Raw genomic sequence first — 71,285 nt, forward strand, 5'->3', positions numbered from 1 at the left:
CCATATCTTTGGGATTATTTATGCTTATAGTGGGTAGTTATCAATTTTTCTCATTAGAAAATGGAGTAGTTTTATAAATAAATATTCCAAAACATTTATGTATCGTTTCCTTTTGGGCCGGACATGACAAAACTAGAAGTCCAAATAGCACTCTTTCAATCTCTCTTGGTCAAGGTCATGTTCAACTATAAACTGCAGATTCATTATTCTATTTTTGCATATTCATCATGAGATTCTATCCTATAACATGTGCCTTTCTTTTTCAATAACGATTTCATGACTCATGCATTGATTTTAACAGAATTTGCTACTTAATTCATTTATCTACAAACTAATAATGTTTATAATCTTATTTCTTAATAATAATAATAATAAGCCAAGATTATAATTATGTTAATGATCAAAAAACCTACTATAAATACAGCTTCCATGTTCACTTCTATTATAGCCAATTAATTACAAAAGACTCATAAAAACTCTGAGATTTCTGATTTTGTTTTTCAAGAACATGGCGATGATTCCAAGTGGCTTTTTTGGTGAAATCAGCTTCAGTGCAAACGATATTTCATCAAGCAATTTCAGAAATCAGTTTAACACTACTGATCCTTTCTCTTTCACAGTTTGTGATCCAACTTTTACATGATATTATAGTTTAATATTGTCTTTTTAACCATTTCATGCAAATTTATAAGATGTTTATATTATCACCCACTATATATAGCTTTGATGATTTCTTGATATATATACTTATATATGCTAATTCTTGATTTGTTTCCTTTAATTAGTACTATTTGAAGCTGTTCATGCATGTTAATCTTTTACTAGGGTTTTGATTTCTTGATACATACCTATGCTTAGGCGTGAGCAATTGGTATAGTTCGGTTCGGTTTGATAGTAAAAATGTTGAAACTGATCGTTTTTCGAAAAGAACACAAAGCAACCTGATTTAAGGTGATCATAAAGTTTGGGTTGGTTTCAGTTTTATCGATACAAGAATAATTGCTCTTTTTAATATTGTAAAGGTAAAAATAAAAAAATAAATTTAAAGAAAATTTATAATTTATAATCCCAACCGACCATTTTTAGTTCGGTCTGATTTTTCAGTCGGTTCTGTTTGGTGCACAGCCTTTTACCTATGATATTATTATTGATTGCTTTTCTATTATTTCTTTTGACCATTTGATGCAAATGTGTAAATTCGAAATAATAGCATCAATTAGGGTTTTAATTTTCTTTGTTGTTTTCAGATGTACTGGCAAGAAACAGTCTTTGTGATAACTGCAAACGTCCAAGGGTTCAGGTCTGAAGATGTGAAGGTGGAGATCAATGGCAGAAATTTGGTGCTGAAATTAGGTGGATCCGATCAAAACTGTGGCTGCATCAAAAGCTGCAAATTGCCAAACAATGTGAATATGAGAATGACCACTACTTCAATCAACAATGGAGTTCTCCTTGTCAAGGTTCCGACATTAATGCAACATGAAGAACCAAAGAAACAGATCAATAATCCTCCAGTTGTTGTTTCTCAGGTCTACCGCCGCCGTCGCCGGAGTTTCTTCTGTTAGGAGGCTATTTGCTTTGATGATCAAAGTGATTTTACCTATATATAGCTATTTAGGGTTTGTGCTTCTTAATTGTTATGATACTTAATTTTATGGTTTGTGCTACTTAATTTCCGTTAAATATCTTATTAATTATATGATTATGACAATATTATATACTACTTAGAACCAGAAATTGGAGGAGGACTATTTAGGGTTATGATATGTAAAGATGTTGATGAAATGATTTATGAAGCTAGTTTATATATGAAGCTTCACTGGTAAATTTCTAAAATTTTGTATGCATTGCTTATCGTAGCTAAAAACTTTTAATGAAAAAATAGACAAAATATTTTTATTATTGTACTTTTTAGTACAATTTTTTTATTATTGTAGTTTTTAATAGTTTAAAATAATTATTTTTTTGGTAGTTAATATGTTCAATAAGGACAATAGCTGCTTTCATTACTTTCAGCAACAAAACATTTTATAGAAAGTATTAATAGTGGTGAGTATCAAGAAGGAGATCAAAAGGAAACTCAAATTTTTGGTGTATATTTTTAACAATGACACAAATAAATTGGCTTAATATGTTATTTAATCTCTAAAATTTACCACAATAGTTGATATCAGGGTAACGTCAAAACTAAATATACTTATTTATAGGAGATAAATATATCAAATTTAAATAGAAACTCTTACATGATATTAAATAATATGTCGTATTTATATATAATCTTAATTTCCATCAATAGTTAACATTTTTTTTATTATCTGTCTAAAAATCATAAATAGTTATATAAAATTTAAATATTAATAACACAATAAAAATTAAATAAAAATTGTGCAACGCATTGGTGAATGCTAGTATATTTAAGGCTAAATCTATCATCGGGTCCTTGCACTTTGAAGTTTCTGCACATAAAGTCTCTGCACTAAAATATCTCATCATTAAATCCTTCCACTTTCATTTTATTTTTAAAGTAAATCCTTATGTTACATGCGCCGTTAATCAGTGGCGGATCCAAAGATTCAGTATGGTGGGGTCCATTTATATACTTAAAATTTAATCAAAATTATAATTTTTTAAAGTATATTGTACTAAAAGATTATTAATTTTTGTAATTATTATCAATAAAAAATATTTTTATTTTTAAATTAGTAAATAATTAAATTGTTATTCGCATATTAAATACATCATTTAAATGTATATTATTAAATACTATTCAATGATTGATCACTTACTTTATTTTATAAATTTATATTTATAAGTTTTCTTACAAGTCGGATACTAAAAAAATTAACAATTTACTAGATTTAACTATAGATTATTCTTATTGTTTTTTATAATATCTCAACGTGATTCATAAAAAAATATACATAAATTAAATATAAGTTATTAAATAAAATTTCAATAGATATTTGAATAAAATCAAATTTAAATTTTGAGTGTACATTTATGGTTTTTATATATAAGAAATATATGTATTTTAATGAATTTTATTTTTATTATTTAATGTTTTGATTTTCAATCAGTAATTTTTATTTTTATTTTCAATTTAAATTTTATATTCTTAGTTTAGGAATTTGATAATTACATTAGGGCAACTTTAAACTTTTAAAAGAGTTAAAGTTTTTCGAAAATAGTAAAAAACAAAATAAATTTATTTAACGAACAAAAAGGTTGGATGATAAATTATATTATTTTGTGGGTTAAATCACATAAAGTTCCATAAGACTTTACATAAGCATTTTTTATTAGAAGTTTATGGGTCTATTAGAGAACTTTGGTAAATATAACACACATATACATACGTGGTAAAATTTTAGTAATGCACCCTTGATAGTGTGCATCCGCCACTGCCGTTAATGAGGGTAGAATTCATTTTTGTAGTTTGATATACACAAATAAAGTCTTTATACTTTTAATTTTAGGTGCCTGTATTTGTAATTTATACAAACAATATCCATGCACTTTAATATTATAGAAATGAAGTCTATATAATTGTTTTTTAAAAAAAATAGAAACCTGAATTTATTTTATAATATATATATTTAAAAAGTATGTAATTTGTTTAATCAATAATAGAAGATATTCATGCATTTTAATTAATTTTTTTATAATATTTAAATTCATTTATAATTTTTAATTTAATGAAAAAAATTATATTAAGTTTTTTATTTATAGCTAAATAATAATTATTTAAACATTTTAAAAAAATTATATTAATGATAGCTTTATCAAAATAAAATATGATTTAACTATTATAGTATATATCGTAAATGGGGTCCTTAATCGAGACATATTCAAAATTAATTTTTTAAAAAATAAAGTCGACATAAAAGAAATTAATAAGAAATTAAAAATCTATTCCGACTTTTACCTTATATGTCTCCTCTAAAAATAAAAGTAGCCAGCTTGGACTTGTGAGCTAACACAAGTAAGTTTAAATTTGACATATATTAGGATCGACGTCCGTTAATATCTCTAAGTGTGATGTTATATTATTTTAAAAAAAAAAATAAAGAATCATCAGTAATATCTAATTTAACGAAAATATATTAAAATTAATCTTTCAAAAACAAATATATTAAAATTAATTTTATGTAATAACCTAAATTTTTGAGGTATTACGTGTAGTGCCACGAGGCATAATCGTAAAGATTAAGAACGAGAAAATCAGATTAGGATTGGATAATAAGGACTTAGACCGAAGAGGGTCTATTGGAATTATCGTAGGATAATAATTTAAATGGAAAATTATTATGCGATAAATTGGATTTAATCGGGACAAAAAGGGAATAAGATAAAATAAGTTGGAAAGCCATAGTTAATAATATTCACGTCAAGGTCCGTGAAATATTATTAATAAATGATCGTCAAGTTTCGTAAGTGTACGGAATCGTTTTAGAAGAAAGTTTGACGATTAGTTAAGAATAAGGGTTAAAGTGCAAATTAGCCACTTTAAGGACTAAAGTGGACTTTTAACCACAAACTTCCGGAGGAAGTTGTGTTTTACTCTATTTTCTCAAGATAAGAAAATAATATCGATAAAGTTGTTATTCATAGTTATTAAAATGAAAATTTGACGAAAAAGTGAGAAAAAGTGCAAGTTAGCTCAAAATGGAAATTTGAGCGTTTTTGGCTAAAATTGCCAAAATAAATTATTGGAGGGTGATATTATAAGATATGACACTAATATTATTTATTTGGAAAATAAATAATACGGAACTCATCGAGAATCGAATGATTAAAGGATTAGTGGACTAAATCGGACGAAAGAAAAGTTAGAAAGTGAAGGTTAAGGAAGTGGCAACTTCAAGGGCTTAAGTGGACTCTTAACCCACTTATTATCATCATTTATGAATGAATAAGTGGACTACTATTTACCGCCCCAAATAACCACCCACCGCCCAACTTTTGACCAAACTACCCCTAACCTATTTTCAGTTTTTTTTTTTTAATTCAATTCTCTCAAATCAATTAAAAACCCAACGAATATTCAAGCGGATTTATAATAAAAATGTTAAAATCGACTAAAAATAAATCTAACAATTAATCGGTTTTAAATTTGTTCATTTAAAAATTTTTAATTTTTTTTTTAAAATTGTTTAATGGACAATCGCCCTAAGATGGCGATGGTCCAATGGACCATCGTCCAGCTTTGGCGATGGTCCAATGGATCATCGCCAAAGCTGGACGATGGTCCAATGGACCATCGCCATCTCCTGGCGATGGTCCATTGGACCATCGCCAACGCTGGACGATGGTCCAACGGATCATCGTCCAGCTTTGGCGATGGTCCAATGGACCATCGCCAGGAGATGGCGATGGTCCATTGGACCATCGTCCAGCTTTGGCGATTATCCATTGGACCATCGCCAAAGCTGGACGATGGTCCATTGGACCATCGCCATCTCCCGTCGATGGCCCATTAAAAAATTTTAAAAAAAAAATTAAAAATTTTTAAATGAAAAAATTTAAAACCGATTAATTGTTAGATTTATTTTTAGTCGATTTTAACATTTTTATTATAAATTCGTTCGGATATTCGTTGGGTTTTTAATTGATTTGAGAGAATTGAATTTTTTTTTAAAAAAATGAAAATGATTTAGGGGTAGTTTGGTCAAAAGTTGGGCGGTGGGTGGTTATTTGGGGCGGCGAATAGTACTACCCATGAATAATCATTCATTCAAAAGAGTATTTTCAGCAAAGAAGAGAAGAATCACGAAACTCTTCTCCATTTTTCACTCAAATCTTACAAATATCATAACTTCTTCGTTTCTCAACGAAATTTAGCGATTCTTGCGGCCACGGAACGAGGAAACGATTATCTACAGATCTATGGCTTCAATATGAGGTGAGAAAATCAAAATATGGTTGAGGTTTAAGCTGTGAATTTCGGGATTTTTAGGTTTAAAGATGGTAATGGTTAATTGTTGATTGTAGTGAGTTTATAAGCTTGAATTGGATGCAAAATGATGATGGAGCTAAGGTTTTCAAGGTAAGATCATCAATTACTAACTTCTATGGTTTAAATTGATGATTTGATGATTATAAATTCTAGGGTTCTTGAGCTTTATTTGAGAATTTTGAATGATTGATGTTCATAGGCGTTCCTAAGATTGATTTGGAAGGTATTGATGATGATTACTCATGATTGGAGCTTCGGCATGTGACATCTTCAAGGTAAGGATAAATTCTGAGTTTGATGAATATAGGTTGATTAAATTAGATGAGTTCAATGGCATGTGTTTTGGTTTTGGTGTAGAAGTCATGGTGTTTTATTGTTGATGATTGTAGTTGATGAGTATGTGTTGTGTTGATTGAAAATTGGACTAGGAAATGGATTAAGGGCCTCGGCCAAGGACTGAGTTCATGCTAGGTAGATAATAGGAGATTCAATTGATGATTGTGAGCTTCAAAAGGAGTTGTTTGAGCTGAATCATAATGAATTTGAGTGATTGAACATCATTTGGTAATTTGCAGAAAACTATTCTGTAGAACAGTCATGTTACGAGGGCCATATCTGGGGTTGTATAACTCCAAATCAGGTTCTGTTTGATTGTACAGAAACTTGAATGTGTCCTCTACAAATGTCTAGCTTTGAGTTTTTCCTGATTCTGCCTCTAAAATGGTCATATGAGGCAGAACATTTCGTTGCGCAGAGCAGTTCTGCAGTTTTAGGACAACACTATGTAATAACTTAGGAGCTAGATTCCGACATCTTTGGGTTCTAGCTTTTGTCCGAGACCAAAATGAATATTGTAGGCGACATTCCAAGCTATAGGAATGTCAATTTTGTTTAGAGGTCGGACCATTTTAAGTATACTTTTCAAGTAGCCAAAGTTGGTGAGAAATCCAACTTTATAGTTAAAATAGTTATAGCTTGAATATTGTTGATTCATGCCATTATCATAATTATGTAGACCCGACGAGGCGACTATCGACGAGGCTCGGAGTTTATGGATCGAGATTAACGTTTTACTGGATTAGAGTAAATGGATAGCAAGTGGTGAGTACACTTTAAATTACTCGCTAATATTCGTAAAGCTACGTATTTTAATACGAAAGCTATATGGATATTTTTATGTTTAAATGTATGTTCTTAAAATGCATATATATGTATGTTTTGAAAATGATGTTTTATCGTATTGTGCTATTTTGATAATAATACAAGTAAATGAAAAGAGTATATATATTTAAACACCGGGGATGGGTAAAGTAATAAAATGTGAATTGAACCAAATATAAATAAGAAAAGTACAGTACATTCCTATATGTACTAATAAATCGAATATCGAATAATATACAAGTATCAGATCAAATATGAATAAGGAAATATAGTACATTTCGATATGTACTATCAAACATAATAAATACCCATACGTGCGTGTGTTATAGATGTATGCTTGTAGATTGTAATGTGCATGCCATGGTCCATAAAGGATCAATACAACAGAACGAAAAATACAAAAACGTAAAATGAGAATTGTACTATGGTGCACAAAATAATAAGAACTGAGATACAAGGTTGAACTCGGTAGAATTATCCCGGGACCTGTATCTCATCCATTCTCGATGATAATCCTCGGAACTCATACGAAATAAAAAGTAAGTGTGATACATCGAGAATCAATACAAAACAAGATCGAGACACAATGTGAACAATTACTCCTATTAAATGTCAATAGGAATCATATGAATCGACGGTTAAGTTCAAAAGACCTGCAGGGTGCAGAGTCCGAATGCAGACACGAAGGTAACTCGGTTGAACTATCTCGGGACCCGTGTCTAAGGAGTAACTCGGTTGAATTATCTCGGGACTCCTATCGATCGTTTGGGATTGAGAAATGGTACAAGTAACTCGGTTGAATTATCTCGGGACTGTACCATATGGTTATGGGTAACTCGGTTGAACTATCTCGGGACCCAACCATAAGGATCAAGTCACAAGAGACTTGCCAATGATTTAGTTCGACTTAGAATCATGATGATATAAACTAAGATTTAAGATTCGGTCGAAAACTAATGAAACAAAACGAGAGAAGAAAAATATCAAAACCATAATAAGAAATCGAAGATGTCAAATACGTATAAACTATAAGTTTATGAAATAAACAAAAAGATATGAAGGAAAGTAAAGAGGGTATGCAATATGATTTTAAAAGAGTGTTTTCTATATATAAAATGGGTTTTCAACGGTTTTAACCCTTTATGTGATATTGCGTGTAATTTGGTGAACTCACTCAGTTTTATACTGACCCCGTTGCTCCTCCCATTTTTCAGGGATAGCATGATATTATTTGGAAAGTCAAGCTTCCGAAGTTTTAATTCTCGGAAGTCATTTGCACAAGAAGTGAAAGAAGGTTTTCATTCTAGCAGTCCGCAGTAGTCTAGATGTTTTTGTCTAGGTATTTGTATTGCGCATTTTAACTCTGATGCTTTTGTAAAATGGGGTCACATGTATTTTGATATATGAAACATGATTTGGTTTGTGAAAAATTTACACAGGATTTTAGGCTTGCTACGGGTTTCGGAGCTACCACTCCCATTCCCTAGCGCCGGTCGCGACTCATAAATTTGGGTCGTGACATTTTATTTTTCTGAATTGATTTTTACTTAAAAAAAATAATTCACTTTTATTTTTAACATAATGAAAAAAAAACTAAATCAATTATACTTTTTTTATTTAAAATTAAATAATAATAATATAAATATTTAGTAAGAACAAATTTAAATTAGTTTTTTTTCATCAGTTTGGTAATTTAATAAAATAGATTAAAATCCATACCCATTAAAAATATAAGTTTTAATATTGTATACTCTATTTTAGTTTGATTAAACTAACAATTAATACATATTTATACGTAATTTTTATATTTAAAAGTACACCTAAAATTAAAAAAATTGAAAGTGCAAGGACTTAAATTAAAAAAATTAAAAGTGCAGGGATCTGAGATTGGGGTAATACTTGTAGGAAATAAAGAGAGTTTAATGGCGTTAACACTCACCTTAACTGAGGAACATCGGGGTGATGGAAGTGAAAGTGCAGAGATTTTATGATGGGGTATTTTAGTTTAAGGAATTTATGTGTAAAAACCTTAAATGCAGGGATCCGAAAATGGGTTAAGCTTATATTTAATATAAAAGTAAAAAAAATTAAAAAAATTATTTACTATTATTATTAATTAAAAATTTCTTACATTTTATGTCCAACAAGATTTCCCAAAAATATTGATATCAAAATTTAAAATAGTTTTTTGATAAACACTTATTTTTTTTGATAATTGGGGAAAGGGAGTACTTATAGAAAAGATTGAATCCACGACTTTGATAATTTATTGTCCAACATTTAAACTATTTGAGTTACAGTTTGTTGGTATAAATACGTTAAAATTTATTATTTGTTCTTAAGGAGTTTTTTCTACCATAATATCAATCACTCATGAAACTGCAAAGGATGGCAAAATTTATATGAGATTAGTTAATTTTTTTGACGAATATGAGATTAGTTAATCAATTTTCAGGAATCATAAACTTTCTTCATATTATATCTTCTAGAGGATCGGCATTTATTAGCAATAAGTTACATATTTTTATGAATATATTTAACCTTCGCGCGACAAGTAAGAAAATGACATATCTAGAAAAAACAAATAGAGTAATAGACTAAGCAAGTCCATGCATGATTACATGATTATCACTAATTTAAAAAGAACAAAGGATCAATTCACCCCCTCAACTTGGCACGAAATATCAAATGAGTCAATCTCGTCGCTTTTGGTACAAACAGACCCAAAACTTGCATTTTCGTATCAAATAAACCCGCAACTTGCATTTTCGTATCAAAAAGACCCCTCTGACACAAAAAAGAGAGTGAGAATGAATAATTAAATTTTTTAACTTAATTAATCCTAATTTAATACTAATTAAACACAATTAACACCCTATTTACACTAATTAAGTCTAATTAAAATTAATTAAATCTAACCTAACCCATTGAAAACCACCGCCACATCAACCGCCGCCGCCGGACTGAATTACACCCACCATTTCCGTTCATCCCTTTTTGGGATGAACAATCCTTCATTGTTCATCCCTAAAAGGGATGAACAGCAGGGTTGTTCATCCCTTTTAGAGATGAACAATCTGCTGTTCATCCCTAATAGGGATGAACAATCTGCTGTTCATCCCTAAAAGGGATGAACAGCCCGTTCATCCTTTTTAGGGATGAACAGCAGCTTTTGCTGTTCATCCCTAAAAGGGATGAACGAAATTCATCCTTTTTAGGGATAAACAGCAACGTTTTCTGTTCATCCCTAATAGGAATAAACGGTAGTGGAGGAAAACATGGGTGGGAGCGGAGGTGTACGGTGGTGGAAGTGGAGGCGGGCGGAGGAAGAACTGTGCCGGAGAAAGAAGAAGAATGAGGCAAGAAGAAGAGGAGGGAAGGAAAAAGGGAAAAAAAGGTCCCTATGTTTTTATTAAAAAAATAAATAGTTATTAAATTTTAAAATTATAAAGATATAATTGAAAATAAAAATTATCAAAAATTGATTTAAGAGATAAATAAAATATTGAGGGGTTTTTTTAAATTTTTTCCATTTTTTTAGAGAAAGTGTAGCTCACTTGCTTGAGTGAGAGTGGGCGAGGGGCTTTTTGATACGAAAACGCAAGTTTTGGGTTTGTTTGTACCAAAAGCGGCGAAAATGACTCATTTGATATTTCGTGCCAAGTTGAGGGGGTGAATTGATCCTTTGTTCAATTTAAAAAGGAGGTAGTTACTTCCAATCCTCTTACGTGTATTACACTAGTTAAATCCTGATATTTAAAAATTATATTAATATACCTTCCAGTTTTATAATATTACATTGAAAATATTTTTCTGTTTTATTTCTCATTAGTCAATTGTTAGTTAAAAAATAATAATATACTGTAATAATAATAAATTAATGCATAAGAAAAATAATTTACTATATGCTACTTGAAGTTTGATATATTATATTAATTGGTCTTTTTATTTTATAATAATACACACTTTACTACCATATATATTTTTAACCTGTTTGATTCTTCAAATTTCATAAGACACAAAACATAAAAATAATAAAAAAGTAAAACATTTTTTTAATATAATTAATATATTATGTTGTAATTTATTTTAATATAAAATTAATATAAATAGTAATAAATATGTATTAAATTATTTTTAGTAATGCTTTGTACTTTCAAAAGATAACAAAAATAATTTTGACATATTTTTTTATTTAAAGTTAACTTTTTTTAATTTTCTATTATTCGTATATATAATTATTTTCAATTTATCTTATTTTATAAAAAATTGTAAATACATTACTATCATCAATGAAACACTTATTATTATTTATAATTGTTTTATATTAAAATAAATTATAATACGATATATTAATCATTACTAAAAATAAAAAAATTATTATTTTTTCTATTATTTATATGTTTTTTATCTTATAAAATTTGAAATTTGAAATATATTAAAAAATATTTATGGTGTAAAATGTATAATATTGTAAAATAAAAGGTCCGATTAATATAATATATACAGTATATCATTTTTCTTAACTAACAGTTGACTAACGGAAAATAAAATGGAAGAGTGTTTTAGTGTAATATTACAAAATTGAAGGGTATGTTAGTATAATTTTTTAAATATCAAGGTCTAATTAGTGTTTTACGTTAAATGTTAGGGGATTGAAAGTAATTACCTCAAGAGAGAAAGAGAGAAATTTGAGAGGAAGAGAAGAAAAGAGAGAGAGCGAAATTTTAAAAGGAAAAAGAGATATGCAGCTGTAAAAAACTGTGAGAGATAGAGTTATAAATTCTAATCAAGAGGAGTCATTTTTGAAATTATTTTTAGAAACTGGATATCAAGTGAAAATATGGAAAGATGATAATTAAGTTTTAAAAGTAGGGTGTTATATAAAATAAGACGGAAAAAATAAGGGTTAATATAAAAAAAAATCATGAACTTTACACATTTTCTTATTTTAATCACGAATTTTAATTTTCTCATTTTTATACACGAACTACCACTTTTTCTCAAATTCATACATGGTGCTGAGGTGGCACTCATTCATTGGTGTAAAATGACCTCCACCTCAGCGAATTACACCAATGGAGCCGTGACACCTTAGCACCGTGCATGAATTTGAGAAAAAGTGGTAGTTCGTGCATGAAAATGAGAAAATTTAAACTGCGTGATTAAAATGAAAAAACGTGTAAAGTTCGTGATTTTTTTAACATTAACCTAAAAAATAATATAAAAATATATAAATAAGTTTTTTTTATAAATGATAAAAATGAGTCCCCAGATCTACATAGTTTTTATATTCTCAGGCGGATTCTATGCTTCAAAATAAAAAGACATTTTAGTGATTGATTGGTGTAATAATTGACTTTTGAGTTTTATTTTTTTAAAATACCTATCATTTTCTAGTTATTTGCGTGAAGATTAAATATAAAAAATGACATGGGTTTTATATATATTATTCTTTCTGTCTTGATAACAACACAAATGAACAAACTCTGAATAGGACATAAACCGAGTAAGGCACACCATAACACCACCCCAACCAATCGACCAAGTCACATAAACAACGTCATCTCGTCCCAACCGAGCAAGACATATCACATCATTATCTCGGGAAAGCCGAACAGAACACACAGCGAACAACATACATAGAAATAACATCATCTTGGGTACCATCTCGGTCACACCGAGCAGCATACACGAAAATACCATCTCGGTTTCACCCGAGTTCACCTCTCACCGAGTACAACGACAAACCTGTCAGAACGTACCCTGACATTCCAGACAATATCTGCACAGACAAAGAGAATGAAATCAGGTCTGTCGGGCCAGACAAAGAGGAACAAAATACATAGCATAAAAGGCTAAGAAAAAGTAAGTGAAAAGATTAATTCTCTTTTTCTCTCAACTCATAACTCACTTTCACTTCTTATTCTTTCTCTCACTAAAACATCTACTGACTAGACCGTCAGAGTGGTTTGCCGGAATTCTCTTCCGGCATCCTTCTTACGGTTGTGTCTTGTGTCTTTCAGGTACGGTCTTGAAGCTTCCGCCGGATCAGAGCGTCGCCGCCGTTCCACAAGTTATCATGTCTCATTTAGAAAGTTCTATTGTTATTTTTTTTATGTTCCACTCAAGAAGTTTCATTGTAATTTTTTAATTTAAACTTTTTTTTTATTCTTTATTTTATCTTAATAATTAAATACACTTGTAAGATAATTAATCATATATATAATTTTAAAGCACAATTAATAAAAATAAAATAAAAACAAATATGCAATTCCAAAGAATAAGTATTTTTTTTAAATATATATAAAAAACAATTTACCACTTTCCAGGAGCATCAAGACAATAATAGACGGGTTCAAGAATTGGTGGATGAGTTACAGTTGACGCATGCGAGTACAGTTGTTGCTCATACACAGGTTAGCGTTACCTATGCTGTGAGTGAATTTTTCAGAGGAATTAGATGTAGCAACTTCAAATACGAAGATTTTTTCCTGTTTCACTCAGCTTTGGAAATCTCAGGCTCCTCCTCGTGTGAAATTTTTCATTTAGGTGGCATTACATAATAGAGTTCCTATTTTGAATTTTTTGGCAAAACGCTCTATAGTCTCTTCGGATAATACTTTGTGTATCTTGTGTGATGTGGTTGAAACACAGGAGCATTTGTTTATGCATTGTATCTTCGCTAAGAGTATTTGGTGTGACGTTGTTTAGAGATTGGATTTAGTTTGGGTTTCTCCTAATTCTATTGTGGATTTTATGATTCAGTGGCAGAGCATGGTTCCTTGAGGTCCTTACTGGAAGCTTTGGGAAATTTTGTGGTATTTGATTGTGTGGGAAATCTGGAAATGTAGGAATGCCAGAGTATTTCGGAATGATAGATCAAACAAGGAAACAATTATTTTTAGTTGCTTTTCTAAAGCTGTTTTTATTATCAAGAGTTGTAATAGGAGTTTTTGCTATCGGGTTTGGATTTGTTTTTAAATCCTTCCAGTATTTTGTATTAAGACAGATGATCTTTTTGTCCGTTACTTTTTACCTAAACTTTTAGTGTGCCACCAAAAGTGTGCCACTTTTTGTGCAAAAGTTTAAGGTAGCTGTTTTTTGCCACTTTTTGTGGCTTTAATATAATTTTATTCATAAAAAAATATATAATGAAATATTATAAATGGGGCCGAGAGAATATTTTTTATTATTTTCTTGATTTTCGCGTGAAGATTAATACATAAATGATGATGTGGGTTTATTTGATAAGCATCAAATGAAATTAAATATGAAATGGTGTTACACGTTGTTTTGGGAAACATCCTCAATATGATCCCTGAAATTTTATATTTTTACAATTAGATAGTCTAACTTTAAATTTATTGTAATTTAATCTCTAAATTTTTTGTTTTGTTATTTATGAATCTCTCTAGCATAAATTAAGAGTGTACATTAAATAACATAATGTACACTCTTAAGCTAAATAAAATTAGTTTATAATTGAATTTAAAATTTCAATTTTATTTAATTTGCTTTTGGTTTATTCAACTCCCTCACAAATGAAAAGAAAATGTGGGTTGAGCTAATCATTGAACTATGTTCACTCCCCTGCAATGGTGGAGTCCTCGGCACTCAGAGAAGCCATGCTGCTATGACCGACGGTTCTGCTGTGAATTTATTCTTAATGATTGTAGATCGTTATGCAATAGATTCCTCACTAGTTCTTTTGTTTTCGTTCGTCGTTCTTGTAATTGGGTGGCTAACTCAATAGCCAAGAAAGCCCTATGTGATTTTGATTTCTGTTGCGATTCTCTTGCCCATTTGTCATGGCTTGAGACTAAGTTTTTATAATCTGTTTTAGCTTAATGAAATACCATCTTTGAGAAAAAAAAATTGAGCTAATTCTGCAACTGCCGTACAAATCATGTAATAGAGTGAGGTATTGGTGTATGAAATTTCAACGTTTATTGTTTGTAGTAATTTAATTTTAATATTTAAAATGTTATAAAATAATTTTTTTTTTATATTTTGTAGTTCAAATATATTTTCCGGCAATTTTATATGTGTGTGGCAGACCGGAGTACCATGTCAAATATATGTATTGACATATTAAATTTCAAAATTTCACACTTTTGCATCATGTAATTTAAAAATAATTAAATTGATCAAAATAATTTTTTTATTCTTTTATTTTCTATAATTTATTTATATATATATAGTAGTTTATGAATGATTAATTTGTTATTGATTAATTTATTATTGAAATATAGAGTAATTAATTCACTTTAAGATAACTATATATAAATATTTAAATAAATAAAAAATTTATATTTAGATTATTTACTAAATATAGAAAATGATATATAATTTAAAACATCAAATATAATAAAATGGTATACCAATTTGGAGATGGAAGGAGTATCAAATATAAATAATGATATAGTATAAAACATGCAGCCAAAATCACACATCGCTGCAAGAAGGGGACTACGTCAAGAAGCCTATAAAAGAGGTAATAATTTCACTTTTTAGGACCAGATCACACTCATTTATTACTAGCAATCAATATCCAATTTATTTACGGAAAATGCTATTTAACCCACCATTTTGTACCTCCTTCGTTGTCCCTCCTTAAATAGCAGCATTTAATTCGTCCAATTCCCCTTCAAAAGTGTATATCTCAAAAAACGACTTTTAAAGCATCCACTAGTTTATTACCATGTCAGGTGGGTTAAAGAAGGTGGGTTAAAAAGGAGGGTTATATAGCATTACTCTTTATTTACTGACTTAAGTACCGAAGTGAACTCGAGGCCCGGAACTCAAATTCTTCTTTCATTCTCTATTTGTCTTAATGGAAAATGATTTATAACCCACCTATTTAACCCACCTTCAATAACCCACCTTATGTGGCAGGATTTCATTCGTCCCACCCAAAAATGTATATCTCAAAAAATAAAATTTAATGCATGCACTCTTTAACTGACACGTCAGGCAGTACAAGATGATGGGTTAAAAGAGTTGGGTTATGTAGCATTACTCTTGTCTTAATACCCGTAGGTCACTAAAACAAGCTACTCTCAGGAAGATCCTATACCGCATCTGCGAATCCATAAATAAACATAATTTTAATAATTAATAAACTAAATAATAATAAATTTTAAATTTATATATAGTAAACCCATTTAAGGATTTTTGTCCAAATAATTCCTCTATAAATAATTTATTCCCGTTTGGTGTTTGTGGCATGAATCCGCAATTGTGAATTGCGGATTCAAGGGAGAATCCGCAATTCACAACTGCGAATTCCTCTTAATCACCTGATTAACAATTAATCAGGTGATTAAGAACCAATCCGCTTGGATTGGTGCGCCCAATCATATTGGGGAGACAACTTCTGTCTCCCCAATGATTGCGGTAATAAATTTGGTTAATGATTGGGCAATTCATTGTCCAATCATTGACCTGAATTATATGTAAAAAAACAAATATTCAATTTTAATATAAACCAACAATCAAATATAAACAAATTTTTAATATTTTTAATATATAATTTAAAATTAATAAAAATATTAAAAATATTAAAAAATAAACACAAATTTTAATATTTGTAATAAACACAAAAAGATATTATTTTAAAATTGTTTACAAAAATTTTGGTACAAAATACAACAAAACTAATCGTGAAATCGTGTCGGTCGCCGCATTCGGGTCCTCATGTTGCGTCCATGCTGAGTTCGTCGCTGGCGCGAGGTATCAGTCACAATATTATAGCTGCCAACATCACCCTCGTCTCTGTCATCGAAATCGTCAATATCCTATGAATCGTCACTATCAGCGTCTGTAGCCCGATCCGGATGGTCAGTGACTGAAGCTGGCGCAGTGTCGCGGAGATCCTGCGAGGTGATGTCTGGGTACTGTTAAGCTTAAAGCCAACTCGTAGTACTCGACAAGTCGAGGTTGAACCCACAAGGACTAGAGGTTTAAAGTGAAGGAAATTGATTGTGAAATTCAATTCGAAAAGCAATAGAAAGATTTGTTTTGGTTTCAATTAAAAGGAACACACAAACAAACTATTAATTAAATACGCTACTTAACTAAAACAATTAACTAAACAATCAACTAATTAACATGAGATTTAAACAACTAGGGTAAAACGCTTAGAGGTTGCTAGTCATGCCAAAGTAATAACTAGGGAGTTCGGGTCAAGGTGATTGGATCTTAGGCCAGGTCAAGCTATTCTACGGAATCACTTCCGCTCTCTCGAGCCGGAAGCGGAGAATCGAACTTGATTAAAACACCGAAATCTAATCCACTCTCGTGCTCATAGATTTCGATAGAATCAATCAAGCCAATTAATAAGCAAACTACACAACCAAATTAGCCCTAGGTCACGCTAGTGCACCTAAGTCTCAAGCTTGTACTCCCCCAGGTATAATTTAATTAGTTAACTCTCGCCCTCCTAATTAAATCACAAATCATAGATTAAGAGATCACTTTAATCTAAGCACTAGGTCCAAGGAGCACAACAACCATCTTAATCCAAAACCCTAACCCTAATCACCTAGCTAATCAAACAAGGCAATCATAACAACCCCTAAACAAAGGGTCTAGCCACTAATTATCATCACAACACAACTAATTAAACAATAACAAAGATTAAGCATAGAGTAGAGAATAAGTACCTTGGAATAATAAATGAACATTAAAAGCATGAACAAGATAATGAAACTTCAATAAATAAACTAATACTTGTATTGAATAACTTTCCCAAAGTAGCAAAATCTGGAAATAAACTTGAAGAACACTAAGAACTATGATGATATATTACTACAAATAGTAAGAACAATAAGAACTATAACTAAAAGCTATTGCTACAACTAAAAGTTAGAGAGTAAAGTGTTCTACAATAATTGAAGGTGACTACTACTTACTATCAAATCACTCTTCTTGACCTAAAAAAGAGATAAAAGTGTTTATATAGTATTTAAAAATGAGGAAATAGGAGACAACTATGAAAAAGGGTGCTTGGCCAAATTGGGGAAGTGGACTTCAAGATGTGCCTTTGTCTTGTGCTGAGATTCCTTATTTGCTCTTGTCTCGATTCGAGACAATCAACTAAAGGAGTATGTCTCGAATCTAGACACAAGTGAAGCACAATTATGCTTCTAATTTCTTTGTGTCTCGATTCGAGACACCATCTTAAGTTGGTTGTCTCGAATCGAGACACACTTTCCACTGCACAACCATGAACTTCAAAACTTCATAACTTGGTGTAGAAACGTCCAAATGAGTTGGTTCTTAAACCTTTGGAAAGCTTAGGATGTCTACTTTATTTCTTGTGAATAACACAAACTCGTTTGAAGCCTCGAACTAGTCCAAATTCATCAATGAGTGCATCGGGGTCAGATTCTAAAATGTGATTTCAGCGTCTCTTTGCTTCAAGACTTCGCCCTTTTCCGAATTTGACGATTCTTCACTCTTTTGGCCTTAAAACACTCCACAATGCTCTTGATTCCCTGAAACACACACACACGCTATAAGGTATACATTATCATAGAAAAGCGAGGTGAAAACATATGAAAGCATGCGGAAAAACACTCTAAATATAGGAGTATTTTACTCCTATCAGGTACAGGGTAAAACCTGGAGGCGTGAAATGCTAAAACTGATGTGCGAAAACGGCTCAGCCGCAAGGTTTGTACTGGTCAACCACGACTGCGTAGTCGAGAAATACATCTGTGACGGATCCTGAGCCTGAGGGGAACTGGCAGCTGATGTGACGTCGACGCCGTGCTAAATCAGGGGGGTCAGGATAGTAGAACAGATTTTCAACAAAATCATACTATGTCGATGCACGCCAGGGGACGTCTGGATGCGTCGGCGGTGCAAGCCATAACTGCTCTGACTCTGGCTGAGCCAGCATGCCTAGAGGAGTATATCCCATGTCTCCAAAAAATGACTGGAAAGACGGGATCGGCGCCGGCGGGACCTGAACGATGTAATGTATTAGATTCTAGACTAAAATACAATATTATAAACTAAAAAAATATAATAAAGTAACTCAAACATGTGATTCAGATGGCTGAGGTGGATCCCGAGTGGTCGTAAAAGTCGTATACCCGAAAAATGAGTCAAAATACGGCATTGGCGCAGGCGAGACCTGAAATAGTGACATCGGTGGCACTGAGAGTGGGAGCATAAAATACGAGTTAACAAATTAAATAGTATATCAAAGTTAATCAAACATGTGGTTATGATGCCTGGGGTGTCGATCCGGAGGTTGACCTGTAATGCTGTCTTGGCCCGTATTCCGACTGGGATATGTCTGAGGGCTCCATGTGAAAGAATAACGGTTGCGGGATAGGGTACACATGGTCTGGACAGGGCTGTGGAGGCACTCTAGGGGGCTGTCGACGCTGTCATCTGATGAAGCTTAAATCGACCCGGCAGGGAGGGAGTGGAGGCAGCTGGTATGGTGGGTCTGCTGGCTCGGGGGGGGGGGGGGGGGGGGGGGGAGTGTGACGTCCCTGTGATCCTCTCTGGTAGCAAGCTAAGAACTCCATGCACCTGCCCTAATCCTACGAGTGCCGCTCGAACTGGAGGCCCCCGTAACGCGGGTCATCTCCTGCATATCACGCTGTGAAAAGATACAATAAACCGTCAGTGATATTATTAATGAATACGAATAAAATGTAAGTATTTTCATTTAAAAAAATACGTACACTAGTGCCGGCCTCTGCACCTTGAAGTGTAATCCATCTCTGGCATCGACGTCTATACTAGTCCATGTACTGTGAATGGTAGTGGGGTGGGTATTGAAGTTGTCGGCCCTGAACCACAAATGCATTTATGTTATTCCAAAACTGCACCCAATAGTCTAGATAATCTGCGAAGCTGGTGGAGTCCCGGTAGCGGACATTGTGTATGGCCTCATCCTGCAAGGGGAACAATAGAATAGGCTGAATTAGCCCGAACTGTTGAAGCACCCGGTTCGGCTGGTGCTATTCGCGAATGTTAAGTAGGACTCGTGCACGCCAGAGATGTGCCCTATCAATGTACTATCGAGGGATGGAGCTAAGAATATTGTCTGAATATGGCTGCCACCGGATCTGGACAAAAAATTAATTACATTGTCATACTATGGTTAATTATATAAAGTTAAACTGAAATTACTACAAAACTTAAATCCTCGTTTCGCAGCCCATTAAAAATTAACCTGACGTCCTGGATGTAGTGCTTGGGGCCCGACGATCCTAGGGCCGCCCCACTTGTTAATCCAAAAAATAATAAAATATATTGATTAATGAATTATAGTACAAGTGAAGATGATATTTTACTAGTAAATACGTACCTGTCACCCAAAGGTAGATCCACTCTAATATCGGGGGTCAGCAATCGGGAACGAAGTGGCTTCAGTCACTCGAATGCCCATAGCTTTAGAATCCTCGACCTTCAATGTTACGTCGGCGCTTGTACACCCGCGTAGAAATGCACATCTCATGGTAAGTGTGCCAAAACTGCCGATCCCCAGCTAATAGTCCGTAAACCCTGTAAATCCACTAGAAGGGGTAAAATCCTCAAACCCAAATGGCCACTATTCAGGTCTGCGAAGCACAGTGTCTGCAGAGCAGCCCATAGGTAGGCCCTAACTGCCCAATCAACATGCTCAGACGTGGCATGCGCCGGAAACTGTCTAAAATCACCGAACTCCCTATACAACCACCCAGCCCCAACCCAAGATGAACCCTCTGAGCAAGAGATCTCTAACAGTCTCCCCAACAGTTAAACACCCCTATCCTGCCAGTCGTCCCACATGTCTCTGATCACTGCCGTCCCATCAATGGGGAGTTTAGTCAGGATCGCTATGTCCTACAAGGTGATAGTGCACTCCCCATCTGGAAACATGAATGTATGCGTCTCCGGCCTCCACCTCTCCGCTAAGGCAGTAACAATGGACATGTTGACCCGATACTGTCGCATCCCGATGAAACCAGAAAGGCCCGTCCGGAGGACTCCGGACTGGAGGCGTGAATCTATCGCATTAAATAAGGGTAAACCTGGACTAGAACGCGAGCCGAGGACATTGATGTTATCCTGAAAGCAAAATTATATACCAAGTCAGAGTTTCAGTGAACAAATTAACAAATTAATGTGGAAATAATAATATAGCATTGCTTACAGGGTGATCCCAAATATGCGACGATATGTGCAGGCTGGTAGTAGTCGCCGGGGGCAGCCATCGCTGCAAAAAAAATCATGAGTGAAATTTAATAATAAAAAATACACAAAATATGAAACAATTAATATTTTTGATAATATAAACATTTGACAAAAGGGATCCTCATATTAAACAATCTTATTAAGGGAAAATAATGACATTACATGAAGGAAAAAAAGGACATTACATGAAGGGAAAATAATGACATTACATGACAGATTAACAAGTCAGGCATCTCTAATCCTATTAGTGCAAGTTCTGGCATTATGACCTCTATTACCACATTTACTACAAAAATTTGGGGTTTGATACTCTTTGTAAGTTTGATCCATTTCATTTCTAAACCGTTGATTGACTAATCGTCCCTTCTTTCTAGCCCAGCCAGGGTTTGGCACAAAAGGGACGTCACTGGGTTTGGCACAAAATTTGGATTGCATTTTGGTTTCGAAAGTGCAACCCGATGTAGTCATGAGGGTTCAGATTCTCCTTTGCACACACCGCCATAGCATGAGAGCAAGGCACCTTCAGTTGTTAAAACTTTACCACACGTGCATTTCTTTTTATAGAGGTTTATTGTATGTACATTTCCTCCGACTTGATGCGTGCTGTTCTTCTAAGTCACCACTTCATACGTCATCGTGGTAATGTCATACGGCTTCGCGACATGGGTGCGGGCCTTGTCTCCTGCTTTTCGCAATAATTGGATGCAGATTAGCGTGTACTCAATGTTGTTGTCGATCAATGACTTATAAAATGTCCAACACGTAATGAATTTTTTGACAAGCTTATGGAAAATAGCTTCAATCATTGCGGTGATAGGAAGCCCTCTAATATTCTTGAGCGTCGCATTAACAGACTCGGCATAATTTGTTGTCATCGCATTGTGTCGTTGTCCGTTGACGTCAAACACCCTTGACCACTGATTTTTCATCAATACTTCCTTATTAGTCAAAATATTTATACCGATCAGGTGATTTGATCTTCATAATTTTCATATACCGTGTGAATTTCTTCTCTTGGTAAGCCCAACCTGTACATCAGTTTTACCAAAATTTTATTAAAAACTTCAATTTGTCCATAATATCGAAATATACGATTAGTCATTATTGAATAGCAATGATTGTACCTATTTTTTCTGCCAGCTTTTTCAAATCCTTACCTCTTAAGTGAGTATTGAAATTACTCGCTAGATGCCTTATGCAGAATATGTGAGAAACACCCACCCACTCAGGATGCTTCAAAACATCTATTATTCCAGCAGCGCGATCCTAAATAACTGCCACTTTTCTTTGCTTGATAACCTGCTACCAGAGATGAGTCAAAAAAAAATCATAGCTTGCAGTGCTCTTGGATTCGACAAGTGCAAAGGCAAGTGGCATTATATAACTGTTTCCATCTATTGACGACGCAATCAGCAGGGTCATTGTGTATTTCCCGTACAAATGATTCCCATCGACGAATAGAACAAGCTTTAAAAAAGGGAATCCAGCTATCATCGGGAAGAAGGTCCAAAACATTCTACGAAATATCCCCACTTGGTTTTAGTTTGTGTACATTGGATCGCTTGTTTAATAGAAACTGGATATAATTATAGTCGGCACTTAATTGTATTGCTCTGGATAAAATTACATAATGGCAGTGATTAAAAACATACTTTCTGCATGCCAGAATAATCTGGGATTTATGACTTTCATATTGGCCATGAAGCTACAAACCTGGGCGAAAGAGTCATTCCAATTCCCGTAAACACTGCAGATTGCCTTCTCCTTAGCTAACCAAGTTCTTTTATAGGTAGGCATTACAGAATAAGCTTCCCAGATGCCAGCCAGGAGCGTCTTGATGAGTATGTCACGCTGCTCCAACACTTGGCCCATGATAAATTCTACGATTCGACTGGCCCTAAAATTTCGATGGTCGCGACCTGTCACAAAATGATCGCACGTGTGTGGCCTGCTATATTTTTTTTTCAGGGTCCACGTATGGGTTGCTTGTAGCAAAGTAGCCCCCAACCACAATCTGCAACTTTCATTGTGTCGGAAAACCAACACGATTGTCTTCTGGGTAGTCCGATGAAACTTGTGCTCCTTCCTCATGGCCATTGAATAAGCGGTCTCACAGGTCTGCACAACGTCGCGGTTCGTGCAGGTCATCCCAATTTGAAACTCCATTCCAGGCTGCTAGGTAACATTCGGGCTCTCACCCTCATTCAAGTTAACTTGAAAGTCGTCGACATCTACACGGCGAACGTGTTCGGGGAGCTGCGACTGGTACTGTGTCTGTTCTCCCAAATTGGACACTTCTAACCCGACGTCGATGTCCCTTGTATCATCTTCGTCGCTCCCGTAAAAGTGTTATTCGTCGTCTTCATCACTGCTCCTTACTGACTCACTATCTCACTCTCACTCGCTCGAATCGCTTAACTCCAACTGATCCAGCAAAATTTCGGTTCTAGCCAAAATTCGGTACTCCACGTAAAACTCTATAATACGTAGATTCAGGCATCTCACAGTTTCGGTTAGTATTTCAAATACGTGGTCATTGTTCTCCACTAAAAAGAGTACGTATGAATCTACTTCACCCCTTACAAATCTAGGCATTCTGAATGAAATTTGTGTAATCTCTACTTCTGAGTTAGTAGAATTCGGTTCAGTTAAACTGCCCTTCTACAAATGCTAACCAATTCTTCATAATTCATTCGTTCATTAAGTGGCATCTCTATTCGACAACTACCGTGATATTCTACTCCACGGGTGGGGGGGGGGGGGGGGGGGTTAGGATTTGCCCATCGTACCATATCATGAACGATAGATTGAGTATCGACATTACTACAAGTTTCGTTAAAAAAAAATTAAAATCTCTATTTTTATTATTTGTCCACAAATTATAGCAATTTCATATGCATAGCATTTTTAACGATATTTTACTAATAATAAATAATTATAACAATTATGAATTTCTAGCATTTTACTAAAAACATATAATTAACTTCAATTTTAACAATTACTATTATTTAACATTATTTTAAACAATAATAAATACTAAAAAAATCTAACATTCCGCTAAACTTTAATCATACCTAACATTTTACCGACAATAAATAATGAGTTAATAATTTTAATAATTACAATTCTCTAACATTTTTTAAAATTTAAATAAAATACAAAATTCTATAACATTCCCCTAAATTTGACTAATCCCTAACATTTTACTAAAGTGCAATTAATTTTATAATTATACTAAATTCTTTAAATTATAACATTTTTCTAAATTATACTAGGTTTTAGCATTTTATTAACAATTTTTATTTAATATCAATTTTAACAATTATAATTCCGAGTTCATTATTCTAAATTATAATAAATTTTAAAATATTTAACATTCTGTTAAACTTTAATAATACCTACCATTTTACCAACACTAAAAAATAAATCAACAATTTTAACAATTAGGGTTTTCTAACATTTTTTAATATTTTCTTATATTTGACTAATCCCTAGAATTTTACAGTTACACTAAATTCTTTATATTATAATTTTTTTTAATTTAAACTAATTTTTAACATTTAACTAACAATTTATATTGAAAATTAAAGTAAATAAAATATTCACTCACCTCTTGTAGTCCTCAGGAAAATAGTACGCTGTCCACTTCCAAAATTTCAACGCCTTAATCTGAAATTACAAAATCGCAAATCTAAACCGAAAAAAATCTAATTTTTTTTTTAGAATTTAATACGGGGGGTGTTTTTTTTTATGAAAGAGGAAGATGGAGGGAAGGAGTGGGTTTGGGTATGCAGAACCCCCCACCCCCGTCCTCCTCCTCCTCTTATATACAGAGGTGTTCACAATTCATAATCGTGGACACCATAAGGGCCTTTAATGATTTCTAGCAGGGAATCACTGATTCCCACATAAGAATCAAATTAAATCCCCTTAATTGTAATTAAGGAAGTCTGCAATTATGAATTGCAGATTCATGGGTGAATCTGCAATTCATAATTGCAGATTGACGAGAGAGATACCAAATGGGAATAAGTTATTTATAGAGAAATTATTTGGACAAAAACCCGTAAATCTAATCCATTAATTAAGATTAGTTTACAGTCGACCCTCTGATAATTAATATACATGGTGGACTAAAATTTTATTAATTATTAGAATTATTAATTTATTGAATACTTTATAAGACGTAATATTCAAATTGGTTTCCTAAAATTTTATTAGTTATTAGAATTATTAATTTATTGAGTATTAATTATTAGAGGGTCTACTCTAAAAATTTATTTTATTAAAAATAAACTAATTTTAACTAATTAAATTTTTGGAACATGAGTTCAATAAAAAATTACTCCCAATCTTAGTGTATCTTTTGACACATGAGTTCAATAAAAAAATACTCTCAATCTTAGTGTATCTTTTGGCACAATAATGACATCGAAGTCTTCAAATGAGTACATATAACATCTACACGAAAAATATGTTTTTCTTGCTTTTAGTTTACGTTACACTTTTATTTTAGAGAATTTTAGTTCCTTTTAATTATATTCTGATTTTGTAAAATTGTCAATTTTGTTCAAATTTGCCCATTTCACTTTCAATTATATCCACAAGTATTAAATTGACATCTTTTTCATTCAAAAAAAGTTACATTATTTTCAATTTTCCGAGTGAAAAATATTCAAATAAATAAATTGTAAGGATATTTTTGTAATTTTTCAAATAAAAAAGAGTCTAATTTACAAAATTGAATACAATTAAAAGTTAAATGTGGAAGTTTGGACAAAATTAACAATTTTGAAAGGTAAAGATATAAATGAAAAAAGGTTAAAATGTGGTGTTTTTAAGATATTTTAAATATTTTATAGTATATTTTCTCATTGTCTTATTTTTTCGTTGTTTATAACAATTTTAAAAGGTAAAGATATAAATGAAAAAAGGTTGAAATGTGTTTTTTTTAAAGATTTTATTTATTTATTACTGTATATTATATTTTCTCGTTGTTATCTTTTGCCGTTGTTTATCAAGTTTTATTTGAGTTTGATTGAGTTTTAACTTTCGTTTGAATTTATTATCTCGGTATTCCTTAATTAAATTTTGGAGTGCTATAATTATGCTTTTGCATTATTCAGAGATGACTAAAGATGGTATTGTTTTGTATATTTTTAAACTGTAAAAGTATTTGGCAGTTCATCAAATTATTGAACAACATCGTCAATAATAATAAAAAACAAATGTACGACAATAAAAACAATCTACATTTACGTGTCCGAACCACATGTTAACAACAAAGAAAGCACATACGTGGAGCAGAAGCGGTGTGAAAAATATTCACAAACTAGTACGCAACTCTCGCTTCGCTTCAGAAATTGAATATATTTTTTCAATAAAAGACTAACAAATAATAATCCAATAAAATAGTATTTTACTAATTAAGTATTATGTAATAGTAAATTATATAAAAAAATCATATATAAATACTAAGCGCAACGTATTAATTATCATCTCTTAGTTTAATTTTGTCTTTTAGATTCATACGTTTTCATTCAAAAATATCTTTATTTTATCATTTTTTTTAAAAACATTTACTATAAAATCTACACTTAAATCAGTGTTATACCAATTTTGATGACATCATACCAATATTTTCATATATGAAAAGAGTTTGCAAAGTGATTAGGAATTTATCAAAATCACTAACAAAACGGATTTTTCCAATGTATAAAAAAAATTCCAACGATTTTTGCTACTATAACCTTCCTAACCACGATTTTTTATTTACTTTTTTCGAGATAGTTCCCCTTGAACTCTCTAACCAATAACACTTATTCACACTGAAAATAGTTTATGGTAAAAAAAGGTACAAACCCTTAAGAAAACTGTAATTTAAATATATATTTTACTATAGACTATAGACTATTTAATGTCAAGTTCAATATAATTTCGAATAAATAATACAATGATTCAAAGACTAATAAAAACCACTAACTTTTACACTTTCTATACCATTTTGCAAATTTTAGTAGATATCAAATATTTTTAAATAAATAAATAAACAAATTAAAAAACGCAAGTAAATAACTAAGAACAAAGGGTCAACGCACCCCCTAAATTTGTGACAGAGGATCATTTAACCCAATTTTAACTTATTTGAGCAACTAACCCCAAGACTCTTCATTCTTGGGTCAAATAACCCCATAATTGTATTTTTAAAACGCGTAAAATACAAATCGGAGATGAATAATGCGAAATAGAAATTAAAATATTTTCTAATTGTTCCGATAAAATTATTCTAAATTTATTTTTTGCAATAAAAAAATAAATTATAGGGTTATCTGACCAAAAAATGAAAAGTTTTGGGGTTAGTTGCTCAAACAAATTAAAACTGGATTAAATGACCCTGTGTCACAAGTTCAGGGGGCGCGTTGACCCTTTGTTTAAATAACTAATGTCTAACTTCAATTTAATCTCGAAAAAAGAGCCGCACTAAATTCTCACATTATTTTTGAAGATAAAGGAGAACTAAACACTTTTGTTTTCCAGCAAGGGGCAATAAAATTCTATTCACCACAACGGACAAAACATGGATATAAAGGGAATCATAATTGTTTAAAATTGCGGCTGTGATAGCTATTTTCCAACTGAGGGTAATGCAATTTAGGCTCAACAAAACAGACAAATAGGGATACTATAGTAAACACACATAACATATTTTTCAACTTTCCCTAAAGGACATATGAGTAACCAGATATTTCATCCAAATAACAAAAATTATAGGGACAATTAAGGAAGTTTTGGAATTTTGGTTCAGTTTTATACTATAGATATATAGATATTAGGCTTCAAACTAAAAACATTACAAATTAAAATTGTAAATCACTTTTAACCTATATTTTAATGTAATTTTATAATTTATAATTAAATTATTTTTTATCATGTATATTGTATTGAGATATTACATAATAATAATAATTCGTATGCAATTGAATTTAATAGTTGTTATTTTTTTATTTATCTAACTTGATATATATTTAATCAAATGAATAAATAGAGATTGGATGATTATTTAACAACGTATTTTAAAAACAATGTATTTAATAATGTGACTAACGATGTAATTATGTAATATTCTAGATATGAAAATTCATCTCGAATAAAAATACAAATTTATTTTTTATTTTAAATATTATTAATTAACTATACATAGACTGTAATTTTATAGTTTAAAATTTTAATATATGTATCTATATATATGGACCCCACCATACAAATTTTTTGGATCCGCCACTGGACCAGCTAAATAAAAAGTTAAAAATACAGAGACCAGATAAATAAAAATATTAAATTACATGGACTAATATCTTAAAAATACTAAAACTTTGCTTTTGAAGTTAATTGTAGTCAAATCTTTCAAAATTCCGTCTAATTTGTTTTTGGAATTTGTGTGTCTGTTATAACCAATTTTAAAAATAATTTTTTTTTAGTAAATTTAGGTTCTTTAAGTGGCTGTCACGTTGATAAAAAATTTGATTAATTTCAAAATTAGTTATAATTGACACAAACCTAAAATACAGGCTAAAATAGATGATTTTAAAAGATTTGGTTAGAATTAACTTCAAACTTAAAGGGTTAGTATTTTTTAGATTTTAGCAAATAAATTGCATAGGGTTTTAATGAAATTTTCAGATTGGGATAAATTTTCAAATGTTAACATTTTAAATAGATTTACAAAATGGATAGAAATTTGATTTTTTAGCACCATTAAACAAATATATAATTGCAACTAAATGAATAAAAAATTTACATTCAAAGTCAAAAATTGTGAAAAGGAAATAGGAAACTGATTATAGTATCGGTACTTGATGATAATTGATCTCATATTTTTATATTAAATTACTAATATTTATTTATATTTTTCCCTTTCATATTTAATATTAAAAATAAATTATATTAACGACCAATACTGCTAATCAAAGCATCTCATATATTGGAATTATAGAGAAAAAATAACTAGGAATTTATTTTAAAAAATCATCAAATAAAATATTAGTAAATACACATTGATATGTTAAATTACGAGTTTCACACATAAAACTATATAACTTTTTTTCCCGTGACGAGGGAGCCTCCGACAAAGCCCAATCACCTAGGTAAATCCTTCAAGAGGCTAGTCTCGACATCCCATCATCCGTACCTTCCACTTAAGGCTTTTTAATAACTCATTCACAAATACTTTCAATAAATCTCATTTTGTGGAATATAGAATTCAGACGTGTGATGTTCTTTGGGCTTTTTTCAAAAATATCTCATTTTTTGAAAGTTTTGTAAAAATACTCCTTTTTGATAGTTTATTAGTAGATTATTGATAACTCATTGGTAAATTAGAGGTAAAAGAGGTATTTTTGTAAAAGTTTTAAAAAATGAGGTATAGAAGGTATTTTTTCGCTCTTTTTAGTCCATATTTAGGACCAATTGAGCCACCCGTGATTAAAGAAACTCCAAAGCGCTGGTGAGTTAGTAAAGCGTTCTTTTGTCTTAAGTGAGGTCGCGAATTCGAACTGTACTCATATGTAGCCGTTTAAATTTGGGACTAGAGTTTTGCCTCCTGCAAGAGATCTACCTGCCTTGAGTGGAAATTAGTCTGAACGTGGAAGAGTTAAATGTACCGTTTTATAGTTGGAATCTGTTCATAACATCTCATAGTCAAACAAAAGAAAAAAATTATTTATAAATTGTTTATGGTTCACATTTATGAATGATAATAAAGTATACACCAAGGGATAACACTACAATAATCTATATATTAATTGTAAAATAAATCAATAAATATGCATTAATAGATCAAATATAGCAATACTACTAATTATAACATTATAAATAAAAAGTGAACCAATATAGTTCTATATTTACTAGACTATTTGATTAGTAATTAGTTATTAAAATAATGGAATTTCATATATACGATCTCATTAATGTATCCAACTACTGGATGATGAATAATGGATTAGGATAAACTAAAAATATAATAAAATCTAAAGCCGTCTACCTTTCATTAATCTTCATTTTCATTAAATTATATTTTGATGATCTTGATCAATAAAATATTCGGCTCTTTCGTAATTGAAAGAGTCAAAAATATTGCCTTATAAATACTGCCTCATATTCCTATTCTTTCATCAAACATCTCAATTAAGCTTTTTCTTCCACAATCATCATGGCTTCATCTTTCTCTTCCGCAATGCTTATCATTGTTTCCTTTTCTGTTTTCGTGCTCGCCGCAAATGCAATGCGAGATATGCCCAACGCCACTTATGTGCCCGAAAAAGTGTCGTCGACGATGTACACAAAGATCGGCGAAACTTTTTATCAAAGAGTGGCAACTCTAAGGCGTATTTTGGTTAAATCTAAATGGAAAGGTGAATGTTTTACAGACTCCAGTGGTTGGTTCTCAACTGGTACTGATCGGTCCATCTTCTGGGTTTATGTTTCGGTAAAAACATCAACTATTCATTAGTTTCATTCTTTATTTTCAGTTTTACACATATTCAGTTTTTGTTTTATTATGGTAACCGTTTGAATAATTGGATGGATTATGAGTGCTTTACAATTCGTCAATACAATTCTAATATGTAATCTAATGTTGATAATGGTTATAGCAAAAAATATCATGTAGTTTAACATGTTTTGTAGATATAATACATATTTTAAAATTTGGTAAATTCAGTTACCAAGTTTTATTTTTAGAAAATCAAAATATCGACCTATTTTTTGTGAATAAAATGCTGCCATAACTATCAAAATATTGTATATTCTGGTGCCCACTTCACTGTTTTTTTAATAGAACCGATTTTGGCAAAACATAAAAATAGGTGACTGATTTTGTCAACTTAAATTCATATTGTATATGTAATTCACGTTAAAGTTTAATTATAATTTAATTTACATTTGACCCTTTTTCGTAATTATAAGTTATTCTCAATCTTTGATGATGTTAATATCTGAATTAATGATTTAAGCTAGAAAAGGTAGTTCTCACATGGGCATGAGCATTTACATTTAACCCCTTAAATTATTTTTGAGGAATATATAAGTCCCTCAACTTCAAGTATGTCTGACCCAGCCCTTACAATAAGAAAAGGTTGTGTTTTTTTGCCTCTTTTTTAGATGTTCTTTTATTAATTATGACTATAAAAAAATGTTGTATTTTGTGCAGGGTAAGAGTGCAAAAAGCATTGGATGTACGGATTCTTATGCGTATTTTGTAGGAGGTGACCAAGTACAATCTGCCACTGTCTTTACCTCTCTGAAGACATCTGAGAAAACGTTCTTAACCAACCAAACACTACTAAACGAAGTAAGTTTTCACTTTCAATCAGTGTTTTAAAAATAAAAAATTGGACAAATTTTGGAGAAAAATCAAATTATTTAGGTGATCGAATTGGAAACTTAAATGATTTAACATCCAAGCACTCACATAAGTTCAATAAGTTGGTCCGATTGAGTTTAATTTTATATTTTACAAGCTAGCTTTTTTTTTTTTAGTTTAATTTCATAAATTCCAATTCAGTCGAGCAAAACCGATGAAACCTCGATACAATATTTGTTGATTCATTTATTTAGATCCTAACTGATTTTTAGTTCACGATCGAACGGTTTAATGGGGTGATCCTTTCAAATTTATCAGTAATTGCTTCATTTATTTTTTGGTTTACTAGTTTACATGTGGAGTTGAATATAATCACATTTCTAATGACATCAGATATATAAATCTGGGATTCAAATTTTCATGAAAAAAACAACGGTCACTAGCGACGAGGAAAGCGGACAAGACGGTATCAAACAAGTGGTGGAGACATATTGAAAATGTATCGATAAGGGTCGGGTTTCGAGTTTTAAGTTCAACTAAGCATTGTGTGTAAAAATAAAAGACATTGTACTGCTGAAATTATATCAGCTCTTTATTTTGGGTCAGTGTTTCTGTTTTTTTAAAGTTATGGTCATTTGCCGGAATAAAATAAAAGTCCTATTTGTTAGTTTACTTTAAACATGGGGACTTTTTAGTAATTATGTGTTATTCGTCACCTTTGGCGATGATGTAATTTTAATGATTGAAGCTAGTGAAAAATGGTTCTTTCTTGTTATTATTACGAGCAGAAACGCAATGCATGTAGAGGATATCTATATACTATCTTATAAAAGAGAACCCAAAAACACTGTACAATGAACAGTGTTTTTGGGTTAAATTTCCAACTCTGTCCCTTGATATTTAGCATAACTGCCTCCGTACCCTTTCCTTCAATTTTCTTTTTCTAATGAAATTAGGTTTAGCGGTGGTCTTCTCTTTATCGCCGCCTCTCTCTACCTACGCCTCTTCTTGCAATTCATTCTCCGTCGACTTTGAAGAAGATATTTATGCTTCATCAAATCACAGATCCGTCAAGGAAGAAGACAACACAGATGGATGTTGAAAGCGATCACAGTGGTTTCTCTAACTTTAGTTCTGACTCAAACATCAGCGGCAGGCGTCGAACATGTCTTTACCGATCACGTCTCAGTTTGATCCTCTTCTGTTTTCCTCGACGTGTTTGCTGTCGACCTCTCTTTTTTATCTCCCTACCTCTCTCTTTAATACCTAATCATGTATGTCTTTTAGTTTGTCTTTTACTTTTTTGTTTTTCATGAATCAGTGATGATAGAAGTACTGCTCTCAATATCTCAGACTCTATTTTAATTATCTTTTAATCTTTCAGGCTGGAATACAGTAAAATATGATTTACGACGCCACTACTATTGAGAAAGCTGATCTTCTACTGTTTAGCAGGTCATATTAGCTTCCTCCTTTGTATTTTTTTGAAGAATACCTTTTTTTATTGTGGAAAGTGCACATAAATTAATTTATAATGTTTGTAGGCAATTGATCCAATAACATGCAAATGTCTGTACAAAATGCTCAATCGAGATGTATTTCATGAATAAATGGCACACTTCTACTGCGAAAGAGGTAATTATAAACTGATTTGGCTATTTATATACAATTTTGAGCTCAATTTGTTTAGTTTTTTTCTTTTGGTATTGAAGTCAAATTGTATTTGATTTGCGCAGCATTTTTATAACATTTTTATATAGTGGACGATTACGAGAGATGATAAACTGAAAATTTGCTATTTTTTCAGAATCTAATGATTGTGCTAGATGATAAACTGAGGCAATCAAGTGAGTTTCTTCATTATTGATGTAATGCAATGAATATATGGTTCATTTATAGTTCAATAAAAGAATTTTGATGCATTTTAGCGTTGGTTATATGAAAATCGAATGAGCAGCTACGGAGCAGATATGTGAATATACTTTGCATTGGCATTGATGGAAAAATTTGAATGGGCTCAAGGTTATAGAAAACATTTTTGTTTGCTTTATATGGATTATAAGAATGGTCTTGCCCGACACCCAAAATCTTTAGCATATTGTTAATTACGTTGTCCTTCATCGGAATTTTAAGAGCTTTTTTTTATAATGTAAATTGACAGTATCATTGGTTACTTTGAATCTTTCGCAGGTTGCCGGTGCGATGTCAACAAAAATTGGTAAGTTGTGCAATCTGTTAAGCTCCTCATGCCATATGTCTAAAAGTTTGTCTTTGAGTTCTTGCCTTAATCATTATATTTCATGTGTTTTGTGGCCTGTTATTCAGAGATTATATTTTTGGTTTTTCCCTCTTCATGTTTGGTTGTATTGTGTATATTTAATATTTAATGCTTGTGCGAGGTATGCGTGGCTAGCATCGTTGGCATGCAATTTTTTTTGTAATGTGAATAATTGATTAATTTTTCCAAAAACAACAAGAAGAAAGTTATATTTTTGATGTGCATGGACATTTGCATTGCTCTATGCGACTAATCTCAGTGTAATGATCTTGGAATGCATCAACTTGATGATGTGGATGAGCTCTTTTTAAAACAATGATGCTAGCCACGCATATGGAACAAAAATCAAAAGTTTATTTTTAAAAATATTTGCAGCTTCTTTATTAGTTTACCCTTTTTGCTCCCCTCATCAATTACATTTAATTTAAGGCACGTCCTGGCATTTGTCCAATGTCACTCGCACATATTCAATCTTAACTTAGATAGAACATATGCTTTCAATCCTTTCAGTTCTTGTGCTAAAATTCATGTTCAATTGCTTTTAAATTTATTTTTCTGTCAATTTCTTGATTGCAGAGAAGGATTACCTTTGCCTATATGGATTTTTCAATGAATAGTAGTATCAATCTGGCTGCTGAAGAGGTGCCTCCGGAACTTCCAGAGCCTTATTTGAGTATTAATTTTGCTAGAGATGGAATGCAAAAAAAGGATTATTGGTTGCAGTTCATAGTGATGCATGGTTGCTTGCCGTGTCCTTTTATTTTGAGGCTAGATTTGGATTTGACTAACCTGATAGGTAATTCATTTTCTCATTCGACAACTTATTTGTGTGCTACTATGCATCTGTTGAATTTTTAGTCCCTTCGGATTTTTACTATCAATAGGCATGGAGACTTTGTCATTGTTAATTTTCAGCTTTTATATGTTGTCAATGTGGAAGGATAATGATTCTGAATAAGCAAATTCATTATCAGTTTTAACAAATATCACCAGGCTGTTAATTATGAGTTTTATGTTGGCTTGCGCCTCAATATGATATTTGAAGGGAAAGACTCATGAAAGAAGGTACCTCGATTTTTTATTTTCTGATTATGTTGCCTTTTGTGTTTCTGAATTGATCATTTTTTCTGCATAAACTCATTGACTAGCAATCTATAAACCTGTTGCTGCTATCTATTTTCTTGAGCATGTGTACTAATAAATATATCCGAGGTAGCTAATTTTGGAATTGGTTTTGAATATAAAAGGTTCCCCATTCAATTTCCGGCTTTACAATTTTTATGAATATCTGCAAAACTCATACGTTATATGATGTATAAGTATCTATCGCATGAAGCTCTCCAACAAATTAAGTTGGTCTCTTGGGAGTTCTTCCTAGCGCTGTATGCTTAAATTAATGTACACCTACGAATTTGGGTTTACTTTATGGAGTTCTTTAATTTATGAATAATAGGCACAAACTGAAAAGGTTCTTGAGGAAAATAGTTATAACAAATTTTATTTGAGCCAGATCGTTAATAATATTTTGATGCGGCATTACTTATGATGTTTGTTTCATGTTCTTTCCATGTTTCAGAAACAAATATGCCCTTAAAAGTCTGCCAAGGCATGCAACCTGGATTCGCTCAAGTGATTTTGTTGAAGCTTTGCCTGAACTGAACTCTTTTGATTCTTAATCTGATAAGCAACAGATGTCTTAATATTATCTTCCCAATTGACCTGGATTTGACATGTTGAGATTGATTGTTTTCCAGGAGAAAGTACTAATTAGTAGTATAATAATTTTAAGCTTTTACTTATATTTTATTCCATAAGCTGTGTAAGATAATACCAATTTTGTATTTAAATGTTAATTATGGATTATTACTTAATCTTTTATTACGCATTTATTATTAGATATTTGTAAATTGTGTATTATCTTTTTTAGTTGTTATACTTTAAATTTAGAAACAGTTATCCCGAAGCAACGCGAGGGTTTCGTACTAGTATAATATATTTATAAACTCATAAATATATTATGAGCATATACCTTATTCAGAAGGAGCTTTGTGCTGATATTAAGAGATTATTTAGCTCGTTCTAGACAACATAATTATATCGAAATTCAATTGAAAAGACATGATAGACGGTGTGCTCGATCCCTTTCAAAGGGGGAATTTTGGTGAAGAAAACTCCACGCATTTAACATAACTTTGCTTGCAAAGCAAGATTAGAGGTTTATTTATTACAAAGCTATGCTTATGAGAGTGCCCATAACCTAATAACTAGAACTAGTTAATAGGTGGTTGAACTTTCACACTTATAAAAGCAATGTGAGATTATCTTTAACACTCCCCATCAAGTGCAACCGGGACTAGACATCCGGCTGTCTCTTGAAATTGACCACCTCTGAAACTGAAATTTTTGATTTTAACACGCAGCGGCAACACCGGACCAAGCCGCTGGGACTGAACATCCAGACGGACAACCGGAAAATTAAAAACCCGGGTCAGACCCACTGAAATTTTTAATTTAATACGCAGCGGCAACACCGGACCGGGCCGCTGGTACTGAACATCCAGACAGACAACCGGCAAATTATGGACTCGGCGCTCTGATACCATATTAGAGTTTGTAAATGGCAGAAAAATCAAATTAGCTGAAAATAAACAATCTAGGCTTGTTTATATAGGTTACAAGAGAATCCAAAGCTAATTGCCAAACACACTTGGCATCATACTATTGCTTAATCACAAACTAACACACTATCTGTGTGACATTACAATCTACCCAATCAACATGAGCCAAGTCAGTTACCTTAGGAAGCAAGTAACCTCTGAAGCTGAAGAAAATTCTTTCTTCTGATAACATCTGCTGATAGAGTTGTGATAACAGGAACTGGGATTTAGACTTACTCTCTCACTTATTCAATCAGAGTGATGCATTAGAAATCAATTGCATTTCAATCATTAAAGGAAAATTGATTGATAAAACTAAGTTGGAAATGAAAAAAGCCAGGGTCACATTTTGTTAGAAACGGTTACAAGCAGTTGATGCATCATTAAACAAAAGAATAAATTATTCAGAGGCTCCTCATATATGTTATAATTTACACTTTCATCCTTCTTGTTTAAAAATCAAACGATGTGGTTCTCTACTTTTGTTTCCGTCTACATTTTAGTCATTGCGTTCATTTCTAGTTAGTCAACTGAGTTAAGAAAAATAAATTTAGAAAAAATAAATTTAAATTTAGTCCTTAAATTTATATTTTTAATGTCTAAATAAAAATCATATTATTATGAGATATAGTGAGTTAACAATTTCAATTTAATTTTTAATATTTATTAATGTTTTAATTTTTTTGAAAAATAATAATTTCTTTTAGTATAATTTCTTAGTTTTAAAACCCAAATGAAGCAAAAAAAAAAGTAAAATAATAAAAGTATTAAAAATTTGAAGTAAAAGAAGTAAAAAATTTAGTATATTAGATTTCATAAATTCATGTTCGTATTTGAGTTAAAAATAAATTTAAGGAATAAATTTAAATTTATGTTTTTTAAAGTTTTTTGACTCAATTAACTAATACCAAGCGAAGGGGCAAGACTGTTGATAGAAATAAAAAGGCTAATCCCTTAATAACAAAAACCCCACCTTTAACCCTCAATTCGTTTGTACTTTCACCTTTTAAAATCTCCAATTTTGCTAAGATTTCCACCTTTCGTTTTTCAATTGCACCCTTAAAGTATTATATTGATCTCTTTTCACTGAAAAAAATTCAAGTCAATATTTTAAATTTCAATAAAATATTCTAAATAGTGTCGAATGTTAAAATTTAAACAAAAAAACAATCTTTCCTAAAAATTCAAAAGTTAATTAATTTCACATTAAATATAAATCAATTAAATGTATCATTAAATAATTAAAAAAATATAAGTAATTTTTTAAATATAACATTAATTTTAAAATTTAAATCGAACCATATTTGTTCTTCACAAGGAAGAACAGACCGATTTTTTGGTAAAAATATTTAAATTTTTGTTAAAACGTTTTTAAATTTTTTGTTAATAAATTTAATTTAATTAATTTTAGAATCAAGACGGTAAGGTTGAATAAAAGTGGATGTAAAATTTATTAATTTTTGTAAAATTTATTAATTTTTAGAATATGTGTTAAAATATAAAATATTGATTTGAACTTTTTTCAAGTGAAAAGAGGTCAATTTAGTACTTGTAGAGTACAATTGAAAAACAAAAGGTGAAAATTTGAGCAAAATTGGAGATTTTGCAAAGTGAGGCTGGAAACAAATTGGGGTTAAAGATGATTTTCAGAGGATTAGCCAAACAAAAATAGAGTACCATTTCGTTTGATTTTAAAACAGAAAAAACAAAATTGTAAATTATAACATATGTAGAGAATCTCAAAGTAATTTGCTCTAGACAAATATAAGTTTTTACTGTCAAATAATTTGAAGCATAGAGTAGGTTTAATGACTTTCTCAAAATCGATATCTTTTCGAAGAAATTTCCTACATTACACTATTTTGTATTTTATTTTAATTTTATATTATTTTTAAACATATTTACAGATTGTATTTTTTTATTACCAAAACTACCTTTTTTTGAATAAATGATGGATATATAAGCACAATCACAAAGACGTGACTGGCAAAACCTTTAAAAGGTTAACAGATGTCTAAAAATTTACAAAAGAAAAGTAAATTTCTATAAACATTCATTCCAGAATAACAAAACCCCTTATCATTTTCCTTATGAAATTCCACTGCTTTCCGAATCTCTTGAAATATGACTTCCGCGATCTCTGTGTTCTCATGGCGCCTGGATAATCTAGCATTCCCTGTTTTTTCACAATTCCCAAAAAAAAAAAAACAAATCGTTTGCCATAGAGAACAATAGTATCTATGTGATAAAGAACTCCAAAAATAAAAGAAATGAATAACTGAATTTGAAGCCACCCAATGTAAGTTACACATATGAAATAAAGCATTCCAAATAAGCCAAGCAAACCGACAATGAATAATGATGTGGGTACTCGTTTCAGCTTCAAAACAGATCGCACAAAGAGAATGAATTGGTGATAAGATACCTCGATTCACCAACGTGACATTTGAAGAAATTATGTCCCGAAGAAGCAACCAAAGGAAGAAATGAGGCGAGGAGGCAGTTTAAAACTCCAAAAATACCCAGCTGAAGAGTGAGCTAAATTGAGAAGAAGTAATTTTACCATGCCCACTGAATTATACTCTGATTTCTGTTTCCATCAAATCACATCCTACTTGTGAATATCCAACCTGCAAGCTGAAGTTGAAGAGAGTTTAACAGGTCTTGATCTCCAATTCTGAGCCGCCTTGTCCAGTGGAAAATGAAATTTGCAGTCTGAATAGCTCAGAGACAGCAGCCGATTTATTAGAAGCCAAACTGAATAATCTTGGATATTGTTGAGGCAAAAGAGACATTACTAATCCAAACATCATTCTAAAAATCAATAGCATCACCATTTCACAGTTTCATTCGAACAACACAATTAAATTGATCCCAAACCTTCGAATCACGCACACAAACTGAATATATACCCGCCAAAGATGAGATAGCTTTGACGTGTTCACTGAGTCTAAATCTCTCCAATCCATTAAACCTGAGCTGCTCCTGATAACCAAGTACCATAGAGAGAGTCTGTTCACTGTTTTTAGTTTCCAAAGCCAAAAACAAAGATTTATTTTTAATAACCATTGGAGTAATATTCAAACCACCATTAACGAAAGGCAGGCAAACATCCGACCAGGCTACCTTGCTGAATCCCATCGAAGAACAAGAACCACTCCAAAGGAATCTTCTTATAAAACGTTCAAGATCAGTCACTACTGATTTTGGAATCGAGAAGGAACAAAGGAAATAAACCGGGATACTGCAAAGGATTGATTTAATCAATGTCAGTGAACCTGCTGGCGAAAGTAGATTCCCTTTCCAAGAAGCTAGCTGAGTAGAAAAATTGCTAACAATCGGATCCTATGATTTTACTTTTACCGGTTTATAAGAGAGCGGGAGGCCTAAATACACAACGGGTAAAATATCTATTTTGCAGCCAAGAATCGACGAAGCTTCAGCTAAAGAGGCATCATCCACATTAATACCAATTAAAGCCTATTTGTGATAATTAATTTGCAAACCCGAAACCAATTCGAAACAACAAATAATTCTCAAAAGATTCCTGATAAAAGACATATCATTTGACATGAAAATAAGGGTGTCATCTGCAAATTTCAGGATAGAAACTGGCTATGAATAACCCTCCACATAAATACCATTAATATGACCTAGATTTGAAGTTTTTGAAAGTAAGGCTTTTAAACCCTCAACTGCCAAAACAAATAACATCGGAGATAGAGGATCTCCCTGTCTAACTCGTCTACCCATATTAAAATTCTTAATGGGACTTCCATTAATAAGAACTGAAAGCTGGGCAGAACCGAAAAGAGAAGACATCCATTGAAGCCAAGTTTCATCAAAATTCATCTTTGATAGCATTTTAAGAATAAAATCCCAAGATATTGAGTCAAATGTCTTTTGAAATTCAAGTTTGAGCATGAAAACCTGATCTTTACGTCTCTGAGCCAAGTGAAGAAGCTTCGAAGAAATCATATGACAATCATGGATATTTCTATACCTTTAATAATTTCAAATTGATTTTCCAAAATAATAGAAGGCAAAATAGAAGATAACCTATTAGCCAACACCTTCAAGAGAAGTTTGAAAATCCTATTTATAAGACTGATAGGCCGATAATCTTTAACATCTACAACATTTTTTGTTAGGAATCAAAACCAGGAATGCAGTATTGAGGCCGGACGGAAAATTACCTGTTCGAAAGAAATTGTAAAACAAATCCAAAAAATCTTGCTTAATTATACTCCAAGTCTTCTTATAGAAGAAGAAGTTAAAACCATCCGGACATGAAGCCTTGTTATCGTCACAATCCAAAAGAGTATTGTGAATTTCCTTCTCGGTAAAAATAGAGACAAGATCTGCAGATTGCTCAACGGAAAGACTCCTGATTGGAAGGCAATCTAGGGAGAAAGGAACAACGTTGTTCAGCCTATACAGCTGCTTGTAAAGAGATATATGGATTGCCTAATATCTTCTGGCTTAGTGTAGAGCTGATTATCCACCTCAATCTCCGAGATTGAGTTATTCCTGGAATGAAGTGTGGCTGTAGTGTGGAAGAATTTGGTATTCTTATCTCCTTGTAAGTTCCAATTCAATCTAGATTTCTGACGCCAAAGAGAATCAAGATGCTTCAAAACTGTAGAGAATTCTGAATGAAGAGCCGCCAGTGTACTCAAATCAAATTCAAATAAAGGGTGACGTCTGATGAAGCTTCAAGAGCTTGAATGTCTAATTGAACCGAATCTAACTTGAAGTTTAAGTTTTCAAAAGAGGAATGATTGCACACATGAATAATACTTCTGAGTTCCCTAAGTTTAGCAACAAGACTAGCATTAGGTAAAGTAACTGCTAAATTCCTCCAAGAATCATTAAGCAAAATTTCAAAGGAAGGGTTAGACCACCAAGCATTGATTGGTTTAAATGATTTGGGATCCTAGTCCACAATATTAGCCGATCTAAAGAGTACACTACTAGAAAACAGCAAATTAGCGACGGACATTTGCGACGGACAACATTTTCGTCGCTAATTTGCCATTTTTGCGACGGATTCCACGACGGACTAACAATCCGTCGCAATTTCCTCTAATTTCTTGGCGGGAGTGTGCCCGCCATTTTTGCGACGGAAATACCGTCGCTAAATGGTCGCTAAAATGGCGGGATCTGATGGCGGCAATTATTTTTGGCCAAAATTTGCGACGGATTGTGAAATCCGTCGCTAATTGGCCGAAATTACAAAACGCTGCGTTTAGTCATCTGATTTAGCGACGGAAATAAAATATATGTCGCTAATTGAGATGACTAAACGCAGCGTTTCATTTATCACAACAATTAGCGACGGATTTCACAATCCGTCGCTAATTATCGTGATAAATGAAACGCCTGACCTATTTCCCCCCCCCCCCATTTTGTTTAATCAAACAGAAAAACGCCGTCCACCTCCTCGCAGCGTTCACCACCTCGCCGTCCACCTCCTCGCCGTTCCCTCTTCACCCGCGCGCCGTCCACCTCCGCCAGCCGTTCTTCATCAACTGCCGTCATCCATTTCCGTTGCTCCTCACCGCTGCTCCTCTGGATCCAGCCGCTGCCGTCGCCGGCCTCCTCCAACCGCTGCCGTCGCCGTCGATTCCTCTCCTCCCCATTTCCGGTAAGCTAGTTAATGAAATTAGTAATTGTTATTAATTTTATTAGTTTAGTTAATTAGTTTAATAAATAGGTTTATTATTGAAAAAATAGATTAGTTTAGGTTTAATTAGATTCGTTATGCTTAATTTTCAGTTTTAGGGTTAGTATAATGATTTTAATTTTCTGTTTTAGATTAATTTTTTGTTAATTTAATGTAAACTATATTAGTTTTGTGGTTATTTTTTATATTTTAGGTTAAATTAGATTACTTTATTGTTAATTTTCAGTTTTAGGGTTAATTTAATGATTTCAATTTTCTGTTTTAGGTTTAAATTAGATTAATTTTCTGATTTTGGTTAATTTTTTGTTAAATTAATGTAAATTCTATTAGTTTTTAGGTTAATTTTCTATTTTAGGTTAAATTAATTTATATTAATTTTATGTTTTGTAATTTATATTCAAATTAGGTTAAATTATTTCGGTTTTAGACCGCCTCCTCCACTCGCTGTCGTCGCCTCCCTCCCGCTACCACTGCTTTCATCCCGCTGCCATAGTGAGGTTTTCATTATTTACTTTAATTTTGTTTAATTAAGTATTATAATTTATATATTTTGGTTAGTTAATGTGTTAATTTAATATTAATTGTTAGATTTAGGTAATTATATTATAAAAGTATGTATATTAATTAAATTGGTAATTTAAGTTAATAATTCAATTGTAGTTTAATTAAAATATAAATTGGTTAATTGTGTGATTAATTTATTTAATATTATAATTAATTATAATGTTATAATTGGTGTTGGTATTGTTGGTTGTGATTGATCAATTAGTAATTATTTTTGAAAATGTATTGTGATTTGCTTGCAGGACTTCCCTGAAAAATGGGTGATGCTCATTTTTAGGGGAAGTGCTGCCGAATTTTTATTAGATTTTTTATTATTATAATAATACGTGTTTTTTAAATGTGATAGGTTTGTATTCTCTGACACTCGCTGCGCATAGTGGTTCCGACTTATCTGGGCTTTTCATCTTCTCTTTGCGGTTCTGCCCTTCAACAAGTAGGTTTTATTGCTTATTTTGATTTATTTTAGTTGGAATAGATTTTATTTACAACATTCAACCTATAAATAAATCTCGATTTTATTCCCACCGAATAAAATCGCAAACCTAGCCTTAGAGTTCCCGTCCCGTGTGTTCAAGAGATTGAACGTCACGGGATTGTACAGTTTGTACAGTTTGCAAAACTGGTCCTCCCGTAACTCGGTCACGAAAACCATATATGTCTAGTAGCGGTAGAAAAATATTTGGTTGTTTTCCAGCGTTTGTTCTCCGGGTGGATGTATAGTATATGTTTTGAAGCAAAGTTCGAGAGTGACTTTGCTTGCTGGTTTCAACAATATGTAAGTATTTAACAGAATATATTTCGAATCTTTTTGTTAAAAGTTCCGATTTATAATACACTTTTACGCTTCAGGTGCAAGATCCAACTGTCTGTACCAATCCCTTCATTCTTAGTCTCGCGAAAGGACCTCTTAGATCAGTCAGAACATTTAAGGGATACCGTGTAAACGGGTTCAAGTTTCAGACTCAAGCTTATGGGGAGGAACAACTTACAATGAATAGTGGAGTCTGCGTAAGGGGAACTCAATATGTCGATAGCAAAAATGACTTTTATGGATTTCTGACAGACATAATTGAGTTAGAGTATCCAGCGCTTCCAATGAAAACGACTGTCTTATTTAAATGCGAATGGTTCGACCCAGCGCAAAATTCAGGCACAATTAGTAACAAAAAATACAACATGGTGGATATTAATAACATAAGGAGATACAACAAGTATGAACCGTTCATCTTAGCTGAACAGGCCGACCAAGTTCATTACCTGCCATATCCGAGTAAAAGAAGGGATAAAATAAATTGGTGGGCAGTTTGCAGGATAAAGGCGCGATCAGAGCTTGACATGCCCGAGGGGATTATCCCGGCCTTTCAAGATGACATAGAAGAAAATCCTCTCATTGTTGCAACAGAAGACAATCCGACATATTTGGCTGATCAAACTGGAGAAGCTGAGGAAGATGCGTTGTTCATGCCTCCTGAACAAGAAACAGAAGATGAGTTCATCGCATCCTCATCAGACGAAGATGAAAGCGAAGAACTTTAGTAGTTTAGTATATTTTATGCACTAGATTTTTGCAACCTTAATTAATTGTTAAAGATGATGTATTAACGCTTCTCGAATTTATGTTTTTTAATTATATTATTCATGTGTACACTTGTTGAATTTGAATTAATATTTCATAGTTTTATGTTTCACGAAGGAATGTATAATTTTATTAATAAATGTGTTGGTTGTTTGTCGAACATTTAAAATTGATGTATGTGCAGGTATGAGGGGTCGCGGTCGAGGATCAGGCACAGGCCGAGGATCAGCCTCAGGCCGAGGACGCGGACGGGGATCAGACCTTGTTCCTGGCGATGACAACGTTGCTGAGGAGCAGCAGCAGTTAGAGGCTGGAGCACCTGTTCAGCCTCGGCAGCAGCGTGAGCCTGGCGAGCCCCCGGCTATTCTGGACGACCGGGGTAGGGCGAGGGTTCACCCGGACCCTAGCAAGTATGTTTACAATTTAGTTTTCCACGTTTAAATTGTAATATGTATATATACTAAACTATGCCTAAAAAATCACAGGACGATGTTGATCGACTCTGGGCCTGTTTCACGGGCTATGCGGGATATTTTTAGGAAGTGCTGGTTCGATAATGGAACAGCATGGCGCTTTCTAACAGCCGAGCAGAGGGAGTTCTACTTCCAGGAGTTTCAGGTAATTCAATTTAAAGCTTCGTAACGTTTAAATTATGTTTTTTTTAAAAACTAACTAATGCAACATGTTTGTACTGTTTGCAGAAAGAGTTCTGGTGGGATAGTGCGGCGTACAGCGAGGAGGTCATTAGACAGGTCTTCATGGTCCATGCAGCCAACCGCTACAAAGACAACATCCACAGAATGAGGAGGACGCAACAGAAGCATATTTCTGTGACCCAGGACATCTGGGATGCTTGGAACGCGTTCTGGAACTCAGAGAAAGAGAAAAAAAGGTCAGAAACTGCCCGAGCAAATCGGATGAGCGAGCCAGCGGGCGCCGGTTCTGGACCTGTCCGCCATACTGGTGGATCTCGCTCTGCTCTAAAGCATATGGATGTCATGGTTTGTTTTAAAATTCAGTAATTAAAATACTTAAATAACGTATTTATTTTATTTTGATACTAATTGAATTGTATTTTTTATTATTTTAGGAAAGGGAGCTTGGCCGGAAACCGAGTGCGACGGAGTTGTACACTCGCCTTCACTCCACGAAGGCTGACAAGAAGCCGGTCGACAAACGGGCTCAGGATATGACTGTAAGTTTTTATTAAACTTGTAATTCTCTAAGTTGAATTTAATAATTCGGAAATGATCTATTAGATTGAAAATGCTTGTTGGTTAGCTGTTAAACATGTTTATTATTGGATTATATACTGGAATTTGCTTGCAGGACTTCCCTGAAAAATGGGTGATGCTCATATTACAGAGGAAATGCTGTCGAAATTTCGTTAGAAATTAGGTTTACTTTGTAATATGTTATGCATTTTTGGTTGCTTGAAAACTAAACTAATATCTTTTTTATTGTTTTGTAGGACGCCATCACTGAGAGGCTTGCTGCTGCGACACAGCCTCAGACCGGAGAGGGTAGCTCCTCGACCCCAGCTGCAGTGGACGAGACCCAGGTGTTTCTAGACATCGAGGGCGTCAACAAGAAGAAACGCGTGTACGGGTTGGGTTCTGCGAGCAGCAGGTACGCCGGGCCAAGCAGCAGGGTGCAGCGAGGCAGCTCTTCTAGGACGTCGCAGCAGGAAGACGAGGAGGTCGAGCGCCGTGTGCAGGCCGGCATTCAGGAGGGTCTGCGACTGGCTCGGGAACAGCAGGCTGCGAACATGGCCCAGATGATACGCGAGGAGATTGCCAGGATGATTCCTAACCTTCCGGCAGAGTATCGGCCACAGCGCCCACCTACCCCACCAGACGATGACGACACACCAGCTTTGTAGTGTCGTGTTAGTTTATTTTATTACAAACATGTAATACAGTTTTTTTAATATTCTGACGTTTATATGTATACTCTTATATTTATATATATATATATATATATATATATATATATTTATTTGTCAGTTTTAAGTGATTGTAATTCATAATTGAATTGTTTTACTGTATTTAAAACGACAGGGAAAACGGCAAAAAAATAGCATAAAACGGCAGAAAAATGCCGAAAAAAAATGAAATTAGCGACGGAATTTGTTATTTGCGACGGATTTTTCCGTCGCCAATTCATCAGCTTTTGGAGACAAAAGCTAATGAGTTGGCGACGGATGTTGTCTGTCGCTGATTTGCGACGGATACTTCCGTCGCAAATGCCTCAGTTTTCGTCTCCAAGGCTGAGGCATTTGCGACGGAATTATCCATCGCAAAAGCCACAAAATCCGTCGCAAATATGTCTCCAAATCATATTGTTTGGAGACATATTTGCGACGGACGTTGTGGCTTTTGCGACGGACGTTTCCGTCGCAAAATTAGCCACGGACACGTTTTTGGTCGCAAATTTTGTTTGCGACCAAAAATGTTGCGACGGATACGATCCGTCGCAAATCCGTCGCAAAGGCTGTTTTGCGACGGAAATGAGGACTTTAGCGACGGAATTTTCCGTCGCTAAAGCCCTGTTTTCTTGTAGTGGTAATTGAGTATGATCCGCGAAGCTCCTTGGTAGAGTTGTTAAAGTGGAGTTCTGCCAAGCAGTTAAAATATCTAGAGAAATACCTGGGCCTAGCGCGCCATGCCAAAGCTGGGCCTTATCACGTCGCGCCCATGGCTGGCGCGATGTGCTGAGAGTTGAACGCCCTAAGTCCGTTGTTTCATACTTTCTGACGTGATTCTGACCTCATAACGCATTCGCAACACCCAAAGCTCAACACCACAACTCAAAACGTCAAGCTAAAACTTAAAAAACGCATAGAAAACACTATAAACGGATCAAAACGATAAAACGATACTGATCATCCAAAAAACCCTAACCTTTATATCCAAATATATACAAATTCATCCAACCAAATTGAAAACTGGCTAGTTTAACTGGATTATCTGCTGAAATACGAAAGATTTGAAGCAAGAAATGACAAAAACGGATCATAAATGATAACCCTACTTGATCGCAATTATCTGAGCATAAAAGTGAAAGGAAATGAGAATTTTGGTTGCTGTAAACCTAATTCTCATTTCACTTAACCTATATATATATAATGGTTAAGTTATCTTTTAGCTCAAAGCTCAATGTCGTATTTTAATTCAATTCTTTAATTAATGTTATCGTCCAATTTTAAAACAGTCTCAAAAATTTACGAAACTTTTACGATAAATACTTAAAAATATTTCACGGAGTTTGGCATAAAAATTATTAGCATGGGACCTATAGTTTATTTTACATTAATTTTTTTAACTTTTACTTAGTCCCGTTTACACCCATTCTTACGAATACTAATATCCAAAGTTAATTATTATATCGTGACTATAATAATAGACTCATGCCGGTCCAATTCCATAATATTTTAAATTATTCTCGACCTCCTTAACTCTAATTATCGTTAAATAGGAAAAGTGACATAATCTAATATTCCCTCCGTCCTAAAATAATAGTCCTATTTTTAAAAACACATATTAAGAAATATGGTTATTATAGTTATAATGTTGTAATTTTTCAATTTTATCCCCAACTATGATTAAATGTGACGTTATAAAAAAATTCAAAATATTAAATGATTATTGGAAAACACAAAATTAAATTAATGATTGTAAAATCAATAATTTATAACCATTTTTATAGTTAAAAAAGTCAACAAATGAGTTTTCCAAGTATCTCATTTAATGCACTGCATTTTCAAATATTTCTTTTAACACTATTTAAAACAAAAATAATGTTATAGATAAGGGTAATATAGAAACAAATACAACAAAAATCTAAATAGGACTATTATTTTGGGACAGATGAAAGTGGCAAATGAGACTATTATTTTGGGACGGAGAGAGTACCTTAAAACATATGAGATATTATACTTCAACTATGTGATCATAGAGGTTGGCAGTGATTTTTATTGTAGTTTGTAAGGCATTGGAGTATTACAAATACAACAATCAGAGAATTTTTTATATTGGGAATGATGTATATCGCAACTTTTTTGGTAAGTTTGATTAACTCCTTTAGATTTTTATGGTTTTTTCCAATCACGACTTTGTGATTGTGCTAATATATCTATCATTTATTTTAGAAAAAGTTAATAAATTTTAAAAGTAGGTTTAAATTAGAGGTTACATATATTTATTTTGCTACTTAAAATTGACAGATAAAAACGTACAAATTATTTAGAAGAAATATATTTAGCAAATTAATAAATATTACAGATATAAAAAAGAGTTCTTCTACCAATGAACTGTATCTCAAATGGTATAAACGCTGGACAGCAAGCTGTTAAAATCGTGGGTTCAATTTTTCCCACAAATACTCCTTCCTTTCCAATTATAAAAAAAAACAGAGTTCTTCCTAGAATAAACTCTACCAGTGAATATCCCAATTATACAACTATTTAATCAACCAAATATATCATCATTTTTCCCAAAGTTCTATCTTTAAAAATTATTTCAATTATTTAATCAAAACAACTCCTAACCTTCAAGTCAAAAAAGAAAAAACATTGACTAAATATGATCACAAAGAGATTTGGCCATCCAACGTGAAACAAGCTAAGTACTATTTTATTGTCTAGGCAATATAAATATTTGATACTCTAAGATCTCGAATTATGATACTTTACCACGTTTATGGAAATATTTATTAATGTTGCAGGAAATTCAATCTAATGGTGCTCTTTATTTATTTTAATGCCTAATCCTTAAAAAAAAAACCTCATCTTTTAACCTCTTTCAATTCTATCATGACATTAAAAACTGGTCAATTTTACTCCATATTACATTTTTTAATTTTGAATTGTATCCTTAAACATTAAATTGGTCTTTTTTCATTTGAAAAAAATTCAAAAAAAATCTTCATATTTAGCATATATTTAAATTGACTCCAATTTTTAATTTTTTATAAAATATGTGCTATATATGAATTTTGTTTTTGAACTTCTTTCATATAAAGAAGATCAATTTACTATCGAAAGGTACAATTAAAACAAAAAAAAATATAAAATAGGATAAAATTGATCAGTTTTCAACATTAAGGTAGGATTAAAAAAAGGATTAAAAGGTCGTCTTCCCTGTGCAATCAACCATGACGTCTATAGATACACTCTGCAACAAAAAAAATATTTATGGAAGAATCTCTAAAATTATGAATTAATTATAGTTATTTTCACTCTATCTTTTATTTTATATTCCATCTATCAAAACAAAAAAAAAGTATCAAAATTTAATACACAAAAGCAATAATCAAATAGATAGAATATCATTATTAACACAAAGTAAGAGATGGTGCTTCTTGGATTTCGTTGAAAGAAATAAATAGAATACAGGAGTCCCCTTTCCTCAATTTAAAGTAGTGGAAAAATAATTGGCACGTAAATTTTGAAAATAGAGAGTTGGTTCGACTCTTTAAATATGAAGAGTCAAATAAGTATTTATTTTTAAAAATAAAAAATTTATTGGAATAGTATTTTAATATCATACTTCTTAAAATAAAAAAAAATTGGACTAATAGAAAGTTCATTGTGCATAAAACAAATTACCACTAATAGTAGTTAGAGCTGGCCATGGGCTAGGTAAGCCCGTGAACCGGCCCAGAACAAGCCTTGTCAAATCCCGCCCGGAACCGGTCAAATCTGAAACCGGACAAAAACTCACCTGAAACCGTGAAAAGACCGGTTCCGAGCAGGTTCCAAAATTTTTAAACTGTAAACCGGCAGTTCTGGGTTGGAACCGGAGATTCAAGGGACGCACCCATAATTAAAATATTAAATTAATTTTAATATATATATATATATATATATATATATATATATAAAATATTTATTTTAGTTAATTTTTTGGTTAACGTAATATTTATAATTTATTTTATTCCATTACTTTCTTTCAATAGTATCTTCACCGGAACCGCCGGGTTATAAACCGTGACCACCTCTAATAGTAGTTGAAAATAAGAAGGAAATTTATCTCTAAATGCTATTGTGATTTCTGTATTTATATAAGTTTTTTTTGCTTATTAAACTTTAATTTATTTTTAAAAAAGGTTTTTCCAAAAAATGCATTCGTGGCACTTGGATTTTTTTTTTTACCTTAAAATTTTATCATATATGTGTAATTTTATTTTGAAAGAGAGTTTTTTGGACAAATTATACATACATAGTAAGTTTTTAGGATAATGAAAAAAATTGACTATTATCCAAGTATTTTTAGCCGAAAAACATTCTGTTAAAAAAATGAAAGCTTGGTAACCAAAATTAAAAAATATTGGTGACCTAAATGATAAAAAAAAATGACAGTTTTGGTACTCCGGGGACTAATTACTTCAAATTTTTAACGGAGAATTTTTAAATAGGTTCGTAATTTTCTAAAAAAATTTATAATTATTGAATAAATCACGCTTAAATAAGTAAATAAAGAACCATGTATTTTTAGAAAAATGATTTTTATATCCACAATGTTTTTTCATTTTATTAAATATATCTCTCACAAATAAGAACTATACAAAATTTATTTTGATTAATTAATAAATTAATAAAGAATTATTTTACATAATTGATTTTTAATTTCAGTTAGGAAGAATTATTTTAAAATTAGAATAATCTTAAGGGTTGAAAATATTTATCATGATTTATAAAAGTGACGGATAAGAATGTTCAAATTATATTTTAGAGATAGAATTTCCAAAACGATCAAATTGTGGATAAAAAAATTATCTATATTTTCTATGATTTAACGAATTTAATAAAAAAAATTAAATTCAAAGAGAGGAATCAAATCTCCACTTATTAGAGAAAATTAAGCCTGATCGATGGAAACCATTATTTCAATAGTTCTATTTTAATATTTTCATTTCAATCGTTTGACCAAAACAGCTCCCAACCTCCAAATCATAATGTGAGCATAAATGATTTGGGCATCCCACGGGAAACATGCCGAGTACTATTTTATTGATCCCTAAATATATCACAATCATCCCATACATGAGCCGTTTTTTATATAAAAATATAGCACTGATCATTTTTTTAATATAGTGATAATTATTGTATTTTTTGTCTAGGCATTTTACTATTAATAAAATTATAGCTGGTAATTACTTCTGCTCCGGTTGACGAGAACGTTCTGTTCCTTGATGCTGTTAATGGACCGAAGAGGCAACATATTTATGAGATAGGATCAGTTGGCTCCGTGTACATCGCCTCTCAGACCAATTCAGCCAGCCGGCGACGCGGCAACTCATCCCATTTGGTCGAAGAGATCGAGGATTAGATCCATTCAAAGCTGGGTGCGGAGATTCAAGAACAGATCCGGAAAGAGGTCGAAGACCGTCGACGTACTAATATGTGTGCGGAGATCGGCGAGCAGATTCGTATTAATCTTCAGCGGATATGGCGGGAGCAGCCCGACGATCGTCCACCTTCCTCCTCACCGCCTACTGATAACGGCACTACTAATCTGTAGTGTTGTTTCTGTAAATAATATTTAGACAATTTTTTAATTTTGTTTTGTATGTATGTTGTTATAATACGTTTTTAGACAACAATATTTTTTTTGTAAATTATTAACAGGTTTTATATTATATATAAAATTATAATGCGTCATTGCGTATATTTGCATTTTGTGTATATGTATTTTATTTAACCGGTTCTAGTTTGATATGATGGAAAAATGAAATATGCTGGAAATCCGGACAAATCCATCGGAATATATTTCCCGACAAATGTTTTCCAACTATTTCTGTCACTAACGTCCTTAAAACAAGGATGGAATAGCGACATATTAGTCCGTCGCTGAACTTCAGCGACGGATTACTATGTTGCTATTATGTCCTTAAATAAGGACGGATTAACGACGGTTGTTCCGGTCGCTAACATGTTTTCAGTCCACTGTCGGGTATGAGCACAATTATACCTTTAAATCTGTGCAACTCTTTTAATCGCCTTAAAATTTACAAGTTCCCTCTAGATTTTGAACTCTGTGAAACCTCAAGATCTTCGACTCCCATTTATATTCGTGTAGTTCGTCAAATTTTCTTTCATAATGATCATATGGAAATAATCCTACTTCTTAATTATCCTATTATGTATATTACATGTTGCTATCTAATCTTAATCAAAACATTATTTTATGCTTAATAAATCTTATCTTAAACTAATGTATAAAATTATTCTTATGGATAGCAAAAGCTTGCAAAAACAAGACAAACAAAAGCAAAGAGACTAAGAAAAAACATCAACCCTGCTACTACAAGCAAGCAGGTCTTCCCTCAATTTTTGCTGAAACTGGTTTGGCAGTTCTTCAAGCCAAATCACTTTCTCCTCTACGCTATAGCTTACATATGAGCAAGTTGGTTTGCTATCCTGGAACAGCTCTCCACTTGATCCTCTCAAAACCAGCTGAAATTTGACGAATATCCTGCAAAATATCTCCAATATCATTCAAATAAACTCTATAATGTTAGCCATGGCTCATAGACATATAATTCTTTGCATTTATTGATGATAAAGATACAGTAATTGGAAAGACTATTAGTTTATATTTTGTTATGTACAAGAGTCCTACTTGACTACCTAACTTCAAATTTGTTTTTAAACTGAAGTATGTATGTTATCACTTTTTCGTATGAAAAAGTCATACTTAACTTAACTTTTTATTTATATTAGCTCTAATTTTTATTTATATTTATATTATTGAAATTAGATTGAAAACTACATATTTTGATTTTAAAATTAAACTCGTATTTAATTTTATGTTCTTTTCCCTATTAGAGTTAAACTCTTAGTTAATTATTCTTATTGTAATTGTTAATTTATATAATTATACCCTTAATGAAATCTATTATCGTAATTGTGCCCGTCCCTGTTTCCCCCTCCTTTTCACACTATAGAATAGTTATAGATGGATAAATATTTTGATAATCATGAATTTCCTGGAGCCTTAACAAGAATGGGAGCTTCTCAACTAATAGTGTCTGGAAAAAGTTGTTGATTGAAAAGAGTAAAGTTAGCTGGAACCATCTTATTTGGTATGCAGGAAATGTCCCTAGGTATTCTTTTACTACATGGCTTGCCCTGAAAAACAAGCTGAATACTAGAGATAAATTGCATAAATGGGGGACTATCCCAGATGATAAGTGCTGCTTCTGTAACCAGGAGAGTGAAACCACTAGGCACCTTTTCTTCTCTTGCCCGTTCTCCTATGAGGTCTGGAAGAAGGTGTTAGCTTATTTGGGGTTCAACAGGAATCCAGACAATTGGAACAGGGAAGTGAGCTTTTTTACTAGAAGAGGAAGAGGTAAATCCAGAATTGCAAAAGTGAGGAAAAATGGATTCTGTGCAGCTGTGTACCAAATCTGGTTTGCCAGAAACGACCTGATCTTTAATAAGAGAAGGCATTCTTGTGATACAATCTTTAACAAGATTAGAAGCAGTATAGAAATGAGAAACTGATTTTAAAGGAATGTTTTTTGGGTGAATTCCTTAGTTTAGCTCTGGGTGAGTTGTGTTTGCAGGCCTGTCTTGTTTCTTTTTCAGGTTAGGGCCTGTTTTAGTTAGTAGCTGTTTTGGATTGAGGGCCTGTCCTCCCCTTTTGGTTTAGGCCTGTTTGTAGACTTTGTTGTTGTTTGGTGTATCTCTCTTTTCTATAACAATATATTTGCTTCTTTTGGTGATTGACCAAAAAAAAAAGAGTTTGACAATAAATTAGGAGTCCAATGAACTCTCTATTCTTTATATTTAGAGTAGAGAGTGAAAATGGCTCTCCACATATAGAGAGCCATTTTCACTCTCTACTTCATTTTTCAAATAGTAGAATTTTAAATTTTAAAAAATAAGATGGTTATTTTTACTTTTAAATATTATATTTTTACTTTTAGTAAAAAAACTGAATAAATAAATGAATAAAAAATAAAAAAAAATTATTTTATAAATATTTAATATTTTATTAATATTTTTTATGAAAACAAAATAAAATAAAATTTAATATTAAAGAGTCAATTAATTTAATCGTATTATTATTTAATACTTTTATTTTATTATTAATTATTGAAATTATATACAATAAAAAGCTGAGATTGAAGAGTCCATTGAAGTAAAAATTTAAATATCATTTTTTATTTTTAAGATGCTCTTTATTTTATAAAGTACCATTGGAAATGCTATAAGGAGTCACAAATTTTGCCTTATAAATTCTGCCCCAAATTCCTATTTATTCATCAAACATCTTAATTAAGCTTTTTCTCCACAATCATCATGGCTTCATCTTTATCTTCCGCAATGCTTATTATTGTTTCCTTTTCTGTTTTTGTGCTCGCCGCAAATGCTGTGCGAGATATGCCCAACGCCACTTATGTGCCCGAACAAGTGTTGTCGAGGCCGCACATAAAGCTCGGCGAGAATGATTATTTTCGTGTGGCAAATCTAAAGGGTCTTCTGGTTAAATCAAGTTGGGAAGGTGGATGTTTTAAAGAATCCAAGGGTTGGTACTCTCATAGTCTGGATCATTCCATCTACTGGGTTTATGTTCAGGTAAAAACATCAACTATTCATTACTTTGATTCTTATTTTCAGTTTTACATAATATTCATTTTTTTTTTACGAATATTGGATGCATCGTGAGTATGGTACAATTGATAAATACTATTTTAATATGTAATCTATTATTAAAAAGAAAAAACTCATACAGAAGCTTCTCTATTTTACCGGTATAATGATATTTAATTAATTTATTAATATTTTAGTGTAATGACTAATTAATGTTATTTCAAATTTATTTAATCTATATATATATATGGTAATTTTCTGACTTTTTTTATTTACAATTTTTTTTTTAATTTCACAAATAGATTTTTTTCTTGGAATTTTATTTTTTTATAATGCAACAATAGTGTAACAATAATATTTTTATAGTGTAAGATTAGTGTATATAAAATGTATATATAGTGTTAATTTTTATTTTTTATGGATTTTTTATGGATTTTTTCCTGGAATTTTTATTTTATTTTTTATAGTGTAATATTTTTATGGTGTTTTTATAGTGTATTTATGGCATTTTGTAGTATTTTTTATGGTCTATACCATGAAACACTGCAAATACACCTAAACATTATAAATGCACCATAGATATATTAAAAAGGGCAGAAATACACTATAAATACACCAAAAATACACTAAAATGTAAATATATTATAAAATTACTACAAATACACCATAAATCAATATGTTCTTTACAAAATCAGTAGCAATAAACAAATCTATGAATAAGAAAAGACAAAATAAATAATTATTTGAATAATATAACAATTTTATAAAAAAAATTATAGATCTACAATAATTTATTTACAAAATATTTAAATCATTACAAAAAACCTCAAAAATTACACAAATCTAAAAACGAGTCGAGAAATCCATAGCGCGAACGAAAAAAACGAACGGACTAGCGCGAACGGAAAAGATGAACGAAAAACGACTGAAAACGACGAGAAATCCATCGGAAATAGACGAACGGAAACTCGACGGACAAGACGAACGGAAAAGACAAATGAAAAAGTAATCGAATGAGACAAACTGAAAATCAAATGAAAAAGAAGAAGAAAAGAAGAGAGAAGAGAGAGGAGAAAGAAAAAAGAGTGGTTACTGTTGAGAATAAACCCAACTTGTAATAGAGTGGACCTAAGTCCGAGTTATCGTACCCACAAGGAGTGAATTCAAGAGTGATGATTGATGAGAGTGATTTTAGTTGCTATTCAATTCGTTTAGCAAACATGAATATGGTTTTCAAAGTATCAAAAGTCTAAAGGTAAACAACTACTAAACTTGCAATTAAACTAAATTAAACAAGATTGAACAATAAGGATTCAACTAAGGGTAAAAACGCTTGGAGGTTGCTAGTCATGCCAAAGTCATATCTAGGTAGTTTGGGTCAAGGTGATGGGAACTTAGGTCGGGTCAAGCTATTCTACGGAACCAATTCCGCTCTCTCGAGCCGGAAGTGAAAGAGTCAAAACTTGATTAACAATTCCGAAATCTAATCCACTCTCGTGCTCATAGATTTCGATAGAGTTAATCGAGCCAACTAATCAAGCAAACTCCACAACCAAGATAGCCCTAGATCATGCTAATGCATCTAGGTCTAAAGCATGTACTCCCCTAGGTATAGTCTAATTAGTTAACTCTCGTCCTCCTAATTAAACCACATAGCAAAGAATAAGAGGCCAACCTATTCTAAGCATTAAGCTCAAGAAGCACAACAACCAACATCACCCATAAAACCTAACCCTAATCACCTATTTAATCAAACATGGCAATCATAACAACCCCCAAACAAGGGGTTTAGCTACTAATCATCATCATGGCAAAACTAATTAAGCAATAATGAAGATTAGGCATAGAGTAAAGATTAAGTACCTTGGAGTAATAAATGAACCTTAAACACATGAACAAGATAATGAAGCTTCAATTACAAGACTAATACTTGTATTTAATAAGTTTTCCAATATAGCAAAATCTGGAAATTAGTTTGAAGAACACCAAGAACTATGAAGATCCTTTACTACTTTTAGTAAGAACAATAAGAACAATGATTTAAAGCTAGAGAGAAAGTGTTGCTACAATAATGAGATGTCTAACAATTCTCTACAAAATCATGACATAACCTAAAACAGAGATAAAAGGGTTTTTATATGTTTACAAAAGAGGAAAGAAAAAACATTCACTCAAGGAGTGTTTGGCCCAAAGAAGCAAAGAGAATCAAGCCTTTTTGTGTTTGAAATCAGAAATTCCCCTTTTTCCAAGCCTAAGCTCGAACCAAGACACTTAGAATGGAGGAGTGTATCGGTTCGAGACACTATAATCTGCCTCCAGGCACATTTGTCTCGAATCGAGACACATATCACACTTTGGTGTCTTGGTTCGAGACACCCTTTGCTCTGCAGAACCGCGATCTTCGTAACTTCATAACTTGGTGTAGAAATGTCCGATTGAGTCGATTCTTGAACCGTTGGAAAGCTTAGGACGTCTACTTTAACTTTCATGAAGACCACAAATTCATTTGAGGCTTCTAGCTGGTTCCAATTTTCCAATTAGTGCAGCGGGGTCGGATTTTCAGACTTGCAAATGAGCTTTCGCCTCTTTTCCGTCGACTTTTCCATCTTTTGTACCAAAATGCTTCCGCAATGCTCCCAAGTACCTGAAATACTAAAACATATAATAAGGCACTCGGAATACCATAAAACCATGATAAATCGTAATAAAAGCATGCGGAAACGGCACTCTAAATAGGAGTAAAATACTTCTATCAAACCTCCTCACACTAAACCTTGCTTGTCCTCAAGCAAGAAATGAATCTTACTCGGAGACGCATGCTAGCTAATAACTTCAAACCCGCATATATATCATACACAATGTTCCAACTAATGAATTACCAAACGAATGATTCCCGACCTAACAACTAAAAGTGATGAAAACAAGTGAGAAATGCAATGTCAATGACATAAATTGATAGCATCAAGGTTACAATCACGGAAACATGCTTATTGACCCATTCTATATTACAAACTTGCTATCTTATGCGGGACGTGTATACAAATCGGATTCAAGCTACGTTGGGCACAACACGGCATAAATGTTCTACTACAAGCAATGGCGTATTTCTCACTAGATTTCACTCGCTCAAGATAACAAAGGTTATACAAAGAACACATGTAATAGTCACCATAGGCTTGCTCAAAGTCCGGACTCCACTACTTAGTTCGGTTTTTGGCAACTATCAAATGGACTTTCAAGGGTTATAATGGGGCTAAGGTTAGGGGTAGGTAAAAAAATAGATTTTTACTAAAAACTTGACTTGAATAACAATTGCACTCTTTTACTTGGTCTAGCTTGGAAATTTTCATACAAGTGAACTTTTTAACAAATGAGAACTTTTCATGCCTTTGTTTATTCTTTCTTTCTTTTCTTTTCTTCAATTTTTCTTTTGTTTTCTTTTTCATGTTTTTTTTTTCTTTCTTTCTCTAAGGCATTAACTTATATTTTTAGCACTTAGTTCACTTTTTTCAATAGTTCATCAAGCTAGAGTTTCCTTATGTTTTTATATGAGTTATTTCAAGTCAAGTTAGGGTGTTTTAGAGGTAAAATTTTGAAAAAGGTTGATTTGTGTGAAAATTGTGGTTTAAACAAAAATTTTGGTTAAGGCTCAAATTGTGTTATCTAGGGGAAAGGGGGTAGGCTTTTTGAGTGGGTTGGAGAAGTGTGTAATCCTAATTACCATTATCACCTAATTGCCAAAAACTCAACAATACAATCTTGCCCGGACATAGGAGCAAATTCTAGGACTAAACATGCAAAACACAACAACAAAATAGGCTAGAAAAAACTCAAGACTTGGGTGTGTTTTAACCAATGCTAGAACTACAACAATCATGCCACATATGCCCAATTTCCTAAAATTCAACAATTTTACTACATACACATCATGTATCCGCATCAAGCTCGTTGGTCATGCATTTAGGGTCAATTGTTGCTAACAAGTGATTTTACCCTAATCTTATCAACTTATGTCATATAATTGGCATTTCACTAAGCAATCATCAACAACAATTGTTAGAACAAGAAAAACCATTCAATGATTCATTAACTAGAACATGACAATTGATATAATGCAAGTACTTGATCAACTTAGCTAACATGATACAAAATTAAGCTAAGGGTCTTGCTCAAAGATTCGACCAAAATTCTCCTAAACAAAACATCAAAAACACACAAACAACTAAAATTAACAACGAAAAAGAAAAAACATCAAAAACAAACAATCCTACGCAACTACATTCAATTTTCCAACCCTCCTCACACATTTCGATGCAATGTCCTCAATGCTAAGAAATTAGACAAATAAAAATTGAATTGGAGTTGAGTTTAGAAAATCAAATCTTGTGTGTTCAATCGAACACACAAAAACATAAATGAAACACTAAAAATAAGTAACAAAATATAAATGACAAGAAAAGAAATCGAACCTCTTGGGAATGCCTCCCAAGTGCGCTTGTTTTAAGTCGAAAGCTCGACTATCGATCCTCAAAATCATGGAGGATCAAAAAGAGCGACTTGCTCGCGACTTTCATCGATCAACACTCTAGGATATGGTTTGCACCATTCTCCAAGCACCTTAAAAACATCTCCATTGGCCCCCTCCAACTCAATCAAATCATTATCCAATTTGCGCCGTGTTTTAAACGGCCCGCTCCACTTAGAAATCAACTTCCCCGCTTGTGAATGTGCTTGAGAGGTTCGAACTTGGACGTACTCACCAAGAGTAGCAACTTCCGTGCATATTTGTCTCTTGCTTGCGGTTGCTATCCCGTTGAGCTTCAACTTCCATGATGCCCAACGTCTTGGTTTTCCCTTGCGTGGCTTGACATGAGGTGTTGTCTTGATTTTTGCACACACAACCTCGGGTTCTTTCATAGGAACCTCCTTCATAGGCACATGCAATGTGGGCTCAATAGTATCAATCTTCATGCATTTCTCCTCCTCACACTTGCTTTTGCCATGCTTGATGTCAAACACCATGCTCTCATCATTCATTCTTAATGTTATCTTCCCCCCATTAACATCAACCAATGCTCTCCCCGTATTCAAAAAAGGACGCCCGAGAATCATGGGGCAATCTTTGTCGACCGCATAATCAAGCACAACAAAGTCCACCGGAAAGATGAACTTGCCCACTTTTACTAGCACGTCTTCCGCAACCCCGTGCGGTCTCTTGAGCGAATGGTCGGCCAATTGGAGCATCATGGAAGTTTGTTTTATCGGTTGGTTTCCACATATTTCCCTAAAAAGACACAACGGCATTAGATTTATACTTGCACCTAAATCGCAAAGACAATTAAGAGAAGTAGAAGTGCCAATTAAGCAAGGAATCGTGAAACTCCCTGTATCTTGTAGCTTGGTTGGTAGATTGCTTTGGATAATAGAACTACAACTTTCCGTTAGAGGAATTGTTCCGCCTTGTTCCCAACTTCGCTTGTTCATAATTATGTCTTTCAAGAACTTAGCGTATTGGGGCATCTCTCGCAAGGCATCCCCTAGGCTCATGCTTATTTGAAGTTTCTTGAATATTTCAAGAAACTTATGAAACTTTTCATTATCCGGAGCCTTTCTTAACCGGCTTGGGAATGGTACTTTAGGCACAAAAGGTGGTGGTGGTGGTGGCCTCACATATGGTTCTTCAACATCAATATCAATAGCCACCTCCTCACACGACTTTGGTAGCTCTTGACTAGAGCTTGCAACATCTATTACCACTTGAGGCTCAACCTCCACAATCATTGGCCTCTTGCCATTAGCTTTTTCAAGATCCTTATCATGATCAACATCAATGACTCTACCGCTTCGAAGTTCCACAACTTTGATGGCTTTCACATGCTCTCTAGGATTGTTTTCCGTAGTAGAGGGCAATCCCCCTTGAGGTCTACCTTGAAGCGAAAGTGCCATTTGCGAGATTTGGGTCTCTAAGTGATGGATGGTGGAAGCTTGGTTCTTCTCCCTTTGCCTATTTTCATTGTGAAGTTGCCTATTTTCAACCTCCATCTTTTCAAATTTCTCCATCAATTTGGCAAGCATGTTTCCCTCATCCGTGTTCCTTGGTTGTTGGAAACCGGGAGGGTGTTGTGGTCTACCACCATAATTGTTCCCTTGGTGTTGGTTGTTGTGGTATTGACCTTGTGGTTGTTGTTGATATTGAGGTCTATTTCCTCCTTGAAAACTAGGACCCGCTTGGTTGGAGGCTTGAGCATTGCCTTGACCTTCTTGGTTTCTCCATCCAAAGTTAGGATGATTCCTCCATCCGGGGTTGTAGGTATTAGAGTACGGGTCATTAGCTTGCCCTTGGCCTCCAACATAGTTCACTTGCTCACTTCAAGCTTTCCCCGTGGCATAACACTCCCCATTACTATGGTTGTAGTCCCCACAATGCTCACATCCCACTTGAACATAGGCGACCGGTGCGTTTCTTGGAGCAACTTGTTTCTTGAGGGCATCCACTTGTGCTTGTAATGAAGCATTAGTTGCTTTTATGGCCTCCATTTCCCTCACCTGATCAAGAGTCATTACCGACTTTTGAGTAGATGGAGCTCTTCTATCAATAGGGCCCCAAGTGCTACTAACTATCGCCAACTTTTCCACCAATTCTAGCGCCTCTTCATACGTCTTTTGCATTAGTGATCCGCCCGAAGCCGCATCAATTGTTGCTCTAGTAGTAATAGTCGTCCCATCATAGAAGATTTGGATCACATGCTCTTTATTGAGCCGATGATGGGGGACACTCCTTTGTAAATCTTTGAAACGCTCCCATGCCTCATAAAGTGACTCCCCTTCAAATTGAATAAACTCAAGAATATCCTTGGTCAACTTTGTAGTCTTGCCATGAGGGAAATATTTGTTAAGAAACGCTTGAGCCAACTCCCTCCAATTGTGGATGGATTCGTTGGGTAGAGAGTGAAGCCATAAGCTAGCCTTATCCCTTAAAGAGAAGGGGAACATTCTCAACTTGATTTGATCCGCGGTTATCCCATGAAGCTTGAACGTATTGAGTACACCCAAGAATTTGGCGATGTGCGCATTGGGATCCTCTTGACTCAACCCGTAAAACGCACAACGGTTCTCTAAAAGTTGTATCGTACTTGGCTTGATCTCAAAGGTTGCCGCTTGAACCGGCATTGCAAAGCATCCAAACGTGGCATTATCCACATTCGGCAAAAAGAACTCGCCCAAAGTTTGTCTTGGTTGATTGTGCACTTGTGGATGCAAGTGGGGTCGATCATCCCTTGGGCGTTCTTGATGCCTTTGGCGATTCACATTCTCAAGTGGGGGAGGAGGCGGATAATGTTGTTCCGCTCCTTCCACTTGAGGATTGAACCGCTCACCTTCCTCATAATCTTCATTCTCATTTTCCATGATATCGGGTCTACGATTTTCCCGCCTCACACTTCTTTCAAAGCCCCCGAGATTGTCTTGAAATGGTTCTAGTGGAAGATTAGCCCTTCGCGTATTGTGCATACACTATAGTTGATATCCTATACAAACAACAACAAGCAAACCACGCGTAACCCGAAAAAAAGCAAAAACAAACAATTGTAACAAAACAGAAAATAAAACTAACTCGACCGAAATACAACTAATTTCAATCAATCAATAAACACTCGTCACTCCCCGGCAACGGCGCCAAAAACTTGTTGAGAATAAACCCAACTTGTAATAGAGTGGACCTAAGTCCGAGATATCGTACCCACAAGGAGTGAATTCAAGAGTGATGATTGATGAGAGTGATTTTAGTTGCTATTCAATTCGTTTAGCAAACATGAATATGGTTTTCAAAGTATCAAAAGTCTAAAGGTAAACAACTACTAAACTTGCAATTAAACTAAATTAAACAAGATTGAACAATAAGGATTCAACTAAGGGTAAAAACGCTTGGAGGTTGCTAGTCATGCCAAAGTCATATCTAGGTAGTTTGGGTCAAGGTGATGGGAACTTAGGTCGGGTCAAGCTATTCTACGGAACCAATTCCGCTCTCTCGAGCCGGAAGTGAAAGAGTCAAAACTTGATTAACAATTCCGAAATCTAATCCACTCTCGTGCTCATAGATTTCGATAGAGTTAATCGAGCCAACTAATCAAGCAAACTCCACAACCAAGATAGCCCTAGATCATGCTAATGCATCTAGGTCTAAAGCATGTACTCCCCTAGGTATAGTCTAATTAGTTAACTCTCGTCCTCCTAATTAAACCACATAGCAAAGAATAAGAGGCCAACCTATTCTAAGCATTAAGCTCAAGAAGCACAACAACCAACATCACCCATAAAACCTAACCCTAATCACCTATTTAATCAAACATGGCAATCATAACAACCCCCAAACAAGGGGTTTAGCTACTAATCATCATCATGGCAAAACTAATTAAGCAATAATGAAGATTAGGCATAGAGTAAAGATTAAGTACCTTGGAGTAATAAATGAACCTTAAACACATGAACAAGATAATGAAGCTTCAATTACAAGACTAATACTTGTATTTAATAAGTTTCCCAATATAGCAAAATCTGGAAATTAGTTTGAAGAACACCAAGAACTATGAAGATCCTTTACTACTTTTAGTAAGAACAATAAGAACAATGATTTAAAGCTAGAGAGAAAGTGTTGCTACAATAATGAGATGTCTAACAATTCTCTACAAAATCATGACATAACCTAAAATAGAGATAAAAGGGTTTTTATATGTTTACAAAAGAGGAAAGAAAAAACATTCACTCAAGGAGTGTTTGGCCCAAAGAAGCAAAGACAATCAAGCCTTTTTGTGTTTGAAATCAGAAATTCCCCTTTTTCCAAGCCTAAGCTCGAACCAAGACACTTAGAATGGAGGAGTGTCTCGGTTCGAGACACTATAATCTGCCTCCAGGCACATTTGTCTCGAATCGAGACACATATCACACTTTGGTGTCTTGGTTCGAGACACCCTTTGCTCTGCAGAACCGCGATCTTCGTAACTTCATAACTTGGTGTAGAAATGTCCGATTGAGTCGATTCTTGAACCGTTGGAAAGCTTAGGACGTCTACTTTAACTTTCATGAAGAACACAAATTCATTTGAGGTTTCTAGCTGGTTCCAATTTTCCAATTAGTGCAGCGGGGTCGGATTTTCAGACTTGCAAATGAGCTTTCGCCTCTTTTCCGTCGACTTTTCCATCTTTTGTACCAAAATGCTTCCGCAATGCTCCCAAGTACCTGAAATACTAAAACATATAATAAGGCACTCGGAATACCATAAAACCATGATAAATCGTAATAAAAGCATGCGGAAACGGCACTCTAAATAGGAGTAAAATACTTCTATCAGTTACGTAAAAATTTAACTTAAAATGAGATTAGATTTTTTTATATTGTAGGTATTTTTAGTAAATAAGTTAAGAAATAAGTAGCATAGAAAATAAGTGAAAGATGAGCCAAAATGGTATAAATATTTTGTCAAAAACATGTATTTAGAAAATAATCTCTCTATATATATAATTTATATAATTGAGAGAACTGACGAAGATATCTCATTAATTCTCACCAACTAAAAATTTCTCATTAATTTTTACCAAATAAAACATTCTCATTAGTTCTTTTTTTTTTTTGAATTATGACGATAAAGTGTTGTACTTATTTTGTGCTGCAGGTTGCGAAGGGAAAAACCCTTACATGTTATGATAGTTATATATATAAAGTAGGAGATGTGACCTTAGCATCGGACACTATGTACACCTCTATTGGGACACATTCGAAATCGTTCTTACCCACCAAAGATCAAGCACTCGCCGTAAGTTTTCATATTCAATCGGTGTTTAAAAAATTCAAACTGGATAATTTTTTTTTTAAATCAAATATAACAGGGGATCGAATTGAAAAACTAAATGATTTGAGACTCGAGCACACTCACACAATTCAATAAGTTGGTAAAACTAGTCTTTACATGCTAGATGTTTTATAATTAGTTTAATTTTATGAATTTAATCTTTTTTAATGAATATATAAATACCAATTGAGTCGGTCAAACCTGAATACAATATATAATTGTTGTTTCATTTATTTTGAACCACACTGATTTTTAGTTCATGCGAACAATTGAACTAGATGATTCCGTCAAATTTATCATTAATTTAAACACTTGGTTGCTTCATTTTTATTTTTTATTTTGGGTAAATGCTTCATTTATCTTTTTGCTTTATTAAATCATTTCTATTAATGAAATCAGATAAATACAAATGGAATTGATGTTTACATGTATGAACCACCGTCTACTAGCAACAAGGAAAGCGGACAGGACGGTATCAAACAAGTGGTGGAGACATATTGAAAGTGTATCGAAAAGAGTCGGATTTCGAGTTTTAAGTTAAACTGAGCGATGTGTGTAAAAATAAAAGTCATTGTATTGCTGAGCTCTTTATTGTGTGTTTGTGTTTCTGTTTTTTAAAGTTGAATAAAATAAAAGTCTTATGTGTTAGTTTACTTTGAACATGGAGACCTTTTAGTAATTATGTGTTATTCTCCACCTTTGGTGATGATGTAATTTTAATGATTGAAGCTAGTAAAGAATGGTTCTTTCTTGTTATTCATCTGTTGTTATGAGCTGAAACGCAATGCATATAGAGGAATTATGTGATATGATTTATAAACTCATAAAGGAATGAACAACCATTAGCTTACATTCAACACAGAAATCAAAAATTATTGTTTATAATGTTGAAATTGTTTTCAATAATAAAATATTTTTTAAATTTATGGATATTAAAGACTGCTGTTATACCTTTTCATTAAATATATTTAGCCTAATTGTTCAAAGATACCTCATATTTTGGCTTTTTTCGTTTATAAATTATAACACAAACTTTCAAAATCGACCGATTTTCGACTTGCTGTAAAAGAACAAGAAGGAAACTATCTTGGCTTCCTTGTTCCATGTGTTGGAAGAAAAATGAGATCTTTGCTTTCATTAAAGGCGGGGTTTGGAAGAGAGTTCATGACTGATTTATTTTGAAGGCTCTCATCAAGACTTGTCTTGAAGCTCTTCTAAATCATACCATATGAGCATATACCTTATTCTGAAGGAGCATTTGTGCCGATATTAAGAGATTATTTAACTCGTTCTGGTGGGGAATAGACAACATAATGGCATCGATATTCAATTGAAAAGGTAGGATAGACAGTATGCTCGCAAGATCAATGGGGGAATCTTGTTAAATAAAAATTCCAGGCATTTAACAGAGTTTTGCTTGCAAAGCAAGACTAGAGGTTTATTACAAAACTTGAAACATTAGTCACTCGGTTAGTAAAAGCTAGATATTTTCTTAATGCTTCCTATCTCTCAGCCCAATGGGATCGAATCCAAGTTTCGACTAGAGAAGTTTGATGGCAGCTCAGGATATTCTTAAAGAAGTTCGTCGCTGGGTAGCAGAGAGTGGCTTTCACATTAGCATAAGCAGAGACACTTGGCTGCTAGATGATCGGAAGGCATATGTGACAACATAGGTTGTATGACACTACATTCATTTAACGTTTTTCGTTTCGAAAATGCGCCAGACAATTGATATTTTAGACAGGTTTAATGGCGGAAAAAAAAAACCCAAACCTTTACGACTTATTACAATTTAAACCAAACCATTTAATTTTTATAATAATAGACAAATTATATTTTTTCATTGCAATAATAGCCAAACTTGTATTTTTTTGTTTCAAATTTGACCACCAATTTGGCTATTATTACAAAAAAAAAATACAATTTGACTATTATTATAAAAATTAAATAATTTGGTTTTGAATTGCAACAAGTTGTAAAAATTTGACTTTTTTCACCATTAGGCTTTTTAGAAATCAAACTTCATTTTTAATATAAGAAATCTTAAAATAACAATGTGATGTCGTGTCCAAGTGTGACTACTAAATTAAACACTCAGCTTCATCATGCAAATACGGTTAAACCTAAAATTCTCAACATATACACTTCTATAAAAAAAAATGACACGTCACCCAACAATCAGCCCTATAAAAGGATGAATCACATATGAGAAATTTTTAGATAAACCGAGTCTACCACGTCATTCGTAAAGTAAGTCAATCATGTTATAACATTTTATTAAAATGATGTTTTAATTGTAATAAATGTGTAATAAACGTGTTCATATTTTAATGATGATATTATAATTTTGCCATTATTTTAATAAGATATTATAACATAATTGGTTTAATTTATGGATGACGTGATAGACTCGGTTCAAATATATTTATCGTGATAGAGTTTCCGGAAATGATAGATTATATAACGATTATTTTGCTGAAAATCCTGTTTATCCTTCTAATGTTTTTCGAAGACGTTTTCGAATGAATCGGCCTCTATTTCTTCATATTTTGAATGTGATTCAAGATTGTGATGACTATTTTATACAAAAGAATGATGTGTTAGGAAGAATTGGATTGTCAGGGCTCCAAAAAATGACAGCTTGTATTAAAATGTTGGCATATGGTGTTTCTGCTGATTGTGTCGATGAGTATGTACGAATTGGAGAGAGTACGACAATTAAATCTTTAAAAAGATTTTGTGAAGCAATTATAAAGTGTTTTGAAAAAGAATATTTAAGATCGCCAACAAAAGAAGATGTTTCAAGATTGCTAAAAGAAGGAGAAAGCCGCGGATTTCCAGGTATGTTAGGGAGTTTAGATTGTATGCATTGGCAATGGAAGAATTGTCCAAGTGCGTGGCATGGACAATTCACCGGACATGCTCAAAACCCAACAATTATACTTGAGGCGGTGGCTTCTTATGATTTATGGATATGGCACGCCTTCTTTGGAATGCCTGGGTCTCACAATGATATCAATGTTCTTGATCGATCTCATTTATTTTCTGAACTAGCCGAAGGACGAGCTCCTCTTGCTAATTACACTTTGAACGGTCATACTTATAATATAGGATACTATCTTGCCGATGGTATTTATCCGAAGTGGGCGACAATAGTTCAATCAATTTCACAACCTCAAGGTTTAAAGAATAAATTTTTTACAATGAGACAAGAAGCATGTAGAAAGGATGTAGAAAGAGCATTTGGAGTACTTCAAGCACGATTTGCTATCATCCGGGGGCCTGCAAGATTTTGGAGTCATAAGGATTTGAGGTCTATCATGAGAACTTCACTACAAGAAACTGCTTCATTAGCGAAGGGAAAAGTGGTCGTAAATTCATTAATTACGGTCGTAATATGTCTATAGGGACGGTAAAAATCCGGTCGTATATTGTCGCAATAGGCTCCGCCGTAAAAAGTATTTGAGACGGTAATAAAGCATCCGGTCGTAATATATTTGCGAAGGGAAAATTTCCGGTCGCTAAAATAAACATTAATAGCGACCAAAAATCCGGTCGTAGTTTAATCAATAAAGTAATTGCGACCACAATCTATATACCAATTGCGACCAAAACCCCTTCGCAAAAAAATATAACTATTCAATACACAAACAGCAACAGCTCCCACATAATGTAATTATAAGCAGAAATATGCAACAAAAATCTGAATCTCATTAATCATAAGCAGTAATAATTTGAATCTGAATTTCTTTCATAAAAGGGATTATATTCATATAAAAAGGGACTATTATCATTGTCTACAAAAGAAATACATTCAAATTTTGCTCAGCTGATATTTTACTTAGCTTGATTGGCTTCTTCGTTTGTGGATTAGAAGTTGTCGTCGCTTCTGTAAGTTCCTCTACTTTGACATCTATTAGTTGCTCATCAAATTTCTGCATTGCCTCCTCCATGCACAGCTTCTCATAGCTAAAACAATGATATTTAGTTTAAGAATTTACCTTGTGAGCAAAATGCAGAGATATTACACGATACAGATCACATAGAGAAGTCATAGCAAGCAAAACCTACATTCTTAAACATAATTTTCAGATGTCATAGCAAATTTTAGATAGTTAATCTATTAGCACATGGATGCACTTTAACCACTTATGAATAAAAGCTCTCTGCTTTTAAAGCATCAAATTAGCACATGAAAACAAATTGTTATTCATAGTTCAGATCAGCACATGAAATTAAAGAAAATTGGTTCAGATCAGCACATGAAATCAAAGAAAATTGGTTCAGATCAGAACATGAAAACAAATATGTTTAAAACAAAAAACACTTATGTAAGATCGTAGAGCATTATGATTCATATAAAAGAAAATATATAAAAATATTAACGAACATAATGAACTTAACAGTGTAAACATGTAAACATTCAAATTTTAAGTTTAATGTTTTCAAATTTATTTTGGTAGCATATTTAAATTAAGATAGCAGGAAAAAAAATAACAAATAATAATAATAATAAATCCACCCATTAAGTCATGTTTCTTGTTTAAAATACTCAGAACATTACCTATTCTATGGCTGATGTTTGTCTGATCAGTCTAGTTATAAAATGAACTTGAACTCCTCTGACCTGAATTCGTTCCTGGAAATAAAAACAGAACAAAGCATAAGTACATAAAAGGAGAAGATAATCCATCTGAATTGATTAACAGAACAGCCTTGGCGATTCTTAAAAGGATAAAAAATATAACATGTCAAAAACAGCTAAGTTTAACAGAACAGCCTTGGCAATTCTTCAAACTGAAATCAAACAGAATTCGTGCCGCATTACACATTTTTATATTTTAGCATGTCAAAACCGTAACGACCTAGATATTTAAACTGATTCCCCAAGTTTTGAACTATTTTCTATACAGATTTGAGAAGAGAAGGTGCTAATTAGAATCTTTAGTTCCTACTTCCAAGTGAGGTTCTAGCTATTTCTATCTGATTCATGATGTTTAAACTAATCCAAACTAAATTTTTTCGAGAAAATTCTGAGTTCTAATGTGCTAATTCTGATTGGAAACAGAGAAAAATGAAGGAAAATCAGTTTGTACTAATTTAAGAAAAAATCAAAACTCTAAGTTGAGAAGAAATCAAAAATTGTTTTGCTTGTACACTTCCAGTTTATGAAATCAAAATCCTAATTTGAGAAGAAATCAAAACCATAAATTGAGAAGATTCAGTTAATGAAAACTCTACCTGAGGTTTCGGTCGAAATCTTCTTGCTTCTGCTGCTGGATTTTGAGATGAGAATTGTTAGTTTTCTTGTAGTGTGCACCATTTTCTATGAAAGCCCCGCTAGAGTTGGTCTTTTCAGCATCAGTTCCTTTGACTGCAAATAAGCGAAGGTGATCATATGCAAGCAAAACAACATTTGAGCTCACTTTAATTCCATTATCCTTCACATAAGAGTTTACCTAAAAGGGGACATAAAACCAAACAAATAGAAATTAAACTAAGACTTAAATTTTGAAATAAATGATTATGAAGATTTAACATAAACACGACAATACGAACAATTCCACTGCATAAAAGATGACCTTAGAAAGCCAAAATTGGAACCTTTGCTAGCTGCCCTGAATATATATCAAGTTAGAAGAATGACCATTGCATTTGTCTGAATCATCAATCCTAGAATTTCCTTTGATGTCATCAAATCGAGTTAAAACAATGATAAAAGAACTTGACATGAAATTCATTTCAGAAAGGCTTTGAGTCTTACCAGTAGCTACAGCACGTGTCAATCCTACCAGAAATGCAATAGTAGTAGTCATTTCTCACATCAGTCAAAATTATAAAATATGAACTTCTAAAACAATGAAAGTACAAAAGCAAGTAGACTCAAATTGAGTGATCAAGCATAAATAACATTAAGGTTCCATAAGTAACGTTAAAGACAAATTTAAATGTTAAGTTGACTCATGGTAGCTGTAGTCAAACAAGAAATGTGAACCTCAAATGACAGTAAAATGGAAACCAAATGAAGCAAAGTAAAAACGATAAGAAACACCATACCGAGATAGAATTAAACCTGCGAACACTTCCCTACCACTGAAAGTTCCATAATGTGCAAATAACCAAAGGTTCCATAAGCTGCATATATCAGGCACTGGATCATAGAAAATGATCCAGTAACTGATATATAACCATTAATAGAAGAAAATAGCAACATATTATGGCCAAAATACTAAAGAAAATGTTATTCTATAGATGTCCTAGAAACAAGTGAGCATGATGGAAACACTACTACTTCATTTGATAAATCATAATTTGATTCCACCTAATCATAATAGTCTCTATATATTCAAGCGTATAGCTCATTTTGGATCTCCAACAATTACAACATAACATTT

The 71,285-nt window shown here is 32.9% G+C and overlaps 8 protein-coding genes, 2 long non-coding RNA genes and 1 other non-coding gene across 19 annotated transcripts in view; 9 read left to right on the forward strand and 2 right to left on the reverse strand.

Annotated features, from left to right (window-relative positions):
* The first annotated feature begins 465 nt into the window (after window positions 1-465).
* LOC126688205 (17.8 kDa class I heat shock protein-like) lies at window positions 466-1,672 on the forward strand. The gene is made up of 2 exons (XM_050382829.1): window positions 466-619; window positions 1,248-1,672. The coding sequence occupies exons 1-2, from the start codon at window positions 509-511 to the stop codon at window positions 1,563-1,565; spliced, it is 429 nt and encodes a 142-aa protein (XP_050238786.1). The 5' UTR covers window positions 466-508; the 3' UTR covers window positions 1,566-1,672.
* A 4,061-nt stretch (window positions 1,673-5,733) lies between these two features.
* LOC126688206 (uncharacterized) lies at window positions 5,734-8,647 on the forward strand. Of its 2 annotated transcripts, XR_007644196.1 has the most exons (5): window positions 5,734-5,902; window positions 5,992-6,046; window positions 6,156-6,231; window positions 6,972-7,057; window positions 8,332-8,647. It is a non-coding gene; the product is annotated as an uncharacterized LOC126688206 (long non-coding RNA). The 2 variants fall into 2 exon arrangements; XR_008790900.1 differs by lacking the exon at window positions 6,972-7,057.
* Window positions 8,648-30,485: 21,838 nt separating this feature from the next.
* On the forward strand, window positions 30,486-32,457 carry LOC126686240 (uncharacterized). The gene is made up of 3 exons (XM_050380285.1): window positions 30,486-30,806; window positions 31,530-31,670; window positions 32,076-32,457. Exons 1-3 carry the CDS (start codon window positions 30,531-30,533, stop codon window positions 32,175-32,177), a joined length of 519 nt encoding a protein of 172 aa, XP_050236242.1. The 5' UTR covers window positions 30,486-30,530; the 3' UTR covers window positions 32,178-32,457.
* A 102-nt stretch (window positions 32,458-32,559) lies between these two features.
* LOC126686377 (uncharacterized) lies at window positions 32,560-35,759 on the forward strand. Of its 2 annotated transcripts, XR_008790919.1 has the most exons (6): window positions 32,560-32,956; window positions 33,067-33,137; window positions 33,227-33,317; window positions 33,490-33,900; window positions 34,537-35,025; window positions 35,537-35,759. It is a non-coding gene; the product is annotated as an uncharacterized LOC126686377 (long non-coding RNA). The 2 variants fall into 2 exon arrangements; XR_008790920.1 differs by lacking the exon at window positions 33,067-33,137.
* A 9,184-nt stretch (window positions 35,760-44,943) lies between these two features.
* Window positions 44,944-46,349, forward strand: LOC126653408 (uncharacterized). Its single transcript, XM_050347298.2, has 4 exons — window positions 44,944-45,061; window positions 45,145-45,444; window positions 45,534-45,638; window positions 45,915-46,349. Exons 1-4 carry the CDS (start codon window positions 44,966-44,968, stop codon window positions 46,323-46,325), a joined length of 912 nt encoding a protein of 303 aa, XP_050203255.2. The 5' UTR covers window positions 44,944-44,965; the 3' UTR covers window positions 46,326-46,349.
* Window positions 46,350-53,403: 7,054 nt separating this feature from the next.
* LOC126686631 (uncharacterized) lies at window positions 53,404-53,954 on the forward strand. Its single transcript, XM_050380768.1, has 2 exons — window positions 53,404-53,485; window positions 53,539-53,954. The coding sequence occupies exons 1-2, from the start codon at window positions 53,404-53,406 to the stop codon at window positions 53,952-53,954; spliced, it is 498 nt and encodes a 165-aa protein (XP_050236725.1).
* Window positions 53,955-54,683: 729 nt separating this feature from the next.
* On the forward strand, window positions 54,684-65,646 carry LOC126685839 (uncharacterized). Its single transcript, XM_050379812.2, has 3 exons — window positions 54,684-55,031; window positions 64,714-64,854; window positions 65,290-65,646. Exons 1-3 carry the CDS (start codon window positions 54,756-54,758, stop codon window positions 65,389-65,391), a joined length of 519 nt encoding a protein of 172 aa, XP_050235769.1. The 5' UTR covers window positions 54,684-54,755; the 3' UTR covers window positions 65,392-65,646.
* LOC126685838 (uncharacterized) lies at window positions 56,059-61,425 on the reverse strand. The gene is made up of 2 exons (XM_050379811.2): window positions 59,516-61,425; window positions 56,059-57,690 (listed from the first exon to the last, which is right to left on the reverse strand). The coding sequence occupies exon 1, from the start codon at window positions 61,119-61,121 to the stop codon at window positions 59,580-59,582; it is 1,542 nt and encodes a 513-aa protein (XP_050235768.1). The 5' UTR covers window positions 61,122-61,425; the 3' UTR covers window positions 56,059-57,690; window positions 59,516-59,579.
* Window positions 61,804-61,910, forward strand: LOC126654206 (small nucleolar RNA R71). Its single transcript, XR_007632462.1, has one exon. It is a non-coding gene; the product is annotated as a small nucleolar RNA R71 (small nucleolar RNA).
* Window positions 65,647-66,443: 797 nt separating the features above from the next.
* The window catches only part of LOC126686632 (uncharacterized), a 5,967-nt gene continuing 1,125 nt past the window's right edge, over window positions 66,444-71,285 (forward strand). The window contains exons 1-2 of the mRNA XM_050380769.1: window positions 66,444-66,545; window positions 67,299-68,217. Of these exons, the coding sequence (XP_050236726.1) occupies window positions 66,444-66,545; window positions 67,299-68,217 (1,021 nt within the window). The remainder of the gene's footprint in view (window positions 66,546-67,298; window positions 68,218-71,285) is intronic.
* LOC126686369 (uncharacterized) overlaps window positions 68,621-71,285 on the reverse strand; it is a 3,458-nt gene continuing 793 nt past the window's right edge. The window contains exons 3-7 of one of the 7 annotated variants that reach the window (XR_007643929.2): window positions 70,655-70,678; window positions 70,473-70,573; window positions 70,132-70,349; window positions 69,455-69,529; window positions 68,621-68,859 (exon numbers count right to left, since the gene is read on the reverse strand). Coding sequence is in view for 1 of the 7 variants with exons in the window: in XM_050380408.2 (XP_050236365.1) it covers window positions 69,490-69,529; window positions 70,132-70,349 (258 nt within the window). In the remaining 6 variants the exon portion in view is untranslated. Of the gene's footprint in view, window positions 68,860-69,454; window positions 69,530-70,131; window positions 70,350-70,472; window positions 70,679-71,285 lie in introns of all 7 variants that reach the window. The other 6 variants (XR_007643927.2, XR_007643933.2, XR_007643926.2 and 3 more) reach the window with 6 other exon arrangements.

The sequence above is a fragment of the Mercurialis annua genome, linkage group LG6, assembly GCF_937616625.2.
Source record: "Mercurialis annua linkage group LG6, ddMerAnnu1.2, whole genome shotgun sequence".
Classification (NCBI taxonomy): domain Eukaryota; kingdom Viridiplantae; phylum Streptophyta; class Magnoliopsida; order Malpighiales; family Euphorbiaceae; genus Mercurialis; species Mercurialis annua.

Bases quoted from the DNA above. Each gene is read 5' to 3' on its own strand.
- LOC126688205 (XM_050382829.1), top strand. From the start codon at position 509: ATGGCGATGATTCCAAGTGGCTTTTTTGGTGAAATCAGCTTCAGTGCA. The intron at 620-1,247 runs GTTTGTGATCCA...TGTTGTTTTCAG, and splicing joins CTGATCCTTTCTCTTTCACA to ATGTACTGGCAAGAAACAGT.
- LOC126686240 (XM_050380285.1), top strand. From the start codon at position 30,531: ATGGCTTCATCTTTCTCTTCCGCAATGCTTATCATTGTTTCCTTTTCT. The intron at 30,807-31,529 runs GTAAAAACATCA...TATTTTGTGCAG, and splicing joins TCTTCTGGGTTTATGTTTCG to GGTAAGAGTGCAAAAAGCAT. The intron at 31,671-32,075 runs GTAAGTTTTCAC...TAATGACATCAG, and splicing joins ACCAAACACTACTAAACGAA to ATATATAAATCTGGGATTCA.
- LOC126653408 (XM_050347298.2), top strand. From the start codon at position 44,966: ATGCGGGATATTTTTAGGAAGTGCTGGTTCGATAATGGAACAGCATGG. The intron at 45,062-45,144 runs GTAATTCAATTT...TACTGTTTGCAG, and splicing joins TCTACTTCCAGGAGTTTCAG to AAAGAGTTCTGGTGGGATAG. The intron at 45,445-45,533 runs GTTTGTTTTAAA...TTATTATTTTAG, and splicing joins TAAAGCATATGGATGTCATG to GAAAGGGAGCTTGGCCGGAA.
- LOC126686631 (XM_050380768.1), top strand. From the start codon at position 53,404: ATGGATAAATATTTTGATAATCATGAATTTCCTGGAGCCTTAACAAGA. The intron at 53,486-53,538 runs GTTGTTGATTGA...TTTGGTATGCAG, and splicing joins ACTAATAGTGTCTGGAAAAA to GAAATGTCCCTAGGTATTCT.
- LOC126685839 (XM_050379812.2), top strand. From the start codon at position 54,756: ATGGCTTCATCTTTATCTTCCGCAATGCTTATTATTGTTTCCTTTTCT. The intron at 55,032-64,713 runs GTAAAAACATCA...TTTGTGCTGCAG, and splicing joins TCTACTGGGTTTATGTTCAG to GTTGCGAAGGGAAAAACCCT. The intron at 64,855-65,289 runs GTAAGTTTTCAT...TAATGAAATCAG, and splicing joins CCAAAGATCAAGCACTCGCC to ATAAATACAAATGGAATTGA.
- LOC126685838 (XM_050379811.2), bottom strand. From the start codon at position 61,121: ATGCTTGCCAAATTGATGGAGAAATTTGAAAAGATGGAGGTTGAAAAT.